Source organism: Carettochelys insculpta, chromosome 4, assembly GCF_033958435.1.
Source record: "Carettochelys insculpta isolate YL-2023 chromosome 4, ASM3395843v1, whole genome shotgun sequence".
Lineage (NCBI taxonomy): Eukaryota > Metazoa > Chordata > Testudines > Carettochelyidae > Carettochelys > Carettochelys insculpta.
The window spans coordinates 79,566,372-79,630,888 of record NC_134140.1 but is presented as its reverse complement, the minus strand read 5'-3'; the positions used below and the strand labels follow the sequence as shown (position 1 = coordinate 79,630,888).

General features: G+C 44.1%; 1 protein-coding gene across 1 annotated transcript; it reads right to left on the bottom strand.

Moving 5' to 3' along the window:
• Positions 1–35,523: 35,523 nt before the first annotated feature.
• Positions 35,524–59,681, bottom strand: ASIC5 (acid sensing ion channel subunit family member 5). Its single transcript, XM_074991886.1, has 9 exons — positions 59,461–59,681; positions 56,455–56,686; positions 55,167–55,289; positions 53,906–54,055; positions 52,548–52,695; positions 51,272–51,328; positions 40,278–40,446; positions 36,252–36,343; positions 35,524–35,714 (listed from the first exon to the last, which is right to left on the bottom strand). The coding sequence occupies exons 1-9, from the start codon at positions 59,679–59,681 to the stop codon at positions 35,524–35,526; spliced, it is 1,383 nt and encodes a 460-aa protein (XP_074847987.1).
• Positions 59,682–64,517: the final 4,836 nt, after the last annotated feature.

Sequence of the window (64,517 nt, the reverse complement as noted above, 5' to 3'; positions counted from 1 at the left end):
TCTGACAAAGCTCCTGTCTTGCACTTTATAAAGAGCAAAAACAAAATTTTACAGGATTCCCAAGGAAAAGTAAAACAGAGGCCTGCACTCCAAGAAGCCATCTTCAGAAATGCAAGGACTTGCTAGATACAGATCTAAAACGATGTTCTATCCACTTATTTCACATACGTTTCCCTGTGATATGGTGTATATACCCAACATCTAACCAGGCATGGAAGGAGTTAAAGGGTTTCACTGAACATTTTTGCTCTGCCAATCTGGGTAAATCTGTCTGAACTGCCAAGCACGAAAGAATGGCGCTCCAGTTGGAACTCATTAAGGAGACAGGAGGGGATCAAGCTAGTAATTTGCTACGGGAGCAGCAGTGACATGAACATCTTTCTATGCTGACTGTGAAAATATACTAGCTCTGAAGGCAAGGGACAGAAAATAACCAACCCTGCCAGGAAGCAGATGAGTTGTTTGCATATTTGTCCTAATTTAGCCTGATTTGGTACTGACGTGATACACTTTCTGATGGATGAGAGCAACTATTTATATTCTTTTGAGCAAAGAAACAATTATTTATTTTCAGTGCTTTGCATAAAAAGACTAGAGTTTTACAACCTAGCAACTAGAGGCCCATGATTTCTAATTTGGTAGAGATGGTTGTACATAAAGCTCTGAAGTCTTTTGTGAACCTCTCTCTATAAGAAGGGGGCTCTCAGTGAACACTGTGAGCAGCGAACAGGGGGCAGCAGCTAACGGGGAAGGGAGTTTGCCTCTGGGAGTTCGCCAAGGGAGGAGCCCCGTATTTGTTGCCCTTTTCAGGTATGGTGTTTCACCTGTGCCCTGCAAGGCAGCACTATCAGGAGAAGGAGTCTCTGAAGAGAAGACCCTGAAGAGCAATGGGGGAAGGTGGACCTGGGGGCACTGAGAGCAGCTGGGGGGAGAGGGGCCAGTGCAGTGAGGAGGGTGGACATGGGAGCAGATGGGGGTAATGGGTTGGGGAGGGTCCTATGGTGATGGTAGCTGGGGGGGGCCTGAAAGGTGGGGAGGAGGGTCCCAGGGATATGAGGTCATTGCTCCACAGGGAGCTATGGTGGCTCGTGGTGACAGGGAGGTATGAAGTAGTGGGATCCTTAATCACATTCTCCACACCCCACTGCCTTGTGGGTTATCCTGGGAAGGAGAAAGGCTAAGGGAGTAAACCCTGACAGAAAATCCGGAGTGGAGTCCGAAGGTGGTTCGGTGTCAACTTCTGGCACTGTCCCGGCAACTCCTGCAGCTGAGCTGGTACCAGACGTGGAGGTTATCCTCTCCTTTGGACTATGTCAGTAAAGCCGAGAGGGGGACACTGGCATCTGGGCAGCCCAGAGTCTCCATAATAGGTGCCCAGGCTCGCGCCCGGAAAGGTACTCCGGCATCGCTGAACAGCGTTGCATCAACATGGGAGGCAACAGATACTGGTTATAAGCTCTTGCTCGATTGACATAGAGAATGAGCGCCAGGGGATGCCTTCGACGGTGGGAGAGATCCTTGCATCTCACTGGACAGTCACCGCCCGCCTCAAGCTGGGCAGCCCCCAGCCAAAAGGGTACTGTCCCGCCACAGTTCACCTGCCTCGCTGGGTGCATGAGGCTTAAGGTTCCTGAATCTGACAAGTGACTGAAATTTGGGCACCAGGCAAACCAATAAGAAAATCAACAAAAAATGAGAAACATCAACAATTTAAGCTTGCTTGCTGGAATGTGCGGACCATGCTGACCGGCTTGACTGAAGATCTTCAGGCCATCAGTGACACCCGAAAGACTGCTCTCGTCAACGAGGAACTGAAGAGGCTCCGAGTTGATATCGCTGCACTGCAAGAGACGTGACTCACAGATTCGGGATCTCTAAAGGAAAAGGACTACACCTTTTTCTGGCAGGGTAAAGCCCAAGAAGAACCCAGACAGCAAGGTGTTGGCTTTGCTGTCAGAAACACTCTTCTACAAATGGTGGAATTAGTCATGGGCAGATCAGAAAGACTTCTTCGGATCACGCTTCAAATTTGCGCCGGTCCCGTCCACCTGATCAGCACTTATGCTCCAACCCTTTACGCCACACCAGAAGTAAAAGACAAGTTCTATGACGTGTTTAGTGCTGCTGTAGCGCAAATACCTGCTCGTGAACAACTGTACATCTTGGGTGACTTCAATGCAAGAGTTGGAGCTGATTGGGCCTCATGGCCTTCCTGCTTAGGACACTTCGGTGTGGGAAAAATGAATGACAATGGACAGCATCTCCTTGAACTGTGCACGTACCACAATCTATGCATCACAAACACATTCTTCCAAATGAAGTCACAGCACAGAGTGTCGTGGAGACACCCACGCTCGAAGCACTGGCATCAACTAGACGTGGTCATCGCTAGGCGTAATAACCTCAAAAACGTCCTTCTGACATGCAGCTATCGTAGTGCTCACTGTGATACAGATCACTCGCTAGTTTGCTCCAAGCTCAAGCTGAGACCCAAGAAGCTGTACCACTCTAAACCTGCTGGAAGGCCCCGCATTGACGCCAGAAAGACGGCAAACTCAGAGAAAGCTGAAAAGTTCAGAGAGACCCTCCAGGAAAATCTGCGCAGTGGCCCCGGCGGCACCGATGTGACATCCAAATGGCAACGTCTGAGGGATACAGTTTACAACACGGCCTTGTCAGTGTTTGGAAGAAAAGCTAGAAACACGAACGACTGGTTCGAAGCTAACTCAGATGAGATGATTCCAGTCATTGAAAAGAAGCACGCTGCACTCCTGGAGTACAAATGCTCACCAAGCCAGAGTACCCAGTAAGCACTTAGAGCGGCCAGAAGAACAGTACAGCAGACAGCCAGGCGCTGTGCCAACAACCACTGGCTCCAGCTATGCAGCAGCATCCAGACCTGTGCTGACTTTGGTAATCTCAGAGGAATGTATGAGGGTATGAAGAAGGCATTAGGACCCACCCAGAACAAGATGGCACCTCTGAAATCCAAATCTGGTGAAGTCATCACTGACAAAGCCAAACAGATGGAGTGCTGGGTTGAGCACTACTCCGAGCTGTACTCACAAAAGAATGTTGTGGTTGACGCAGCCCTTGATGCTGTCGAGCTCCTACCAGTAATGGACGAACTGGATCAGGAGCCAACTGTGGATGAACTGAAGAGAGCCATCGACAGCATTGCAGCAGGAAAGGCCCCTGGCCAGGATGGTATACCACCAGAGGTAATCAAGTGTGCCGCGGACACACTCCTGGAACCCCCACATGAGCTACTGTACCTGTGCTGGAAAGAGGGTGAGGTTCCACAGGATACACGCGATGCCAACATTGTAACCTTGTATAAGAACAAAGGAGACAGAAGCGACTGCAACAACTACCGTGGAATCTCCCTCCTAAGCGTCACTGGTAAACTGTTCGCTTGCGTCATTCTCGGCAGACTCCAGAAGATTGCTGAGAGGGTGTACCCCGAATCACAGTGTGGATTCCGCGCAGAGAGGTCTACCGTTGACATGGTCTTCTCTCTAAGGCAGCTGCAGGACAAGTGCAGGGAGCAGAGGAAGCCACTCTACATAGCCTTCATCGACTCACCAAGGCCTTCGACTTGGTCAGCAGGATGGTCTGTTCAAACTGCTCCACAAGATAGGCTGTCCTTCACGGTTACTCAAGATGATCCAGTTGTTCCACGAAGGCATGAGAGGAACCATCCAGTATGATGGCGCATTATTGGATGCTTTCAGAATCAGGAGCGGCGTCAAACAAGGATGCATGCTTGCTCCGACATTGTTCGGGATCTTCTTCGCACTCCTCCTGAAGCATGCCTTTGGATCTTCAACAGAGGGCATCTTGCTGCACACAAGGGCTACGTCTACACATGCAGCCAACATCGAAATAGCTTATTTCGATGTTGCGACATCGAAATAGTCTATTTCGATGAATAACGTCTACACATCCTCCAGGGCCAGCAACGTCGATGTTCAACTTCGACGTTGCTCAGCCCAACATCGAAATAGGCGCAGCGAGGGAACGTCTACACGTCAAAGTAGCACACATCGAAATAGGGATGCCAGGCGCAGCTGCAGACAGGGTCACAGGGCGGACTTAACAGCCAGCCGCTCCCTTAAAGGGCCCCTCCCAGACACAGTTGCACTAAACAACACAAGATCCACAGAGCTGACAACTGGTTGCAGACCCTGTGCCTGCAGCATAGATCCCCAGCTGCCGCAGAAGCAGCCAGAAGCCCTGGGCTAAGGGCTGCTGCCCACGGTGACCATAGAGCCCCGCAGGGGCTGGAGAGAGAGCATCTCTCAACCCCTCAGCTGATGGCCGCCATGGAGGACCCAGCAATTTTGACGTTGAGGGACGCGGATCGTCTACACGGTCCCTACTTCGACGTTGAACGTCGAAGTAGGGCGCTATTCCTATCTCCTCATGAGGTTAGCGACTTCGACGTCTCACCGCCTAACGTTGAAGTTAACTTCGAAATAGCGCCCGACGCATGTAGACGCGACGGGCGCTATTTCGAAGTTGGTGCCGCTACTTCGAAGTAGCGTGCACGTGTAGACGCAGCTAGGATCTGATGGGAAACTGTTTAATCTTGAAAGTCTGAAAGCTAAGTCTAAGGTGCGGGAAGTCCTCATCAGAGACATGCTGTTCGCAGACGATGCTGTTGTCGTGTCTCACACAGAAGACCAGCTTCAAAAACTGCTGGATCAGTTCTCCAAAGCGTGAAGGACTTTGGGCTTACCATCAGCCTAAAGAAGACAAACATACTTGGTCAGGATGTTGCTGAATCCCCATCAATCAGCATTGACAACTATACGTTAGAGGTCGTCCACGAGTTCGTTTACCTCGGGTCCACCATCACTGACACCCTGTCGTTGGACACTGAGCTAAATAGGAGGATCGGAAAAGCGGCCACAACTCTGTCCAGACTCAGCAAGAGAGTGTGGAATAACAACAAGTTGTACACTCACACCAAAATGCAAGTCTACAGAGCCTGCATCCTCAGCACCCTCCTTTATGGCAGCAAGACTTGGACCCTGTATGGCCACCAGGAGAAGAGGCTGAACGTCTTCCACTTGCGCTGCCTCAGGCGCATCCTTGGAATATCATGGAAGGGCAGAGTGACCAACACCGCCGTCCTAGAGCAAGCTGGACTCCCGACCATGCACACCCTCCTCAGGCAGCGTCGGCTCTGCTGGCTTGGCCACTTCCACTGGATGAATGATGGAAGGATTCCAAAAGATATCCTGTATGGTGAGCTAGCCTCTGGAAAAAGACCTCCCGGACGCCCCCAGTTGCGCTACAAAGATGTCTGCAAGAGAGACCTCAGAGAGGTAGACATCAAGCTGGACAACTGGGAAGAACTAGCAGACGACCGCAGCAGATGGAGGCAGGGGTTACACAAAGGCCTTCAGAAGGGCGAGATGAGGCTCAGACAGCTAGCAGAGGAGAAGCGAGCGCACAGAAAGCACAATAAGGACTTGCCAGACACCCACCACATCTGCTAGAGATGCAGCAAGGACTGTCACTCTCGCATGGGTCTTCATAGTCACAGTAGACGCTGTAAATGAAGTCCTCAATTGAAACTATAAAGGGCGCGATCCATAGTCTACGTAGACTGAAGGATGCCTACTATATATCACTTGCTCAAAGTCATCTCCTATTTTAAGAAGTAGGCTTATTTTAAAATGAGCAGAGAGGGGAGAAGTGGAGGCTTTAAACCAAAGATTATAGACTCTCTCTGCTACATCAGAGATTTCTAAACATTGTGCAGCATTGATCATATCTTAATAGACTATTGTAAAGAGCTGCACAAAGGAAGCCATTTGCTGCACTTGTAGAACAAGTTTTATTTTATTTTATCTTAAGGATGTCTCCACTGCAAATAATAACCTGCAGTGCAAAGTCTTAGTGGCTGGGCCAACTGGCTTTTGTTCATGAGAGTTGGCCTGTGGCACTCCAAATAGCAATGCAGACCTTTCTGCTCCAAGACCCTTCCCCATTTCACATTTCAGAGCCTGACCTTCAGATCTAGTGCCAAGCTGAGGCTGCAAATTCAAGGGCAACACCTACATGAGAGGCCCTTCCTGGCAAAGCTGGGTTTTTGTTGGGAAAAACCATGGAGCATCTATGTGCGTTTTGTCGACAAAACCCGGCATGTCTGCTGGCAGCTCTCCCTGTTCAGGTATAAGGCCTCTCTTGACGGTATTCTATTGACACAACAGCCATGTAGACGCTCCAGGGCCCTTTTTTCAATAGACAAGGGCTTCTGGTTCACTGGGCAGTCATGTTTGCAGAGCTTCCTGTCAGCTGTTCTTTTGAGAGAGAGCTGGGCAGTCTGGCTGCTCTCTGGCAACAGAGTGGATTGCCCTTTCTGTCAGCTTTTATGTGTAGACATGATCTGTCGACAGAAGTTTGGCTGGGAAATCCCTTCCGACAGTGACCTCTGTTGACAGAGTCTTCTCATGCAGACATAGCCAAACAAATTGACTTGGGCTTTGTGGCTTGGTGCTGCAGGTCATTTTTTTGTAGTGTAGACATACCATGTGTGTACATAACAATTGTCATGTGGTGTGGCTTCCCCTCTGTGCCCACTCACAATCATGCATACTCCCACTAGTGATGAAATAAAGTCTCAGTGATTGTTCTAAGCCAAAATAATGCTGGGAAAGTCATGCATGTTTAGCCATTTGTTAAAGTCATAAAAAGGCTGATACAGAGACCCAGCACCTTAGCCAATGCTTTCAGAAACACCCTCTGATTTTTTGAGAGCTTCAGTTTCTGTGTTCCTTTTCTGAAACATCGAAGACCCAATAAGCTGTTCCAATTCTCTTTGACCATAAATGGAGTTACGGGTATTTGAGGATCATGCCCAATATGTTTCAGGTTGAACATGCAAAAATTGGGGCACATAAAATTAGAAACTGCTCTTGAAAATTAAAGCCTGCCTGTAAGAGTGTGAGAGGGAGGCCAGGCAAGGCAGGGGTTAAACAAGGCCTGTTGGCCCAATCAGCCCCACCCTGGTTCACCTGTGGCCAGTGTCAGGCCTGGAGAGGTATAAAGGGAAGGAAGCTCACACTGCCCTGTACCGCTAAGCAATTCTCCTTGGATCATTAGCAAGCACTCTGAGACCTGGCAGTCCATGTCTGCATTTTGGGAGCTGCTGTATTTTTGTACCTCACCAATTTCCATTTTCCTAGGGCTAGATTCTGACTTTCAAACTGGGGAGGGACCCAACCAGCATTCCTCTTGGCCATTCCTGTGGCACACACAGGTGAGAGTAAGTTCTGCCATGCTTGCAGACGGTATGCTGTGCACTCCCCATTAGACCCAGGTGCTTTTCTAACTATCCTTCGGGGCACTTTTGGGGCACTGCCAGCCTGTGCTTCCTAGTCACGAGGACATTCTGGCTACAGGATGCCATAACATTATGCTTTACCAATTGCAACTTTGTGTTTAGACTTTGAACCAGTCATTCCCAGCAACGAATGTTGAATAGTAAAGAGAGGTTGCAGCTATCTCTGAAATAAGGGTGGAGACAGAAAAGCTTATGAACATTAAAAACCACATCGGCTTTAGTGCTGTTAGTCCCAAATTATTGTAATCATGGGGAATATGCTAAAGGCCTGTGGGTCTGGCATGAATGTGCTGTATTTTCAAACTACTGTACAAACTTAATTATTGAACTTGCCAATGAAACAGATGGTTTGCATTCATATTAGAGTGCTTGCATCAATTCCTCATCTTTCTGCCACAGAACCCCCCACCCCACTCCCCTTTATGTATCCTGGGAAAATAATCTGCAGTGCTTTTGGCAGCATGTATCAGAGTTGTTGTGCTTACTTGTAGCATTTGGAAACATCAGTAAATCATCTGCGTTACTAGCCACAGTAGCAGAGCCAGACAGACTTTTGCTCCCAAATGAAGAGCACATGTTGACGCAGAGTTTGTTTCAGCAAAACAAAAGGCTTGAATCTGGCCAGCTTACAGTTGGCGAAAATGGTGCAGCTCTGTCATTTTGCAACTTCATGTTGATAAATAGAATGGCAGTTGGGGTAATAAGAATGTGGAGCCAGGGAGCAGGTGATGAAAGGAATAACCCTCCCACAGGCTGAGGAAGATGAAAAAAAAGATTTGAATCATATTTTTGGAAACTCATTCACACCCACAATCCAGTGCAAAGAAAACAAGGCGGACAAGTAACACAACTTGGCTGTGGTAGCAGAGAGGTAAAATACAAAGCAAATGATTAGATATGCTACTGTCTGAGCATTAGACCTCCTCTGGAATAGTCCTTGTGATAGTTGTACCTAGACATTGAGAGATGATGCCATAGGCTTGGATTGCCCCCTGTGGTTCTGCAAGGAGCACTGGTCGTGCAAGGAGGAATAATCCCCTCTTCCCTGGAATCTGGCTACTCCTCAGAGATTTCGCTTGGCTGGGCTGGGATGGGAATTTGTAGGGCAGGATGTAGGAAGAGCTGTTCCCTGCTCTGCTTTTCTCTTCACATGGTGGTTATGCAAAGCTCAGTACCTAAGTGAATGCAGCCTATAGCACATTGACTAAGGGTCTGTGCCTGCAACCTCGACAGGAAGAGGCTGCCTAACTAATCCTATAAAGGGAGTCAGAGGGACCAACCTAAAAGGGGTTTGGAGGAGCCCAGAAGCCATACAGTTAACATTTTGCAATCACAGACTCTTCTTAGGTCCATTACATTTTTAAGGTTCTGTTCTAATAATGCAGTTGGATCAGGAGAGAGCTTTAGAGTGGCAAGCCTGGAAAAGAGAGAGCCGAACTCTGCTAGCTGAGAAGAGGAAGTTGTGCAAACGGTCAACTATTCCATCTGTTGCTGGCCGTACGATAGTATTTTGGAAAAGAATACAGTGTAACATCTCACTTCTACATACATAATAATTTAGTGCAATAATAATGCAAATCCTAACTGAACCCATTTGCTCAGTGAGGAGGGAGAAACAGTAACAGGGAACTTGGAAATGGCAGAGTTGCGTAATAACTTTGTTTCAGTCTTCACTGAGAAGTCTAATGAAGGAATGCCCAACATAGCAAATGTTAGTGGGAAAGAGGAAGGGTTTGAAGTTGAAATAAAAAAAGAATCAGTTAAAAATCACTTAGGAAAATTAGATGTCTGCAAGTCACAAGGGCCTGAAGAAATGCATCCTAGAATACTCAAGGAGATAGGAGGTATCTGGGCCTTTAGCTATCATCTAAACATAGAAAGTACACTTATTAAGTTTGCAGATGATACCAAGCTGGGAGGGGTTGCAACTGCTTTGGAGGATAGGGTCATAATTCAAAAGGATCTGGATAAACTGGAGAAATGGGCTGAGGTAAACAGGATGAAGTTTAATAAGGACAAATGCAAAGTGCTCCACTTGGGAAGGAACAATCAGTGTCACACATACAGAATGGGAAAGGACTGCCTAGGCATGAGTATAGCAGAAAGGGATCTAGGGGTTATAGTGAACCACAAGTTAAATATGAGTCAACAGTGTGATGCTGTTGCAAAAAAAGCAAACATGATTCTAGGATGCATTAACAGGTGTGTTGTCAACAAAACACGAGAAGTCATTCTCCCACTCTACTCTGCGCTGGTTAGACCTCAGCTGGAGTATTGTGTCCAGTTCTGGGCACCGCAGTTCAGGAAGGATGTGGAGAAATTGGAGAGGGTCCAGAGGAGAGCAACAAGAATGATCAAAGGTCTAGAGAACATGACCTATCCAGAAAGGCTGAAGGAATTGGGCTTGTTTAGTTTGGAAAAGAGAAGATTGAGGGGGGACATGATAGCAGTTTTCAGGTATCTAAAAGGGTGTCACAAGGCAGAGGGAGGGAACTTGTTCTTCCTTGCCCCTGAGGATAGAACAAGAGGCAATGGACTTAAATTGCAGCAGGGGAGGTTCAGGTTGGACATTAGGAAAAAGTTCCTAACTGTCAGGGTAATCAAACACTGGAACGAATTGCCAAGGGAGGTGGTAGAATCTCCATCACTGGAGATATTTAAGAAGAGGTTAGATAGATGGCTTTCAAGGATGGTCTAGAAAGTGCTTGGTCCTCCCATGAGGGCAGGGGGCTGGACTCAATGGCCTCTTGAGGTCCCTTCCAGTCCTACTTTTCTATGATTCTATGATCTTTGGAAAATCATGGGAGACGGAAGAGATTCCAGAAACCTGAAAAAGTGCAAATATAGTGCCCATCTATAAAAGGGGGAATAAGAATAACCCAGGAAACTACAGGCCAGTCAGCTTAACTTCAGTGCCAGGAAAGATAATGGAGCCCGTAATTAAATAAATCATCTGCAAGCACTTGGAATGTGGTAAGGTGATAGGGAACAGCCAACATGGATTTGTAAAGAACAAATCATGTCAAACTAATCTGATAGCTTTCTTTGATAGGATAACGAGCCTTGTGGATACTGGAGAAGTGGTAGGTGTGGTATACCTAGACTTTAGTAAAGCATTTGATATGGTCTCGCATGATATTCTTATAAAAAAACTCAGCAAATACAATTTAGATGAGGCTACTATAAGGTGGGTGCATAACTGGCTGGATAACCGTACTCAGAGAGTAGTTCTTAATGGTTCTCAATCCTGCTGGAAAAGTATAACAAGTGGGGTTCTGCAGGGGTCTGTGTCAGGACCGGTTCTGTTCAATATCTTCATCAATGATTTAGATGTTGGCATAGAAAGTAAGCTTATTAAGTTTGCAGATGATATCAAGCTGGGAGGGGTTGCAACTGCTTTGAAGGATAGGGTCATAATTCAAAATGATCTGGATACATTGGAGAAATGGTCTGAGGTAAACAGGATGAAGTTTAATAAGGACAAATGCAAAGTGCTCCACTTGGGAAGGAACAATCAGTTTCACACATACAGAATGGGGAGAGACTGTCTAGGAATGATTACAGCAGAAAGGGATCTAGGGATTATAGTGGACCACAAGCTAAATATGAGTCAACAGTGTGATGCTGTTGCAAAAAAAGCAAACGTGATTCTGGGATGCATTAATAGGTGTGTTGTGAGCAAGACACGAGAAGTCATTCTTTCACTCTACTCTGCACTGGTTAGGCCTCAGCTGGAGTATTGTGTCCAGTTTTGGGCACCGCAGTTCAAGAAAGATGTGGAGAAATTAGAGAGAGTCCAGAAAAGAGCAACAAGAATGATTAAAGGTCTAGAGAATGTGACCTATGAAGAAAGGCTGAAAGAATCGGGCTTGTTTAGTTTGGAAAAGAGAAGATTGAGGGGAGACATGATAGCAGTTTTCAGGTATCTAAAAGGGGGTCATAAGGAGGAGGGAGAAAACTTGTTCTTCTTGACCTCTGAGGATAGAACAAGAGGCAATGGGCTTAAACTGCAGCAAGGGAGGTTTAGGTTGGACATTAGGAAAAAGTTCCTAACTGTCAGGGTGGTCAAACAGTGGAATAAATTGCCAAGGGAGGTTGTGGAATCTCCATCGCTGGAGATATTTAAGAACAGGTTAGATAGATGGGGCAGAGGGCAGGACTTGATGGCCTGTGGAGGTCCCTTCCAGTCCTAGTATTCTATGATGCTATGATTCTATGATCTTTTTTGCAGAATGTGTGTTCCACAGTTCTCAGTCTTTCAGTGCTGATCACAATGTGGTTTTCATTCAAACCTTTTCATCATACATGTTCATTGTTGATAAGTTAGACTTATTTAAGAAGGCAGCCCCAGCAAATCCTGTGAGCAGCGAACAGGAGCAGCTAGCAGGGAATTTGACTGGGAGTTCACCTTCGGGAGGAGCCCCATACCCGTTTTCCCTTTCTTATACGGTGTTTCTCTTGTGCCTTCAAGGCAGCACTAAGAAACAAATAAGAGATCTCTGAAAAGGGAAAAAATGGACAGTGACATGGCTGGCGAGAGGTCTGTTATTGTGACCTGCCTGTCATGTGCCATGTTTGTCTTCCTCCCGAACGATAGAAAGGATTTTCCATGTACCAAGTGCAAGCTGGTAGCCATTTTAGAAGAGAAGGTTAAAGGACGTAAGGCGCACATATTCATCCTCAGGTCCATCAGAGAGGATGAAGACTTTCTGAATAGAAGGCAACAGATGATATTGCAGGAACAGCAGGCTGCCCAAAACAAGGAGGAGAACTGGAAGCATGTTACCTCCAGGAGAAGAAAACCAGTTCAGGTCTTTCCAATTCCAGTGGAGTTAAGTAACCACTTTCAGCATCTCTCCACAGGTGATACGGTGGAGATAATTGGGGCTGATACCTCACAGGGATTGGATCTGAAAGAGTCCCCATGGTTTCTAAGGCATGGGATGCATAGTCCTAGGGATGGGAGTTCTATGACCACCGCCCCTATAAGAAAAAGAGGGGTAGCGGTGGTCGGGGACTCCCTCCTGAGAGGGATGGAGTCATCCATCTGCTGTCCAGACCTAGAATACCGGCAAGTTTGCTGCTTGCCTGGAGCTAGAATGCAGGATATTACAGGGTCCCTGCCAAAAATTGTTAAATCTGTAGACTATTACCCCTTCCTACTTCTCCATGTAGGAACCGATTATACAACTAATAGCAACTTTGACAAGATCATGGTGGATTACGTAACCCTAGGAGGGAAGATCAAGCAATACGGTGCACAAGTGGCGTTCTCATCTATCCTCCCTGTGGAAGGAAGGGGTCCGTGTAGGTATCGTCAAATCACAGAGGCAAATGCGTGGTTGCGTAGGTGGTGTAGCAGGAAAGAGCATCTTTGCGGGCAGGCTTGCAAACCTAGTGAGGAGAGCTTTAAACTAGGGTTTGTTGAGGGAAAGCGACACAAGCCATGAGGTAAGTGGGGAAGGAGGAGGGAACAATCAAGTGGGTTTCTTGGGTGAGGAGGAGAAAGTGGGCCAATTGGTCCCTTCTCTAAGATACTTGTACACTAATGCCAGAAGCCTGGGGAACAAACAGGAAGACTTAGAGGCCCTGGCACAGTCAAAGAAGTATGAGGTGGTTGGAATAACGGAGACTTGGTGGGACAACTCGCATAACTGGAGCATGGTCATGGAAGGTTATAAATTGTTTAGGAAGGACAGAGAGGGGAGAAAAGGAGGAGGAGTTGCGCTCTCTGTGAGGGAGCAGTATGATTGCTCAGAGCTCCAGTATGAGAAAGGAGAAAATCCAGTTGAGCATCTTTGGGTTAAGCTTAGAGGTGGAAGTAACAGAGGTGATGTTGTAGTTGGTGTCTGCTATAGACCGCCAGATCAGGGAGATGAGATAGGTGAGGATTTCTTCAGGCAGCTAAGCGAAGCTTCCAAATCACAGGCCCTGGTTCTCACGGGAGACTTTAATCATCCGCATGTTTGTTGGGAGACCAAGACATCAGCACACAGACAATCCAGGAAGTTTTTGGAGAATGTTGAGGATAACTGCTTGGTACAAGTGCTGAAGGAACTGACCAGGGACCGTGCACAACTTGATCTGTTGCTCACAAATGGGGAAGAACTAGTAGAAGAAATAGAAGTGGGAGGAAATCTGCAGTGACCATGAGATCGTAGATTTCAGAATCCGGACGAAAAGAAGAAAGGTGAGCAGTAGCATACAGATTTCAGTAGAGCAGACTTTGACTCCCTGAGAGAACGGATGAGCAGGATCCCTTGGGAAATGAAGATGAAGGGGAAAAGAGTTCAAGAGAACTGGCAGTATTTTAAAGAAGTCTTACTGAAGGCACAGGAACAACCCAACCCACTGCATAGCAAGAAATACAAACATGGTAGGCAACCATCTTAGCTTAATGGGGAAATCCTTAGTCAGCTTAAATTCAAAAAGGATGCATACAAGAAATGGAAAAATGGACAGTTGACTCAGGAGGAGTATAAACATCTGACTGGAGAATGCCGGGCAGTAATCAGGAAAGCGAAAGCACAATTGGAACTGAAGCTGGCAAGGGATGTGAAGAGTAACAAGAAGGGTTTCTACAGGCATGTTAACAATAAACAGGTTATCAGAGAAGGTGTGGGGCTGTTACTGGATGAGGGAGTTAACCTAGTGACAGATGATGCAGGAAAACCTGAAGTACTCATTGCTTTTTTTGCCTCAGTCTTCACGGACAAAGTCAACTTCCACATGATGGTCCTAGACAATGCAGTATGAGAAGGTGGAGGGCAGCCGTCTGTGGGGAAGGAACAAGTTCTGAGCTATCTAGAAAAAACTAAATGTGCACAAGTCCATGGGTCTGGATTTAATGCACCCAAGGGTACTGAGGGAATTGGCAGAGGTCATTGCTGAACCTTTGGCCATTATCCTGGAAGACTCGTGGAGATCGGGGGAGATACCACATGACTGGAAGAAGGCAAACGCAGTGCCCATCTTTAAAAAAGGAAAGCAGGACAATCCTGGGAACTATAGACCAGTCAGCCTCACCTCAATCGCTGGGAAAATAATGGAGGGAATCCTCAAGGAATCCATTTTGGAGCACTTGGAAGAGGGGAAAGTGATCAAAAGTAGCTAACATGGATTCACCAGGGGCAAGTCCTGCCTGATCAATCTGATTAGCTTCTATGATGAGGTAACAAGCTCTGTGGACATGGGGAAGTCAGTGGATGTGATATACCTTGACTTCAGCAAGGCTTTTGATACGGTCTCCCATGACATTTTTGTCCATAAGTTAAGAAAATATGGATTGGATCCTTGGACTATAAGATGGATAGAAAGCTGGCTTGATGGTTGGGCCCAACGGGTGGTGGTTAAGGGCTCAATATCTGGATGGTGGTCTGTTTCAAGCAGAGTGCCGCAAGGCTCGGTTCTGGGGCTGGTGTTGTTCAACATCTTTATTAATTACCTGGATGAGGGACTGGATTGAACCCTCAGCAAGTTTGCAGATGACACAAAACTAGGGGGAGAGGTAGATATGTTGGAGGGTAGAGAGAGAATCCACAGTGACCTGGATAAATTGGAGGACTGGGCCAAAAGAAATCTGATGCGATTCAACAAGGAGAAGTGTAGAGTCCTGCACCTGGGGCGGAAGAATCCCAAGCATAGTTACAGGCTAGGGACTGACTGGCTCAGCAGCAATACAACGGAAAGGAACCTAGGAGTTATGGTGGATGAAAGGCTGGATATGAGTAAACAGTGTGCCCTTGTAGCCAGGAAGGCTAACGGCATACTGGGGTGCATTAGGAGGAGCATTTTGAGAAGACCTACAGTAGTTATTCTCCTCTATTCAGCACAGGTGAGGCCACATCTTGAATATTGTGACCAGTTTTGGGCCCTCCAGTATAAAAAGGATGTGGATTTGCTGGAGCAGTTTCAGCGGAGGGGAACAAAAATGATTAAGGGGCTGGAGCACAAGATCTATGAGGATAGGGTGAGGGATTTGGGCTTGTTTAGTTTACAGAAGAGAAGACTGAGGGGTGATTTAAAAGCAGTCTTCAACTTCCTGAAGGGGAGCTCTAAAGAGGAGGGTAAAAAACTTTTCTCAGTGGTGTCAGATGGCAGAACAAGGAGTAATGGTCTGAAGTTGAAGAGGGAGAGGTGTACGTTAGATATTAGGAAAAACTACTTCACCAGGAGGGTGGTGAAACATTGGAATGTGTTACCTAGAGAGGTGGTGGATTCTCCATCCCTCAAGGTTTTAAGTCCCAGCTGGACAAGGTCCTGGCAGGAATGACTTAGCGGGGGTTGATCCTGCTTGAAGCAGGGGGCTGGACTAGATGACCTCCTGAGGTCCCTTCCAGCCCTATGATTCTGTGATTCTGTGTGATTCTGTTATTTAACCTTGGGGTTCCCTCAGCTGGCTCTCTGAAGGCTAAAGCTCTCTAAGGCTACGTCTACACCTGAAGCCAACATCGAAATAGCTTATTTCGATGTAGCAACATTGAAATAGGCTATTTCGATGAATAACATCTACACGTCCTCCAGGGCTGGCAACGTCGATGTTCAACTTCGATGTTGCACGGCACCACATCGAAATAGGCACTGCGAGGGTACGTCTACACGCCAAAGTAGCACACATCGAAATAAGGGTGCCAGGCACAGCTGCAGACAGGGTCACAGGGCGGACTCAACAGCAAGCCGCTCCCTTAAAGGGCCCCTCCCAGACACAGTTGCACTAAACAACACAAGATACACAGAGCTGACAACTGGTTGCAGACCCTGTGCCTGCAGCATAGATCCCCAGCTGCCGCAGCAGCAGCCAGAAGCCCTGGGCTAAGGGCTGCTGCCCACGGTGACCATAGAGCCCCGCAGGGGCTGGAGAGAGAGCATCTCTCAACCCCCCAGCTGATGGCCGCCATGGAGGACCCGGCAATTTCGACGTTGCGGGACGCGGATCGTCTACGCGGATCGTCTACACGGATCGTCTACACGGTCCCTACTTCGACGTTGAACGTCGAAGTAGGGCGCTATTCCGATCCCCTCATGAGGTTAGCGACTTCGATGTCTCGCCGCCTAACGTCGAAGTTAACTTCGAAATAGCGCCCGACGCGTGTAGCCGTGACGGGCGCTATTTCGAAGTTGGTGCCACTACTTTGAAGTAGCGTGCACGTGTAGACACAGCTTAAGGCTACAACTACACTTCGAGATAAATTTGAATTTAAGGCAGTTAGCTTGATATTACCACATGATTGTCATCACTGTAAATACCATTAGCTCGATTTAGGGAGCACTAATATTGATATCATAATATCGTTGGAACCTGCTGGGTGTAGCGTCCAGTTCAAATTTAAAAGTTGGATTAAAGGCCAGCGTGGAAGTGCCACATCTTAAAATCAAGATTATTAGCCTCCAGAGCTGTCCTGTATGTGCCCCACAATGTCCCTTAGTGCTCCACTTTGGCCGCTGCTCTTCAGGTGCGCAGGAATTAGATAACAGGAAGACCGTGAATTTCAAATTGGGACCTGGAAGCCCGTGGCTGTGGGCTCATGTTTGTCTGAGAGCCTAAGAAATGTCTTTCTTTCTTTGCTATTAGTGCTGTGAGCACATCTACCCATTACAAATAGCCCCAGCACAGAGTTCGTGGTTATGCCTCTGCACTTATTGTTTTTTCTGCACTGCCTGTCTCCAGCCACTGCGTCGTTGCGCCACGAGGTAGCAAGGCTGTCATGGGGTTGTGCTTGCATTAGAGACTGAGCACTTCTCAGTGGTTTACATTTGTGCGCGAGCCCCCTTATCTCAACCACAGGCTCCACGCAGCTGCGGTCTTTCCCACACTCAGCCATATCACATTGGGTAGCCCCCCACTCAATAAAAGGATGTGCCTGCCATTCAGTGCTGACCATGCCGCCAGGCAGCACCATGTCCTGTCTTGCATGCAGCTTGGGCTCCAAGGACAGGAAAGAATTTCAGGGGCTTGCAGCTGCCAGGGGAAGTTTCTGCTGGGGGCTAAGATATTCAGGGTCTTGTTTCCGCATGGGGAGACTACCCCAATTTGCTCCCCACCCTAAATATGCATGCAAATATGAAGTTCCCCCAGTGCCTAAGCATACCCAGAATGCTATAGGGATGAGGGAACTGTGGGACAGGTTCCCACAATGCACTACTGCAACAGTCAATATTTGCCAGTTGAGCGTGGCAGCAATGACTCAACTTTGTGAGGAGTCCGGGGGGGGAGGGGTAGATAGTCAAATTCAAATTTATAAAATCTGGAGTTACAACATTGATATTAATAAAATCAAGTTTATCTTATAGTGTAAACACAGCCTAAGAGATTGCTATCTCCGGTTTGTTCTGCTGACAGGATTTTATATATGTGGGATAAATTTATTTCTGGTATACTTCCACTCCTTTTGACCCATTGGGTCTCTGAAAGAAATGAGGAGTGAATAATTCTGACCAAATTACTAGAAGTGACAAGACTGGGAGAGGGTTTTTTTGTGTGAGTGTCTTCCTCTGCAGAATGGGAAGGAAAGTCACTTGCCAGGGTTGCCTGAGTGTAGCCAGGCCTTGTTGTATTAATGTAGAGGGCTGTGCAGGCCAATGGTGTTAGTATAACTCAGGCATTGCTGAATATTAAAATGTGTTAAGTGGGCTTGGGATTTGATATAGAGAAACTTTACCCTATTTAATATCATTGTGCAAACATTGAAATAATTTCAGGCTTTTGTGAAAGATAAAAGTGGGAAAGAGTTAAAGGTTTTGCAAAGTAAAGTATTAAAAAAGGCTCCTTTCAGCAATGTCCCTTTTCATTCTTACTTTAGCTTCAGAGACATTTTAGAAGGAAAATCCCCATCATATGACAGTATTCTAGGTGGTGTCAAAGATGCTTATGTCTGTCTTGGGGGTGGAGGTGAAAAAGAAATTGAGCTGACATGGGGTGGAGTTGTCATTAGTTGAGTCTGAGCTTCTTTTACCCAGTTGTGTTTGTAATTCAAATGAATCTGGTTGAGTGGCAGTGTCACCTGTGACCAGATCCACCAACAGGGGAGAGAGAGAAGGGAGCAACTGTCCTGGGGCCTGCAGAGTCCAAGGGTTGGGTGAGAGGGGTGTGTGGTATGGTCCAGGTGGCACTAAGGACAGGCTGCCCCCATCCTGGGCCCTTCTATCCAGGGCCTTGCCCCTTTGGAGGAGCAGCACTCCCCGCACTTTGCCCAAGGACTTGGCAATTCTGTTGTCCCCCTCTGCCAAATCCCATCTGGGACCCTCTCTCTAGCCTGGTCTAGTAAGGATATCTGTAAGGACCAAGCCTGTTGGACTCACAAAGAGAATAATGGCATGGAATAGCCTATGCACTCGCTGTTTTGTCTGCCAGTTAGACCTAGTTTCTGACGCACCAATTTTGGTTCACTGATTTGTGGTCTCACGCTTTCCTTGTTTATAAAGCAAAATCTTAAAACGGTCCTTATATCAATAGATGTTTTTGTTTGGACTAATTCAATCTTTCAGTCTACTTTTCACAACTTTTTTCCATTTACATTTGTTATACGTTGTTGTGACAGCTCATGTACTTTCCCATTGTACTTACAGGTGGGCCTACACAATTAGGGTAAGTTTGTAGAACCAGTAATTACACATGGCCTAGGAGACATGTGCATCGTAGTCCCCACCTATTCTCTGCCCATGACACATAATACTTCAGTCTCCTCCGGGCTGTAACACTTTGGTTTAGTCTGGATTGTTAAGTTTGGATGATTTGCTGATTCCTTCTGGCCCTAAACTCTGATTCCCCCATTAAATCCTTTTTGGGCTCATCTCTGCAAGTGTTTGTCTTCATTCTCTTGTGCAAGGTTTAACTGTAATCGGGATGGAGTAAGTCATGTGAGGGTCCCAGGTTATTAGATTTTGTGGGGATGCCTTGGCTCCAGGGTGGGGCCAAGAACAAGGGGTTCAGTATGCATGAGGGGAGAGGCAGATTAAGGCAGGAGCAGGGTGAGGGCTCTGACTGAGGGTATGGGCTCGGGGGTAGGTTTGGGGATGAGTCATTCAGGACACAGGAGGGAGGGAGCTCCATGCTGGGGCCAAGGGGTTTGGAGTATGGGAGCTGGAGGCAAGAGATGGGGATGGAGATTCAGGGTCTTGGTGGGATTTTGGTACAAGAGGTGACTCAGGGCTGTGGCAGGTGATTGTGGGGCCAGGTTTGGAAGGGAATTGGGTGCAAGAGGGGACTCCAGGCTGGGGCAGCAGGGCTGAGATTCAAGGTGCTTACCTGGTGCAGCTCCCTCTTGGTGTGGGGGGGAACAGATGGTTTCATAGTCACCTGCAGGCACACCCCTCCATCTCCCAAAGCTCCGATTGGCCAGGATTCCTGGCCAGTGGAAGCTGCAAGGGTGGAACCTTCAGGCAAAGGCACTGCAGGGACAGGATTTCCCAGTGCTCAGGGCAATATGGCTCTGGATTGTGAGGTTTGACAGTGGTACCCAATCTGTGGAACACACTCCCCTAGTAGGGGCCGCATGCAGCATTTGGGGATGGAGGCTGCAGTGAGGGAACGTCACCCAGCCCTGCTTGGCCCCAGCTCCATGCCCATGCTACAGCTGCAGTTCTGGCCAAAACCACAGCCCCGGCCCAGGCCCAGCAGCAGCTCTTTGGAGAACATGTTCTACTTTCCAGGGACAGGGACATGGATGAAAAATTCTGTGGATCACTGGTTTAGACATTTTGCTTAGTAATGACAGCATCCAGTGTCGCCTCCTACACCCTGTCAGGAAGGGCTGGCTTAGCACATAAGGGCTTTAGTGGCTGCATCCCAGGGCCTCTAAAGACACTTGCTTAATCTGGCCCTGACTGTAACCACACTGTATGAAAAATAATGGCTGAAAGCTCCCCAAGGTTAAACAATGTAAACCGGTCCCTTGTAAACCACAACAGAACTCTAAACTCTTTAGGGGGGCTGGTGGAGACAATGTTCCTTGAATCAGTGTGTTCATTTTTGGATACAAAATTCACGTAGAGCTTCAGTCCTGAGAAAGTGCTTTTCAAATTGTTTATCCCAGAGGAAAAAGAGGTGAAATAGCAGGGCAAAGATTTGAGTCAGCCCCGCAGGTGAGGTCTCCTAAAAGGTAAACATCTAGACAGGTGCAGAGTGCACTCTCGTTCCATTGACTCCACCTCCATTTTTGAAAGAGGCTCTTAAAATTTTCACGTGATGAGATACTAAACAGAAATGTCAAACTGCTGATGAAAATATTGGTTTGCATTTCCTGTAATCCTGTTGAAAAAAATACCTTGCAAGCACCTAGGAAGATGTCTTTGTATGTGAGTTGCCATGGCTTGTGAAATACCCCTTTCAACTGAGCACATCTAAGACTCAGACAGGTCTTCACATTCTCAAGGAATCTATAAATCTGTCCAAGAAACTGAACCTTGGCTTCGCTTGTTAGTCTGGTGATTTCTTAACTCCCCAGAAATGCTTACATCTTTTCACAAAAGTGAGTGAATAGTTAAAGGTGGAGAGCTATAAAGAAACATGAACTGATGCATGTTCCGAGCTCTTCTGACTTCTTCGTGAACAGTATTTCTCATCAGAGTTTCAAAGGTTACCAGGGTTATTTTATCAGTATTTTTTTTTGTGTCGAAGTCCCCCCACCCTTTTTCTCCCCCCAAAAATATTGAGTCATTGCACGCTCACTTTTTGTGGTTCATTAGTCAGTTTGGTATCTCTAGGTTTCAGATTGCCAATTAAGGTTCCAGATCTAACCCTTCAAAATGCACTTCTGACCCAGCTCATCTTCTTTGAGGAGAAGTTCTGAAAATCTCAGGCTGGGGATCCAGAAACTGGGACACACAAAATCAGTGAGCATGTCAGAAAATACAGGCATATGTCAGAAACAAAGACATTCAAATCTTGAATCTTAATAAACACATTAATGGCCCAGTCCTTCAAGTTGCCCCAATGAAGTCAATGAGACAGCTCTCAGGAGTTAAGGTTTGCGTGAATGGGCTTTGACTGTACTCTAAGAAGTAGTGAGAATAGTTGAGGAGTATATGGAGGTGTATGTTCATGAGCTTGTTAGAACAAGTGCCACCATTAGCTGTTGACTATGGCCACTTTGACTTAAAGGCAAGTTGACTGTGAAACAGTGGTAGTAACTGGGCCCGCTGGAGGGTATGGACAAGGAAAATGGAGTAACTGGAAATGGTAGAATTATAATAAAATTGAATCAACTAAGGGGGCTGAATACTATTCAAGATCAACAGCCATGTAATTAATGATGAGAACGGATATATTTTATATTCTTCTCTGACTGCAAGGCCTTTGGAGCATGGACCATATCTTCACATATGGTAGTACAGAGTGTAGCTCAAAGGAGTCCTGCTCCTAATGGGGGTCTTTGGTAGTACAACAAAATTAAACAACAGTTTGTAATGTAGTCTGCATTTTAAAATGAGGATAAATCTCTGACACATAATGATACACTACGAAGTGATCTGCTCTATATTCTCCTTTGTTATGTTTATATTGACTCACAGATAAAGTTGGGTGACTAACTGAAAAAACTGAAAATTGAAAGCAGAAAAAACAGCAGTTTAAGTTAGCCAAACAATCTGAAAATTACTAAAAATTTTGCCAAATTGAGAAAATCCATTTCTGATTAAACAAAATAGGTTGCTCAACACAAAATGTTTTGGTTTTGGATATTTTTAAAGGACTAGAATCACTGAAGAAGAGATATAGCGGTCTCTCTATAACTCAGTGATTAAGGTACTCACCTGGGCGATAAGTTTACATCTTCACTACAGAGTTATTTTGAGATAACAGCTGTTATTTCAAGATAACTTTGCTAGCATCTACACTACACATAAGATATTTAAAAATAAGCTTGAAATAGTAGCTGTATTATTTCACAATCAGTAATCCTCATTGCAGGAGCAATAACGCCTATTTTGAAATATTTTGCAATAGGCACTATTAAGACACAGTATAGCATTATTTCAAAATAAGCCACAATGGTGCCCAATGGCACTATTTAACAATAGCGCTATATGTCCGTAAATCCTATTTTGAAATTGCTAGGCGCTATTTCAAAATGCATTTTGTGTGTGGCTGTGTTATTTCAAAATAAGATATTTTGAAGTAGCTGTAGTGTAGCTGTAGCCGAGGGCTATGTCTACACATGTAATAACCTACACAGTTTGCGTGAAGCACATTGCAATACCTTATGTCTAGTAGATTTCAAAATAGGCTTTTTCAGTATGTAGCACTGTCTAAATGGCCCCACATGCCAAAATAAACCTATTTTGAAACATCTCTGTACTCCTTATGCAATGAGATATACAGGGATCCTAGAATAGCACGCCCGTTGTCTCAAAACATGGACAGCTATTTCAGGATACCTTCATATCCCAAAATAGCACCTGATGTGTAGACGTAGCCTAGGAGACCTAGGTTTAATTCTCCCCTCTTCTGATGTGGAAAACAGACTTAAACTTGGGTCTCCCACAGTGCAGGAAAATGCCTTAGCCACTGTTACGAGACCCATATCACAATAGTTCAGTCTCTTCTATTTAAGCTGTTCTAATTTGCATAAATAATTAAGTCATTAGAACAAGCATTTGAATTTGGATCTTTCCCACCTTGGCAAATGCCCTGATCATCAGACTATACTTTCTCTGGCCCAATGACTATTGGTTGCCCTTGTAGATAACATATGAATGACCATTTCAGCCTTGAGTATTTAGCTTAAAAGATTAAATGGTCATTTCTTATGGTTAGCTGAATTTCTTATTTCAACAGTAAACAAAACCTCTTAAGACTGTCTTCAGACATTTTGTAAAGTTACACTATCTAAACCAAGTCTTTCTTTGTATGTCTGGTTTGTATCATGCTGGGCACTGTTTGCTATTTTTATTGATATAGGGCTTTTTGTAACAGGTTGTTTGGATTATTACAGTTCAGATTCCACTTATTAAAATTACCATGATGGTCAAGATATGGTGTAACATACGGATTGAGTAATTATAAGAACTTGCAAACTACATAAGAAGAGCTTGATCCAAAACTTATTTAAGGAAATAGACTCCCATTTAGTTTGCATTTTGGATCAGCCCATAACCAATATATTTTACCTTGTAAACGGGGACTATAACCATTGAGGGAAAGCACTGAGTTACTGCAGTTATCCAGAATCTGGCATGAATTTATAGTTAGCCAGAGAACCACTTATCATGGGAGTGGCCAAGTTTCCCGTGGTCCTATTAAGTTGGTCTCCAGCCACCAGTCCTGGCTCCCAGTGTGTTATGCTGTTGTTCCGCTGTAATTTACTCCTAACTGTCTTCTCAGGCTACGTCTACCCGTGAAGCCAACATCGAAATAGGCTATTTCGATGAATAACGTCTACACGTCCTCCAGGGCTGGCAACGTCGATGTTCAACTTCGACGTTGCACGGCACCACATCGAAATAGGCGCTGCGAGGGTACGTCTACACGCCAAAGTAGCACACATCGAAATAAGGGTGCCAGGCACAGCTGCAGACAGGGTCACAGGACGGACTCAACAGCAAGCCGCTCCCTTAAAGGGCCCCTCCCAGACACAGTTGCACTAAACAACACAAGATACACAGAGCCGACAACTGGTTGCAGACCCTGTGCCTGCAGCATAGATCCCCAGCTGCCGCAGCAGCAGCCAGAAGCCCTGGGTTAAGGGCTGCTGCCCACGGTGACCATAGAGCCCCGCAGGGGCTGGAGAGAGAGCATCTCTCAATCCCTCAGCTGATGGCCACCATGGAGGACCCGGCAATTTCGACGTTGCGGGACGCGGATCGTCTACACGGTCCCTACTTCGACGTTGAACGTCGAAGTAGGGCGCTATTCCAATCCCCTCATGAGGTTAGCGACTTCGACGTCTCGCCGCCTAACGTCGAAGTTAACTTCGAAATAGCGCCCGACGCGTGTAGCCGCGACAGGCGCTATTTCGAAGTTAGTGCCGCTACTTCAAAGTAGCGTGCACGTGTAGACACAGCTTCAGAGTCCAGTAAGCATTGAAAGCGTTGGTAATGTGCTAGACACTATTGACCTCCCATTGTCTGACAGATTCTCTCGTTCAGCAAAAGTCTACACTAGAGAGGTTCAACATGTACAGAGAATTCTTTCTAAGATGTCTGGCCATTGGGTGTGGCCTACATATGGGCCTGCTGATTGAAGGAAAAAAGGATAATTGCCCTGAGGCCTGGTGATTCAAAAAGGTCTGCATCTTCTTTCTGCCACAGCTGTCAGAGTCTTGGGTCTTTTAAATCACCGCTGGATACCCAGGCAGTGCTGACGGCTGCCTGGGAGAGCTCCCCTCTCTACCCACCAACCTTTCCCAGGATCCTGCTGAGTCTGTCAGCCATATTGCCTACGTTCTTATGGTCTATCAGCCACTGTACCTCCATGTGTAGGATCTAACTGATCAGCATATTTAGGGCTGGAAGGAATTTTCCCCCATGAGAGAGTGGAAGAGACCCTGGGATTTTTACATCTTCCTCTGCAGCTTGGGGCATGGGTCACTGACAGTTTTAAACAAGTGTAAATGGTGAATTCTCTGTAACTTGATATCTTTATAAACTGTGATTTGAGGACTTCAGCAGCTGAGCCAGAGTTTAGGGGTCTATTACAGGAGTGGGTGGGTGAGATTCTGTGACCTGCAGTGGGATTGTGGTGCTGGCACTGAAATTTACAGAAACATCATGCTCCTATGACATATAAGCCGCGTCTACAGGTGCCGCCTACTTCGAAGTAGCGGCGCCAACTTCGAAATAGCACCCGTCACGGCTACACGTGTTGGGCGCTATTTCAAAGTTAACATCGACGTTTGGCAGCGAGACGTTGAAGTCGCTAACCCCATGAGGGGATGGGAATAGCGCCCTACTTTGTAGGGAACGTGTAGTCATTGCGCGTCCCGCAACATCTAAATTTCGGGGTCCTCCATGGCGGCCATCAGCTGAGGGGTTGAGAGATGCTCTTTCCAGCCCCTGAGCTCAATGGTGGCCATGTGGAGCGGCCCCTTAAAGCTCCCCGCCCCCTGCCTTCCTGTGCAGGAAGCTGAGAGAGCGTGCAGGCAGCAGTATTGCCACGCGGCTAGCCTGCACGCTCCTCTGCAGCCACAGACACCCACACCCGAAGCGATGGCTGCCCCCCAGCCCCCCAAGCGCCCACAGGGGACCCCACCCAAGGGGAGCCAGGGATCCCAGCCCAGCAGCCAGGTGGGGAAGCGGCAGCGGGGCCCCTCCTGGATGGAGGCCGAGCTTCGGGACCTGCTGGGACTCTGGCGCGAGGAGGAGGTGCTCCAGGTAATGGGGAGCAAGAGGCGGAACGCGGATGCGTTTGCTTGGCTGGCTGTGGGCCTGGCCGCCCGGGGTCACCGTGCCCACACTCCGGATCATGTCCGGAGTAAAGTGCAGGAGCTACGGCAGGGTTACACCCGGGCCTGGGATGCGGCCGGCTGATCTGGGGCCGCCCCCATCACTTGCCCCCTTTACAGGGAGCTCAGGGACATCCTGGGCCCCCGGCACACCTCCTCCCCTCCGGCCACGCTTGATACCTTGGCCGACGAGCCCCAGCAGGCCCCGGAGGTGGAGTCCACCCCAGAGGCAAGCCCTGCACCCCGGGGGGGCCCCCCAGGAGCCCACCCCTAGGGCACTGGAGGAGGAGGAGGAGGAGGGGGAGTCCTCCTCCAGCGACGCCAGCCTGAGGATCATCCCGCCATCCAGGAGCTCCAGCCGGGCATCTGACCCCCGGGTGTCCCCCGACCGTGGGAGTGGGCCGTCAGGTATGTACCCCCCGGTGCACACCCCCGGGGTTGAGGGGCGGGGATAATAGATATGACCAGGGCCCTCCACATGCCCAGATGACCATGGCCCCAAGGACAGCAGTGGCATGTCCCTCAGAAGAGTGCATCAGCCCCTGTCCCCCCCAGCATGACAGTGCCATGCCCCATCCCCAGGGCTGGGGGGAGCGGAACCTCTAGGGTCCCCCGGGGGGAGGGGGTGGGACACCCAGCAGCAGCAGCAGCAGCATGTGATGGAGTGGGGGGAGTGCAAATGCGAGACTCAGGCTACATATGAGAAACAAGCAGAATAGCTCCCAGTGGCTAAGGATGATCCTGGGGCTACAACTGGCAGGTTACACCTCTGCCCTGAACAAAGAGGAGGGAGGAGCCAAGCTGGGTTTGAATCGGGGGCGGCAGTTAGAGGCTAGGGGAAGGGAGAGCTAGAAGGCAGCCAGCCTGAGGAGGGGGAAAGCTACACCCCAGAGGGGCACCCCTCGGGATCTTCTCCCCAGGACTGGTTGGAAGGACCATCTCTGACTGCTGTACTGTCGCTTCTGTGGGAAACTGGGCACCTGTTGCCTAATAAACCTCCTGTTGTACCTGCTGAGTGACAGTCACGCCTGCCAGCAGACGGGGTGCAGTGCAGGGGGACCCCTGAACCCCATCACAGCAGCATCTCCCGGGGACGGGGATGGGGAACCTGCAGCAGAGGGGTGGGGGGACAAGGGCCGCAGCTCGGGGCCCACACTAACGGCTGTCTCCACTCTTCTTCCCCACCTCCTGTGTTCCACAGCTGCACCATCGGAAGGACCGGAGAGCGCTGGTGAGGCATCAGTGGTCCCGGACAGCCCTCCGGGGCCATCACTCCAGGCCAGCACCTTGGCGGAGGACCAACCAGCCCCACGGCGGGGAAGACGGCGGACCCAGCACCACCAGCCGACGGCGACGGACCCCCAGATGCTGGCCCTCCACCGTTGGCAGCTGGAGGTCGCCGAGCAGCGGCTGCGGGTGGAGGAGCGCCACCTCCAGATGCAGGAGCGGGCACTGGCCTGGCGCCAGGAGGCATGGGGGCCTACATGCGGACCTTCAACTGTATCACGGACTACCTGGCCCCCCATGCCACGCCAGCTGCTGCTGCGCCCGCCCTGCCTGCTCCACCTGCTGCTCCACCCGCTGCTCCACCCGCTGCGCCGTCCGCCGTCGCACCACCACCCGCCACCGGGGGCCCTTCTGCTGAGGGGGACCTGGGGCCAGCTGACACCCGCCGGCTGTATCTCCCGGTCTGCCCGTCCCCCAGCCAGCCCCGGTCAGGGCTGAGGCCCAGGCGGGGATCCTGGCCGCCCACCCCCAGCGCTGGACATTAGGGGGTGTGGGGCCCAGGACGTGGCCCCCCCCTCCCCTTTTGTATATATTCCCCCCAGTTTGATGTTAGTTTGTAAATAGTTTGTATATTTGACCCCTGTTACTATGCTGATCCTTACCCCCCCATGTAAATAGTTCTCCCCTTCCTTGTCTTCCCCTTTCATCTTATCCCTATTTATAATACATATATATATAAGTTACATTTTGCCTGTAAATAGTTAGTCTTGCTGATAATAATAATAAGAGTTCTAAAGATATTTGAGTTGACGAACAACCGTCTGCTTTTATTTACAAGAAAAGTGGGGGGGAGGTGCTCTTGGGTGCTCTGTGGTGTGGGCGTAGGGGCAGAGAGTGTTGTGGAGGATGTGGGGGGCAGTAGGGGGCCTGCCAGCATTCACCCCGCGGCCTCATCGAACTGGGCCCACAGGGAATCCCGGACCCAGGTCCCTTCGGGGTCCACCTGGCGACTGGGGGCAGCGGGTGGCTGCACATCGGCCCTGCTGGCCTCCACAGCCCAGCCCTGAAAGAAGGCCTCCCCCTTGCTCTCCACCAGGTTGTGGAGGGCACTGCATGCGCCCACAATCTGGGGGATGTTGGTGGGGCCCGCATCAAGGTGGGTGAGGAGACACCTCCAGCGCTCTTTGAGGCGGCCAAATGTGTGCTCCACCACCTGGCGTGCGTGGTTCAGGCGCTGGTTGAAGTGCTCCTGGCTGGCAGACAGATGGCCCGTGTACGGGTGCATGAGCCAGGGCCGGAGGGGGTATGCCGCATCTGCGATGACGCAGAGGGGCATGGTGGTGTCCCCCACAGGGATCTCCCGCTGGGGGATGTAGGTCCCCGCCTCCAGCCAGCGGCACAGGCCCAAGTTCCGGAATACCCGGGCGTCATGGGTGCTGCCAGGCCAGCCCACATAAATGTCCAGGAAACGGCCCCGGCTGTCCACCAAGGCCTGGAGGACCACTGAGTCCTTCCGGTTTATGTAGCGTCCTCCACTGTGTTCCGGGGCATGGATGGGGATATGAGTCCCATCCAGAGCCCCAAAGCAATTGGGGAAGCCCAGGGTGGCAAAGCCCGCGATGGCGGCATCCGGGTCCCCAAGCCTCACGAGCCTGTGGAGGAGCAGGGCGTTGATGGCGCGGACAACCTGCAGGGGAAGCACATGGGAGAGCACCAATGAGGGGTGTGCAGGGTGTGTGTGGCCCTCCCCTGCCAGGGCCCCCCTCCCCGCCCCCCTGCCAGGGCTGCCTCCCCCTCTCCCCGTGGGTCCTTTTACCTCCATGAGGAAAGCCCCGATGGTGGCCATGCCGATGCCAAACTGCTGGCCCACGGATCGGTAGCTGTCTGGAGTGGCCAGCTTCCAGACAGCGATGCCGACCCGTTTCTCGACGCTGAGGGCACGCTGCATGGCAGTGTCCTGGTGCCTCAGTGCGGGGGTGAGCCACTGGCATAGCTCCAGAAATGTCTGCCAGCTCATGCGAAAGTTCTGGAGCCAGCAGTTGTCGCCCCACTCTCCGAGCACCAGCCGCTCCCACCAGTCGGTGCTCGTGGGGTAGCTCCACAGCCGGTGGCATGTGCGGCGGCAGGGGGGTGGTGCTGCAGGGTTGGGGGTTGAGTCCTCCTCCCCTGCGGGCAGCTCCTCCTCTGTGGCAAGGAGGTGCTCAGCTGCCTCCCGCATGGCATGGAGCAGGGCGAGCACTGCTCCTGCAGGGGCGGCTGTGTGGACCTCTGGCTGCTGCTGCTGCTGCTGCTGCTGCTGGGGGTCCATGACTGCATCGCTTGACGTGTGCGTGTCTATGGCTCTGCAGACCGCGTGCTGTGTAGGCTGCGTGTGTCTGGGAGGGGACCTTTAAGGGAGCGGCTAGCTGTTGCCCCGGAAGCGCTAGTCTGCCCTGTGACCCTGTCTGCAGCTGTTCCTGGCACCCTTATTTCGATGTGTGCTACTTTGGCATGTAGTTCCCTCGCAGCGCCTATTTCGATGTGGTGCTGCCCAATGTCGACGTTGAACGTCGACGTTGCCAGCCCTGGAGGACATGTAGACGTTATTCATCGAAATAAGCTATTTCGATGTAGCGTGCACGTGTAGACGTAGCCATACAGGCCATTTATAATTAGAATTCACTGGCACTGAAATTTACAGTAACGTCATGCTCCTATTATGTACACGGGCCATTTATAATTAGACTTCACAGAATTTTAGAGATGCTACAGTTTTTATGTTTATTTTAAAGCAGTTTTTAAATTTTGAATTTTCACAGTTGTGGAGAATTTCAGGAGTGGGGGGACAGTCAATAATTAAATGACAATAGATATTGATAAGCAAATAGTTAGACTTATAACAAAACACATTTTCAACATCACATGTTAAAATATACAGAGTAAATATCCTTAAATCAAACTCTAATAAATTCTCATGTAGGTGAAGGTAAGAAAAATGTTATGTTAATTTCAGTTATCAGTGGAAATATTTTTTTCTTTTTCTATTTATACAGTGAAATCAATGTGGGCAGTCATCTACTGATAAAAATCTAACATTTCCAAGCCTGTTCATAACTAACCCTTAAATATCTTTAAGATACTTCCTATAGCATGAGTTTAACAGCTGAATCTGCTGTCAAACTGAGCATGTATTTAATTTGGGATACGGTTATATTTACTTGATACATTATACACATTAATAAGAGAGAGAAAGCCGTGCTAGTCTATATACTATCAAAACAAAAAAGCAGTAAAGTAGCACTTTAAAAACTAACAAAATAATTTATTAGGCGAACTTTCGTGGGACAGACCCACTTCTTCAGACCATAGCCATACCAGAACAGAGTCAGTATTTAAGGCACAGAGAACCAAAAATAGTAATCAAGGTTGACAAATTGGAAAAAAATGATCAAGGTGAACAAATAAGAGAGCAGAGGGGCAGGGGGGAGTCAAGAAATAGATTAAACCAAGTATGCAAAAGAGCCCCTATAAGCCGTGTCTACACGTGTACGCTACTTCGAAGTAGCGGCACTAACTTCGAAATAGCGCCCGTCACGGCTACACGTGTTGGGCGCTATTTCGATGTTAACTTCGACGTTAGGCGGCGAGACGTCGAAGCCGCTAACCCCACGAGGGGATGGGAATAGTGCCCTACTTCGAAGTTAAACATCGAAGTAAGGCACGTGTAGCCAATCCGCGTCCCGCAACATCGAAATAGCGGGGTCCGCCATGGTGGCCATCAGCTGAGGAGTTGAGAGACGCTCTCTCCAGCCCCTGTGGGGCTCTATGGTCACCGTGTGCAGCAGCCCTTAGCCCAGGGCTTCTGGCTGCTGCTGCCGCAGCTGGGGATCCATGCTGCATGCAAAGGGTCTGCAACCAGTTGTCGGCTCTGTGGATCTTGTGTTGTTTAGTGCAACTGTGTCTGGGAGGGGCCCTTTAAGGGAGCGGCTTGCTGTTGAGTCCGCCCTGTGACCCTGTCTGCAGCTGTGCCTGGCACCCTTATTTCGATGTGTGCTACTTTGGCGTGTAGACGTTCCCTCGCAGCGCCTATTTCGATGTGGTGCTGCGCAACGTCGATGTTGAACGTCGACATTGCCAGCCCTGGAGGACATGTAGACATTATTCATCGAAATAGCCTATTTCGATGTCGCTACATCGAAATAAGCTACTTTGATGTAGGCTTCACGTGTAGACGTAGCCATATTGTCCCAGAAAATTTGCATACTGGTTCAAACCACGTGTTAATGTGTCGAATTTGAATATGAAAGAGAGTTCAGCAGTTTCTCTTTCCAAAGCAGACTGAAAACTCTTCTTCAATAAGATGCAAACTCTTAAAAGTTATTAACAGAATTGCCCACTCCATTAAAATGCAGACTAACTGGTTTGTGGATCAGGAGTGTTTTGATGTCTGTTTTGTGCCCATTAACTCTGTGTCTGAGAGAGTTTGAAGTCTGTCCAATATACAAACATCTGGGCATTGTTGGCACATGATAGCGTATATGATGTTAGTTGAGGAACATGAGAATGTGCCCGTGATTCTGTGACTAACCTGGTTAGGTTCAGTGATGGTATCTCCAGAATAGATACGTGGACAAAGCTGGCAGCGGGCTTTGTTGCAAGGAAAAATCCCAGGACTGGTGTTCCTGCGGTATAGACTGTGGCTGTTGGTGAGAATCCTCATAAGGTTGGGAGGTTGTCTGTAGGAGAGACAATAGTGCCTCATCTACATAATTTTAGCTGTATATACTTTTGCTTTTAACAGCTGGAGTGAGTGCACTGCTACAAGTGAATATGCTCTGGGATTTCAAAAGCACAAATTCTTTCTGAACAAGCCCCCAGTAACTACTGTGCTGCAAAAGACCCATAGCAGAGCCCAAATGAGTCTGCTGGCTCTGCCATTTAAATACTACACCGGTGAAGTGGAACATGTCACCTGGCTGTCCCTTGAACTGTAATAACCCAAGCGACCTGTTACCTTCATGAGAGCTAAGTGTGGTAGCCTTTATTGCAGGAGAACAAGAAGGCAGATATTTCCAGACTTTGGGAGCCTATATATACAAATTGCTGTAATCATGATAAGGGATCATAAGGGCTGGTTCTTGTTTTATCTTCATCAAATTACTAACCCTGGTGATTAAGTTCAGAATAGTTTTGCCTTGATTCTTCTACCACATAATTTCCCCCTATATCCATAACGCACAAGTTTGGCTAGGATTGGTATAATTTTGGAAGTAGTATATGGTGTTTTAAACAACTTCTTTTTTCATAAAACTAAGGCTATGTCTATACTAGAAGCATCTGTCTACAGAAGTTACTGTAGGAAGAGATGTCAACAGACTGCATCTACACATAAAAGCAGATCAATCTTTTGATCTGCTCTGTTGACAAAAAGGCCCCCAGAGCATCAACACAGCTTTTTTATCGACAGTTTCTGTTGGCAAAACCCATTTAGTTTGTAGACACTCCACAAGTTTTGTCTACAAAACTCTCTAGTGTAGACATAGCCTAAGTGAATATGTAAAAGAAAGGAATACAAAAAACTACGACTGCTTTTGAAGTTAAAAAGTCTTAGTTTCATTAGGGTTATTAGTATTAGGGTTACAGGCACTTCTTTGGAGTCATTTACAAAGCTTAAAAAAGATAGGAATATTTTTAAATAGTAACAAAGAGGGAGCCATGCTAGTCTATATACTATCAAAACAAAAAGCAGTCAAGTAGCTCTTTAAAGACTAGCAAAATAATTTATTAGGTGAGCTTTCGTGGAACAGACCCACTTCTTCAGACCATAGCCAGACCAGACCAGACCAGATTCAATATTTAAGGCACAGAGAACCAAAAACAGTGATCAAGGAGGACAAATAAAAAAAAAAGGTGAGCAAATCAGAGAGTGGAGGGGTCGGGGGTGGGGGGGGAAGGTCAAGAATTAGATTAAGCCATCCCAGTTCAAACCACTTGTTAATGTGCTGGCTTTTATATTCAAATTCGGCACATTAACACGGGGTTTGAACTGGTATGGGAATTTTCAGAGTCACTATAGGGGCTCGTCTGCATACTTGACTTAATCTAATTCTTGACCTCCCCCTTCCCCCCTGACCGCTGCACTCTCTGATTTGCTCACCTTGATCATTATTAAAGTGCTACTTGACCACTTTTTGTTTTGAGCATATTTTTAAATATCGTAAGTTTGATTGTACAATAATAAGAAGGTGGCTCTGAATGTGCAATCTTCCCTTGCCGACTGGGCAACTTACTCCAGGGTAAGTGGGACACCTGCTGGTGATTAACAGCAATTAGTGATGAGTGAAACATAAGGAGAAGACTGCTGGGTACATCTGTGTGAATTTGGAGGTACTTCAATAGAACTTAATTGGATCTAAGCAAGAAGCAGTTTTCATTTGTATATGTGGTAGAATTGAACCTTATCCTAAATTCTTCACTTTCAAAACTGACCAACATGCAGTTTCCTCTTTGGTCAACATTATTTCCCATTCCTTTTCATACCATCCATGATAAGCCCTGTCAGCTACTGATACTTAATGTTTACAGATGCCCAGCTAGTCACCTTATAAATTGTCTTGCTTTATAATCGTCCTGGATAGAAAAAGAGGTGTGAGGGAGAAAGATAGCAAAACTTTTCAAAGGAAGCAACTTGTGTTTTTGTCAATTTCTTTTTCATCTCAATCTTATTTTGAAATGGAGTCAGCGACTCCACTGATTGGATCAAAAAGTTTTGTCTTTGTTTGTAGGAGCAAGTCTGATCATTCTTGTTCTATATGTTACTCAAGGGTACGAAAGGAGCTTTACAAATTACCTGTCCATCAGTTTTAATATTCTTTGTAATGGAACCTATTATGGAACAACACAGTGCATGTAGAAAAAGACATGCAAATTCTCCCTTTCTGATCAATGTTACATTAATACAAAACCCAGTCTTAACGGCTTTTAGATCTTTGTGTTTGCATCTCCTTTTCAGTTTCTTTTACACCAGGTATTCAACTGTGGAACTGCCACAACTGGGAAGAAGGGGCTTTTGAAGTCTGGGGTGTCCTTTCGAAAGGCCCCTGTCTACACAGGCAGAGTGCATTTCAAAAGCGGCACTTTCAAAATGTGTGCAACTGCCGTTAGCATCTGCTTACGTGGCTCATTAGCATACCCCTTTGGAAAAGCAGGGGCTAGTATACCCACGGCCAAACTGTGTCAATTTGACCCTTTCGCAAGTATGTACAGAAAAGGTCAGGTGCAATTCCAAAACAACTGGGTTCCTTCTAATGATTTTCGCAGGAGCTGAATCAGGATCTGAATCCTTATCAATCTGTTTAATGATTTTGGAAACTTTATTAAGTAGGCTTGAAATCTCTTCATATACTGCATTGATTGATTTACTACTGGAAATAAGTATGTGACACATGTTAAGCTAGAGTGCGTAACCTTTAGAGTAGTTTAATTATAACGTTTAAATACTTTTTTCCAATAACAAAAATAAATTTCATGCTTGCCACCATCTATGTTTAAGTAAAACCAAGACTGTAAAGTTTCAGTTATCCTTTCCCATCCCTCACCTCTTATTAAAGGCAAATGCCAAGGTACTCTTTCGTTTCCAAGCACTGTGGTAAGCTGACCCATTAACTTTTATTTATTTATTTATTTATTTTATCTGGGACTAACACACCCTAACTTAAATCGTGTTACAGGCCAATGACTACTTCCATTGAGCTAGGTTTGTAGCAAAACTTCTGTAGACTTCTAACTACAGGTGGACTGCAGCACAAAACCCTGCGGTCTATGGCGGTATCTTTTTCAGCACAGCATCATCATTTCTGTAAACATAACTATCAGGAAGATTTGTTTGAAAGAGAGGGTGGGTGACCATGGGGCGGTGAAGCTGTCTTGGTGAGACTGTTACTTTTGATTACCCAAACTGCAACTCTGTGTCCTACATGCAGGCTATGTCTACACTTGCCCCCTTCCTCGAAGGGGGAATGGTAATCAGGGTGATGGGAGATTACTAATGAAGTGCTGTGATGCATATGCAGCACTTTATTAGGCAAATTCTCCCCTGTGGCAACTTCGAAGTGCCAGCATGCCAGGGAGCCGCTGAAGAGTAAAGGCAAATCGAAGTAGCACGGGCACTTTGAAGTGCCCAGGGCTACACGGCATGCTGGCACTTCGAAGTTGCCACGGGGGAGAATTAGCCTAATGAAGTGCTGCACATGCATCACAGCATTTTATTAGTAATCTCCTGACACCCTGATTACCATGCCCCCTTCAAAGAAAGGGGGAAGTGTAGGCATAGCCGCAGTGTTATCTGCTAGCATAAGTTATATGCTCAGGCACTAAAATTATAAGGGGCTAGATAAAGACTAAATTTTCATCATAAGACAAAGAAATCATTTTTCCACGACCATTCTTTAGAGTTCCACTTTTGGATTATTTATAGCTGTTAAGTGGGTTAAACCAGTTGAGATTAAATATCAAGTGTCTCTTACTATCTTAAAAATGAAGGCAAGTTACAGGAGACCGCCAGGTTTGTGCTTTGGCAAGCCATTAGCATTCCTGTATTCCCTTCTTTTCTGTCTGCTCATTTGGAGCTGGAATATTCCACTGGGGCATTTCTGGGGCTTTCAGTAGAAGGAAGACACACAGCCAACAGAAGTTGGTGAAAATGTACTCAACAATTTCTACGATTGTAATCATACTGGCTCCACAAAACAAACCCAGTTGGCCACCAATATCAGCTGTAATAGAAGAAAATAAACACGTCAGCTTAAGCATTTGGTTTAGTCTAGCACGCAAAGAAAACCCTGCCAGGTTCAAGCGCTAAATAAGCTAATTTATACCTAAATCGTGATTTAAAAAAACAAAAACAAAAACAAAAACAAAAACCCTGTACTTGTTTGGTGTGGGGGGGGAGGGGAAAGATTAATGCTTAAGTGTTTAGAATAAAACTTACAACCCAAAGTAACCTATTACATAATAGTTACAGTTTTTAAAAGAAAACTTTAGTACATGATAACAATTCTTCTGGGTAAGGGACAGAGCCCCACCCCGGACAATGGAACAGAATATGGCTCTTAATCTGCATTAGAAGTGCTGTCCATGCTACTGAGCCTTTTAATCAGACAGCAGCACATTCTTCCTCTAACACGAGTTCCGTAACAGTGACTGAAAGTTGTTGGAAGACTAAGGTGGACATTACTTGCTTAAACGTTTGATCATAATGTCTGGGAAAAGAATAGATTTAAAAGAAAAAATATTAACCAATGAATATTTACCAAGCAACTCAGTCACACTCAGGGCCTTCTGCTGCCGAGTCATTTTGTAGTTCAGCTCTTGATATTTAATGTCAATATACACAAGGTTTTCCCTGTTGACAAACACACATGTAGTATAATTTGGTAGTCACTACTCCTACTCATTTCTGTCATTAGCTGTGTTGTTAGAAATTTAGTTCACCCTGGAAAAAGGTTGCAGAAATTATCATCACTGTGAAAATGCAATGAATTTAATCAGGGAAAATTTCCTGGCAATTGTCAACTAGTGTGTGGAACAGTCTCTCTTGTGAAGTGTTGGAAGCCTGTCTGTTCAGTACTGTGGAGGTACATCCAGAAGTTCCCTCTTAAAAATCCTGTCACACACTGAACTCTCCAGAATCCAAACAAAAAGCAGTCAAGTAGCACTTTAAAGACTAGCAAAATAGTTTATTGGGTGAGCACAATGATTCAGACAGGCAGGGATCAGAGCTGAGGAGCTGCATATAAGGAATAGGCCTGCCTGGACAAGGATATTAACCAGGGCCCAGATCCATAAGGATACTTAGGCACTTAACTGCCAAATGTAGGCACCAAAGTCTGAGTTTTAGTGTACAGTGTGATCAACAAGGCCAATGTTCAGCAGCTGGCAAATGATGTAGGTACTACATTTTCCACTGTAAAAGTACCCTACCAGCCTAAATTTCTGCCTCAGAATATACGCTCTAGGTATCAGGATGCCTGGGTCCCACCTAAGACTCAGACCAATGCATAAACCAGGGGAAGATAGATGGAAGATTGCCTTTCTTACCTGTGAGGCCCAATCTGGTGGGCACACTCAGGGCTGTTTACCATATAGGGAACTCCTTCAAACGTTGGCTGGAGAAGGAACAAGATTCCCCTCCTACTTTATAACTTTAAGCCCAATAGTAAGAGTACTAACGTGGGCTGTGGGAGACCTGGTTTCTGTTCCCCCCTTCCCTACCCAGCCTAAGGTAGGTAGAGGATTTGAAAGGAACCTAACTGTCAAGCTAAAGAGTTTCTGACCTAATGGCACTTAATTTTTTTATCCAAAACGGAACATCTTCAAAAAGCAAAGTCGAAATAGGCCTGCATCAAAAGAGCCCATAGCTGAGTCATGAGAGTACATCAACCAAACATTTTTTTCCGGTCATGGTAGAAACTCCATCTCTCCATGTGACAGTAGATATGTTGACAATATTCAGCTGTCAATTTAGCTGCATATACTTTGGGGAGGGCATTAGCTTGGAACAGCTTGGGCATTCAGGTGTGGATTTTTTGCACCTCTAGCTATGCTGCTTTAGGTTTGAAATTCCGACCAGGCTAATTACGCAATAAAGCTTCAGTCCTGCAAGACTTGTGTGTATGTGTGACTTCCTCCCTCTGCCATTAGCCCTATTTACTTCATTGGTGTTACTAAGGTGTAAAATTTGCTGGACTGGGTTTACAGCATTTTTCAGCAAGAGTAAGGGTATCAGAATCTGCCCTACGATACTGTAGTTAACAGGAAAGAGATTCCACATAGTTACTAAATGGACACCTTAGTCACAAGGACGATAAGAGATCTTTCCATAATCATTGTGGATTGGAACACAAAAGAAGTGTTTCACTTTCATTTAAGTGAAAATATTGCTAAAGAGAGACATGGTCATGATTTTAATTATGTGAATTCTCTATGGACACTTGTAAGTACAAGTTTTATATGTAATGATGTGATAAACTCATTCACCCACTTTCACTGAAAATGAAGTATTTGCTGCTCAACATTTTCTTCTGCGGTCTGTGCAGGTGCAATCCCATTCTAGACTGTACATGGCATGTGATAAATGGCCATCCATCTGAAGACAATAATTTCCCTGTTATTGGATCCTATTTAATTATGCTTCCTAGCATTACTGAGGAGTTGCCATTTTGTATATTTGTAATAAGGCTGTAAATAGTTAAATTTACCCTTCTACATCTTCAAAAATCAATAGATCCCTACGTTTGGAAATTTATGGTATGTACTTAATTAACGTATTTGCTTGACTCATATTGACTACAGACACAGTAACAGAAGAATTTTTTGTATTATGACTTGGTTAATGGAGTAATTGCTGAATTGTCTAATGTTTGCAAACAATAAAATAATTGACAAAATGAAATACATAATGTGGTTGCGGAATTTTCCGTGGCTGAATCTAGATGTCTTTTAATAACATGCTTAATTTACATGCCCTTTGAATGCCCTTTGTTCACATGCAAAGCACACCATGGTTTCAAGAACAAGTCTCTTCTTGGTGTAGTGCCTGTTCATGCACCTATTCATGTCTACTGCATTTTACAGATCCTCAGTTATGAATACTGGTGTTATGGACTAGTTAAGCACATACCTCATTTCGAACTGGAAGTACAAAATCAAGCAGAAGAGACAAAAAATTGCAAATATAGTACAGTGCCGTGTTAAACAAACTACTAAAAATACATAGATTTTTAAAACTGACAAGATAAGGAAACCTTTTCTATACTTGTTTCATTTAAATTAGAATGCCTAAAGCGATATTTTTCTTCTGCATAGTAATGTTTTGAAATTGCATTAAGTCAATGTTCACTTGTAAACTTTTCAAAGAACAACTATTACATTTTTCAGACTCATGAACAACCTCAATTCCTAAGGTGTTCATAACTACTAGATTTTACTGTGCTTGTGCTCCTAAATGGGCTTACAGATGCACAAAGGCTATGTCTACACCAGAAGCATCTGTCGACAGAAGTATCTCGACAAAATCTGTGAACAGCTTGCATCTACACACAACTTGCTCTGTCGACAGAGAACTGCCAGACTGCACTACCCTCTGGTGCCAGAAAGCAGCTAGATAAAGATTAAATTTTCATCATAAGAGAAAGAAATCATTTTTCCAATGACCATTGTTTAGAGTTCCATTTTTGGATTACAAAAGCAGCTTCTCTGCCCTGGTTAGTATCTCCCCATTAGACTCTGACAATCGGTCATATCCCTCTGTCTAATCTGGCTTGGTTTTTTTCCTCTTTTGATATGTACTATTGATAATGGGCCATTTCCACCTTGCTGAATAAACCTTGTCAGCTCTGGCCCTCCTTTATACTGGGACCCCACTCTTTAAATACCCCTCTGAAACCACACCACCCCCACTCCTGCATCTGATGAAGCGGGTTATTTGCCCACGAAAGCTTATGCTCCAAAATATCTGTTAGTCTATAAGGTGCCACAGGACTTCTTGTTGTTCTCAAAGCTTCAGAAAGATATATTTCCCAAGTGAAGGTCTCTTGTTTGGAGAACTTGTCTGTTATATAGTATTTTGTGATCTCGTGATAGTATTGTATTATCTATCTTTATATAACTTTGAGGGGAACTGATATAGTTGCAAATATTATCTGAGTACTCAGTGTCAGTGGTGACAGATTAAGCCTAATATTGATAGAAGACAATATTTGACCTATAACCTTAAACCCACAGCAATAGACCCACAATCAGACAGATTACTTCACTCAGGTTTTACAAGTACAGCAGTTCTACTTTAAGGAAGGAAAAATCCTGCTTCCACTGATGTAGGGTAGAGTTGTGCTGTTAACTTCAGTTGTATCAGGATCAAGATCTCAGAATTATCGATTGCATAAACTCTCTTCCTGGGGGTTATGAACAGGCTTGAGGAGGGTCACAGCCTCTTTCCTTATAGTTCAACGAGGGAGTGGTTCCAAAACATTATGGCTAAAATTGTTGCAATATGGGGTTCAGTGCAAGGGAGAATACCTGAGACCGCAAATCTTACAGATTATCTAATTTCATATCCCCATGGCAACTGGTAGAGATCAATACAATATTGTGTCTTGACCAATTTTCCGTGAGAATACTTTGCATCTATTGAAGGCATTGTTCTTAATATTGTATGCAACGTAAGAACTTATGTAACTGATCACATTTTAATCAGGCCCTATAAATATTTCAGTAAGATGGTACTTGTAAGTGATCTAACATATTCCTTTTACAGGCAAAGCTTTAAATAAGATTACCTGATATACTCAGCATTTTTCTTCAGTTTTGAGGAAAAATATTTTAAGGCTTTTTCACTTGCAAAACTTGAATAGGTGACAGTGGTGGGATACTCCGTTTCTTCACAAGGCACAGGGCAAGTGGAATTGTGGGTTCCTACCGTGCATAGCCCCATTAGTTCTATGCTATCTGAAATTTCAGGAAAAGGAATCAATAGAATGTATGTTCAGAGGACTTTGAAATGTTTAATATTTTGTTTTATTCAAAGTAAGTTCAGGAAACTAATAGAATTTGACCCAAATAAACCAGCATAACCTTGCTAGAAGGCTCTTTATATGTAAACCCAAAATATTTTACAGATGCAGATGTGTCACCATTCCCATTTTATAGAGGTGAAAACTGAGGTGTATCACCTGCCTGATTTTATTTTTCTAAGGTGGTCAGAACCTGTAATTCTCACTGACTTGAACTGAAGCCTGGATGCTCAGATTCTTTTGAACAACTTGTGCAAGAACACATAGAAAGATCATGGTAGAGCCAGAAATGGGAATATAGGTCTCCTGCCAGTAACGCTCAAGGCTAATCAATTGGACTATGTCATGCTGACCTTTCATCATGGAGTTTGTGTGTAGAAGTATATAAAGTCAATGTTCTGTGGGCTAGTGTTTATCTCCTGATGATTACCTTGCAAATCTCAATATGAATGTTTTGTCCATTTAATATATTGCTACTCTGATAATACACTATCTGTAAAAAAAAGTTAAAATACGATATGTGTCATATTTTGTGTAGACAGAATCCATTCTGTTTGCCTTGCATTTTTTGTGTGAGTGCCCACATTTTGGCATTGTTACTAGAAGTCACAGATATTCAAATCTGTAAAGTCACTGCTACAGTGAGTAATTCCAAATGAACGGGTCTCATTTTGTTCTAACAGTTCTTAGGAAAAGTCATTGTGCTAGAAAATAGTTTAAATTATCAAAATTATATAAGCAAGATATTAAAAAGCCTCCTGTACCAATTCAGCATGGGATTGTGTTCCCCTCATGCTGCTGGAATAGCATAAAAGACCATGGGTTTATAAGATCTCCCTTGGCCCTGTTAGGAAATGCTCTCTTACCTCTTTCCCCTCACCCAAGTGCAAGATGAATTTTTCTTTAGAATGTGGGAAGGTGCCAAGGAGTATGGTCACAGCAAGCTCTATTTCAGATATTCTCATTACTGGAGTGATCTTTGTCCCCCTGTCCTCTTTGCTGGGCTAAGCACACTACAAAAGATGTGCAATAGAATCTAGTCTTCTGACAGTGGGTTTTCCCACATAGACATTAACTTTTCAGTTTGGTCTAATCAACAAACTGCTACAGGTTGAACCTCTTTAGTCCCGCACTCTCTTGTCCATCAACATCCGTATCCTGCATGATTTTAGTTTGCTGGGTGAGCACTTATCACGGGTGTAGCCAAGTTTCTCATGGGCCCATAAAATTTGTTTATAGCCACCAGTCCCGGCTTTCAGTGTTTTGTGCTCTTATTTAGCTGTAATTTAACCCTAAATGTCTTCTGAGAGCCCGGTAAGCAGTGAAGGTGTTGGTAATGTGTTAGAAAACACCAACCTTCTGTGCTCTGGGAAATTTTCTTATTCAGGACCAGTCGGATTCCAAGGGTGCCAGACTAGAGATGTTCAACCTGTAGAAATTTTCGTGCTTCCTTGTCTTTTCTGTTAAGGTCAGGTATATATCAGCTATATCATCTATACAGAGACAACTTCCTGCATTCAGGGGAAATGAACTTGAAACTCTGGCGTAACTTGTTCACAGTTGAAGTAATAATAATAATGTAAAAGTTGGTTCCCTGGAGTAAAACTTGTTGAACTCCACATAGATCTCAAATGTGTTTTTTTTTTCTGTAGGCTTTTTAAAATAGGAAGCACTGAACCCTTACTAAAGGGCTATACTTATTTTATTTTCGCATCTGAGACCCTTGAATCTCAATATGGAATTAAAGGTCACAGTGAAAGCCTACTATTCGAGTCAAGATCTCTACCAGGTACTCATAAAACTTAATTACTCACTGGGAGAAGTAAAGAAAGAGATTGACAGGGCCAGATAAATACCCAGAAGCCAGCTACTTCTAGATAGGCCCAAAAGGGATAATAACAAAACACCACTTGTCATCACCTATGGCCCTCAATTCAAACCCCTTTGGCGCATTATTCACTATCTATGCTGGACATGATGCTTCACTCTCACAGGCCCTAGGTGAGAGGCCTGCTCTCTTCTACAGACAGCCACCCACGCTCAGGAAAATTCTCACTAGCCAACCACATGCCATAAGGAATTTTCACACTACTTTGGAAAGAGAGACTGCTGAACTCTCTTTTCTCTTCAAATTTGACACATTAACAGGTGGTTTGAACCGGGTTGTGAATTTTCTGGGTCATTATAGAGGCTCTTTTGCATACTTGGCTTAATTTAATTCTTCACTCCGCCCCCCCACTTCTGCCCCTCTGCTCTCTGATTTGCTCACCTTGGTCATTTTTTTCTGATTTGTCAACCTTTATTACTATTTTTGGTTCTCTGTGCCCTAAATATTGAGTCTGTTCTGGTCTGGCTATGGTCTGAAGAAGTGGGTCTGTCCCACGAAAGCTCACTTAATAAATTATTTTGTTCGTAAAGTAGCACTTTAAAGACTGCTTTTTTGTTTTGATAGTATATAGACTAGAACGGCTTTCTCTCTGTTACTAATCAACATGCCACACCACAGAAATACCACAGTAATACTAATCCTGGAACTTTTCTTTGCAACAAACCCTGTTTTGAGCTCTGTTCATATATTTATGCTAGAATCACCATCACTAGACCTAACCACATCAGTCACACAATCAGGGGCTCGTATTCCTGCACTTCCACTAATGTGATATATGCCATCATGTGCCAGCAGTGGCCCTTTGCCATGTACATTGGACAAACTGGACAATCATTTTGCAGAAGACTGAATGGAGACAAATCAGACATTAGGAATCTGAATACACACAAACTGGTTAATGAGCATTTCAACTTGGCGGGACACACTATTGACGATTTAATAGTCTGTGTTTTAAAACAAAGAGATTTTAACACCAGATTACAAAGGAATATGTCCAAATTGGAGTTCATTTTTCAAGTTTGATACCTATCACTGTGGACTGAAATATCTCAATTATCTTACTCATTACAAGGACAATTTCCCCACCTTTGATATTCACAGCGATAGCGGACATCCCATTTAACTTAATAGACACTGGCACAGTCTTTTATTTCTGTCCTGCACACCCTTCCCCTCTCCCTCTTCCTTCCCCTCTATCTAGCTGAGTCCTCAGGGGTTTTTTTTCCTTTGTTTTATTTTGTTTTTTGTTTTCTTCCTCTCAGTTTTCAATTATTCTCCACATCTGAAGAAGCAGGTCTTTCTCACAAAAGCTTATGACCTAATAAATAATAATGATAGTTTTTAAGGTTCTAAGGGACTGCTGTTTTTGTTTTCTAGTTCTTTGTGTCACTGCTATGTTGCTCCTGGTTTCTCTTGTACTATTCACTTTCCATGAAACTTAGGAGTTGACACTTTTTCCACCTTTCAAGGTACTTTTTGAAGCTTTCAGCTTCTTCTCAGAATACTACTGACTGGTATACCTCCTCCCTAAAATTCCCAAATGTCAAAGATGACAGATACATGGAACAAGAACATGAGGAAATCAATGACTCCTTTAAGTTCAGTGGCAAAAATGAAGCCTTAGTTATGACTGACTGAATTTGAGAACCACATATATCTGACATTTACAGGCATTCCAGTACAAGCAAAAAGTTGATATAAGTGGCTTTTTCTTATACTTTCATGCCCTCTGCCATGTACATTGGACAAATTGGACAATCACTTTGCCAAAGTTCAGGTAATGGTATACAAAAACATATTTAAAAGGTAACAGAGAGAAAGCCGTGCTAGTCTATATACTATCAAAACAAAAAAGCAGTAAAGTAGCACTTTAAAGACTAACAAAATAATTTATTAGGTGACGAGCTTTTGTGGGACAGACCCACTTCTTCAGACCATAGCCAGACCAGAACAGACTCACTATTTCTCAATCTCTGTGCCTTAAATATTGAGTCTGTTCTGGTATGGCTATGGTCTGAAGAAGTGGGTCTGTCCCACGAAAGTTCGTCACCTAATAAATTATTTTGTTAGTCTTTAAAGTGTTACTTTACTGCTTTTTGTTTTGACATTTAAAAGGCATTTTCCAACACTAATAAGACATAGAACATCAACTCAGCACTTGAATAAGAAAATGCATTTTGTAGGAATGAGTACTACTACTACTACTACTTCTTAACCTTTCTACTCCACATAGAGCATTGGTCCTCCACAAGTCTCCTCCATTTCACTCTGTCCTGGGACAAAGCTTCTAACTGGCTCCAGGAGTACCCTAATTAGTTAGTTAGTTAAAGCCTATTATGCCTGCTGGCGTGTAGGGCAGCAATGAAAGTACTCCCCTTCTGTCTGTCTTTGGCCATTTTCTTCAGTGTTTTCATTCTCTTCATGTCTGCCTCAACAGTATGCCACCATGTTGTCTTGGGCCTCCCACATTTCCATCTTCCTTCAGGCATCCAGTAAAGTACTATCTTTACAATGGTGTCTGCCTCCCTTCTCATCATGTGCTCTATCCACCTCCAGCTTCTTCTCATGATGATAGTGGTCGTATCCTCCTGGTGGCAGGAGCAGGTCATGGTTGGAGATTGTCTTCAGCCGAAAGATGCAAAGTCTCTTGGGAAGGCTGGTGGTGTGAAAGGATGAGAACTCGGCAAAGTCTCACACTGTCATCCACCAGCACTCTGAGCCATACAGTAGTGTTGATATGACACAGCTCTGGTACAGCTTAAGCTTGGTGTGGACACTGTATTGTGTAGATCTCCATACGTTGTTCATACTTCTGAGAACATTTCTGGCCTTGCTTAATCTGCTCTGTGTGTCACTCAGTCATGGTGGATGATGCTACCTAAGTACATAAAGCTGTCTATGCTGGGTGAGTCTGCATCGTCTATCTTGATTGGTGCTGGTGAATCTATGTTGAGAGTCATAATCTCTGGGGTTTTATTGGTTATCTCTTAGTCCAACCTGGCATCCAAAAGTGCATAGGCGTTGTGTCTTTTCCTCCATGTGTTTATTGGTGTGGGGAAGCAATGCAAGGTCATCTGCAAAGTCAAGGTATTCCAGTGTGGAAAAGGGTGTCCATCCGATACCCCTTGATGCATCAGCTGTTGTTCTTCCCCTCACATAGTTAATCACCATTTAGAAGAGTAGCGCAGACATGACACATCCCTGTCTGACTCCCCGTCTTGACTTAGAAAGAAAGATTGCAGTATCCCACGCTGCATATGAAATTGGTGTAAAAATTCTTGATGAGCTGGACCATGTGCAGAGGGATTCCTTAGGCTTTCAGAATGATCCAAAGGCTTTCTCTGTGTATACTGTCAAAAGCCTTCTTGAAGTCGAGAACGTTTATGTACAACTGTCTCTGCCATTCTGTGTACTGCTCTATGATGTTTCTCAGAGTGAAAATCTGGTCTATACATCCCCTTCCCTTGCAAAATCTGGCTTGTTCATTCCTCAGAGACTTTTCGACAGCATCTGATATCCACTGGATGATGACCTTGGCTAGGATCATGCTGGGTACAGGTAGAAGGGTGATCCCATGCCACTTGTTGCAGTCGCTGAGTGCTCCTTTCTTGGGAATCTTGATGATGATTCCTTTGGTCCAGTCCTTGGGTATCTGTTGTTCTTCCCAAATTTCTGTAAACAATGGGTGGCTGAAAGTTCTGGGTGTGCTTTAAACAACTCTGTATTCAGGTTGTCAAGTCCTGGAGCTTTGCTGATTTTCAGGGATTTGATGGCTGCACTGATTTCTTCTCTCTCTGGTGGATCAATATTAATATCAAGGTCCTCCTCAGCATCCTGGATGTTTGCTGCTTATTCAGGTGGAGGTCTATTCAAAACTTCTCTGAAATGTTCTGTCCAGTGTGCTTCTCCAGCTCGCTGTTTCTCTGTTGTCAATAACTGCCCTTGTTTGTCCTTGATGGGAGCACTTGTCCTTCCACAATACTTGCCACAAACAAGCTTGGTGATTCTATACACATTTCCTTGCCCCCCTCTATTAGCTGCATCTTCAGCTTTTTTTGCAAGGTCCTCCATGAAAGCTCATTTGTCTGCCCTCACTAGCTTCTTCACTTTTCAGTTTGTCGCTGTGTAATTCTTGTATCTTTCTTGAATTCTGGCTGATGTAGCATCTACCAGACTCCTCTTTATGTCCCCTCTCTCTTTGATGGCTTTCCATGTATCAAGCTTGATCCTCTTCTTCTTCTTCCTATCCTTGAAACCCAGGCAAGCCACGCTGCTCTTTGTGGAGACTGATGCAATCTGTTTCCATACCATGTTGATTTTATCTGTGATACTGGTAGCTATGTCGTTTCTTAAATCCTGCAAAGCTTGGAATCCCTTCCTCCAGTTGAATGGTAAAGCCAGTCTTCGTGGTGACATCTCATAGTTTTTCAATATTGAAGCATCTTTGGATGGGTATCTTAATGTCTCTTCTTCACAGCTTGACTTTCACAAGTGCCATCACTAAGTGACGATCACTACCAATATCTGCTCCTCTTCTCACTTTCACATCTTGCAAACAGTGCCTCCATGTACTGTTGATCGTCAGATATTTGATCTGGTTCTTGTTTCTACCATTTGGTTAACACCAAGTCAGCTTGTGAATGTCACAGTGTGGGAAGAGAGTCCTTCTGATGACCAGATTGTTGAAGGAACAAAACTCTACAACTCTCTCACCATTTTCATTCATGGTGTCACACCCATGTCTGTGCAAGGCCCTGTCATAGTGTGTGTTGTAATTTCCCATTTTAGCATTCAGCTCATCCATAATGATAATAAGCTCATAGTGTGATGTAGACCCCATTTCCACCTGTAGTTGCTCATAGAAGGTGTCTTTAATTTCTTCACCACTGTCACTGGTTGGGGCATAAAACTGGATCAGGGTGATGTTCACTTGTCTTCCTTTAAATCCAACCCTCATCAGTCTGCTGTTGGCAGGTTTCCACTCTGGGCAAGCATTTCTCAATTCCCTTCTTAAGGATGATGGCCACTCCCTCATAGTGCTGGTCATCATCTCTTCTGGAATAGAACACTGTTTCTCCTGCAGAAGTCATCAGTCTCCCCGATCCTGTCCATCTACTCTCGCTAACACCAGGGATGCGTAGGTTGTATCATCTCATTTTGATGACTATATGTGCTAGTTTGCCAGTGTTGTACATGGTTCATACATTGCAGAATCCAATTCTGGTCTTTGTCTTGGTGTCCATCATCATGACAGTAGCTTCCTCACAGCTTTCACTACTGTCAGTCATACAGGTCCCCATAGAATATGTAGGAAAGCCACCACACAAACTTGTAGGAGAATTCTGTGTTGCTGTTTCCATAACATAGTCTTTTTCTAGGTCTGGGTTGTTAGCCTTAAGCCGAACCCTTCCACCACCTGGAGGACCAGTGGATAACCCTTAGTCTGGTCTCCACCCTTCAACCTGTCCAGCACGGGTGGCCCTACCAGGAGCACTAGTCTCCCACTGACATAACTCTAGGGGTCACTGAGACTCACAAGATCCAAAACTGTGACAAGATAGTGATCCACTTGGGTGAGTAGTGACTTGGGGTGACAGTTTTCCAGTTGCTGTCCTTCAGTCTCTGTAGACCTTCTCCACATTATCTAAGGTCTTTCTCTTTTGCATTTTCCTTGCAGGTTCCATGTGAGAGATTGATGGGCTCTGCTGGATGATGGTTTTTTGAGAGTGTAGCCCTAGCCATGCAAACTTTCTTCCTTTAATTTCAATGTCAATTGGTTCTTGTCCTGCTCTCTTTCAAAGCTCCTCATTTGTGACAAAATCCTGCCATTTGATGTGAAGAATGTACATTATGCATCTGTTTATAAATGTCTGTAGCTTGTGATTTGAAGACTTTTTAGTACGCTAGGTCTAGCATCCGTACAAGAGCACACCGTTCACATTTGTGTTGAAGATCTACAATTTCATCTTCACAGATATTATTTGTGAACTCCATATGGGACAGAGAGTTTTGAATGCACCTGATGCTTTCCTGATCCTGGCATTGATATCCTTATCTGTTCTTCCATCTATGCCCTTAATAATCCCCAAGTAGGGGAACTGCTCCACACCTTCCAAGCCACCCCCTCCCAGTGTGATGGTGGTTTTGTTGGACTGGTAGATCCTCAATGGGCTTGTCTGTACTTGCCCCCAACGTTGAAGGGAGCATGTTAATCAGGGTGATGGGAGATTATCCTCTACCCTCTACCCTTCAACCTGTCCAGAATGGGTGGCCCTACCACGAACACTAGTCTCCTACTGACATAGCTCTAGGGATCACTGAGACATACAAGACCCACAATCATGACAAGGTAGTGATCCATTCAGGTGAGTAGTGACTTGGGGTGACACCACATCCCAGTTTTGAATGCAGCTGTTGCTTTCCCTATCCTGGCATTGATATCCTCAATTCAAAATTTTGAGGAATAAAAGGACTTTGAAATAGCACGGGCACTTTGAAGTGCCCACAGCTACACACATTCCGGCACTTCAAAGTTTGACACTTCGAAGTTGCTGCAGGGGAGAATTAGCCTAAAGAAGTGTTACATATTCACTGCAGCACATCATTAGTAATCTCCTGTTGCCCTGATTAACATGCCCCCTTTGAAGATGGGGGCAACTGTAGACCCAGCCAGGGTCTTGGTCTTTCCCTTATTAATGCTCAGTCCAGTCATGGTGGCAGTTTTGTCTAGTGTTATGACCTTTTCTTTCATGGTTTCATTTTGCTGTGAAAAGAGGGCAACAGCAAAGTCAATGTCCTCTAGCTGTTTGAAAAGTGTCCACTGAATGCCTAGTTGATGGCCATCTGTTGCCTGCTCATAATCCAGTCCATCGTGATCAAGAAGAGGAAAGGTGACAGTAGTCACTCTTATTGCACTCACAACAGTATGCTGAAGGATTCTGTCAGGACACCATTGTGAACAACTTGGCATGTTCAGGGTTCATACAATGAATGAATCAAGTTAATAATTTTGGATGGGATGCCATGGTGTTCTTGTCCCATGGTCTGTTCTCTGCCTGCATTTATAGTTCAAATTTTTGCATTGAAGTTGCCCATGAAAATCAACATATCCTTCTTTGCTTTCTGGTTCACCACACTTTGTAGTTTCTCATAGAAGTCTGTTTTACATTCCTCTGCTGCTTCATTGGTTGGTGCATAACATTGCACAACTAGTACCTTTCGCATTTTGGTGTAGAATCTGGCTATGATAATGCATGAAGATACTTCTGTCCGCTCCATTAAAACACCAGATGCCACTCTTGATAACATAAAGCCCACACCTTCTGTGTGATGTGCCCTCTTTTTTATGTTCTGAATATATGAGTGTTTCATCTGTTGCCAGGCGTAGCTGCCCAGATTGTGTCCATCTTGTCTCGCACAAGCCCAAATCTGCAAGCTTGTACTGTTTCATCTCCACTGCAATCTGTGCTGTCTTCCATGCTTGATACGTGGTCTGAACATTCCACGTGCCAAACTGGGTGGTTGTCCCAGGTGAGAGAAGAGTCATCTGCAGGGCAGGTTCCTTTCAGCTTTCCCTACCACGCTTCATACTCAATCTGAGCAGATTGTCAGCTCCCACCAAAGACTTGTGTAGTTGTAGGTTTCGTTGTAGATGTTTCTGTAACTTTTCTTTTACAGATAGGGTTGTTAACCCTAAGCCAACCCCTTTTACCTTGGGAAGAGGAGATCCAAATTTGTCTGGTCTCTATCTTTGACCTGTCCAGTTTGGGTGACCCTTTCAGGAGCTGTAGCTCCCACTTACATAGCTCTCTGGGTTCTTGAGACACACAAGCCACCTCATCATGACAAGGAATGGACATTGAGGTAGTAGGAATGAGTAACTATTTTAAAAGTCGTGCACTAATCCTTTGCATATAGAAATTAATTGTTGTGATTTTACAAATACAGAAACAATTTTTGTTTTAGAAACAGAAAAATTATTCCAATTTAAATCTTTTAATCATTTTTAGTGTAATGAGAGTGTCTAACTACCTGAAAATATATTTGCTTTCTACTGCAACAATATCTATTCATCCCAATACTAGAAAGAAATGGTATCTTGATAAAAGTAATAGGTAACTGCTAATTTCAGGCCCTCTATTTAAAGTACTAAGCAACACTAGTAACTGGAGAAACAAAACAAGTGCAGCACCCAGAGTAGCCAGATTGGGGCCTGAGTAAAAGTGCAGAGTATGAGCTAGTGATAAATCCTTCCTTCAAGGCCAAAAGACGCCACTGAGGAACTTTTTGAAGCACACTTGCTGGAACAGGGTTTTGGAGGAAGGGTTACATTTACAGCACCAAATATGAATAAAAGTGTTGCCATTTAAAATTACTCATAAAAGTGGAGTAAAAATGTCACTAATCCTATGCAAGAGCAGGGCACTATGGCAGAATACCTAGTAAGAAAAGCTGTCGCTAAGTAGAAGATTGAAGTTGGCTAATCCGCAAGTCATAAACTTAGTTCTGAAAGTCAAGGTGACTTCTTTCCTTTATGAATCACCATTAATAAATATGCCACTGGCCCAAATTATAGTATTCAGAAAGGCAAACAAAGGGCATAAATGAATGAGCTAGAAATCTATTTTTTTAAAGGGTAAGGCATCATTCATAATATGGGTATCAAGGTTTTTTTAAAGGCATTTATTCAAAATATTATCACCACTCTTCATTCTGAGATTTTCTGAAGACCTAATCTATATGTTCTAGTTCACTTCCAATGTCACATTAGTTTTTTCCTGGCTTCTAGCTATTTTTAGCAGACACTTGGAGCCTTCTAATGTAATTTCAATGAAGAAGAGAAAAATAGTATGTTAATTAAATTGTTACTTACAGAGCGAAGGAGAAACACAGCTGTAGAATTTTTGTAGGTCACATTCAGTTCCATTTCCTTAAAAATAGTAGTAGTAAGAATTAAAGTCTGGAGTTACAGTAGCCAGATGTCCTGATTTGTATAGGGACAGTCCAAAATATTCAGGGCTTTTTCTCATATAGGTGCCTATTACCCTACTACACTCCCTCCCAATTTTTTACACCCAGTACTGGTCACCCTACCTGGAGTTGTACAAGTTCAAAGTAATTACTTCACTAAAGCTAATGGGCCACTTTCTGCTCTCAGATACACTAGTGTAAATAGTTTACTAGTACTTACTAGTGTAAGTTCCTCCTGCAGCTTTATTCCACATTTCAGGCACTAAAATGTCAGTTTATCACCTATCCATACACATACCCTCCTGATTACATACTGGAAAACAAGGTGGCTGGAGGTGGGAGGCAGATGAGCTGAGTTTATAAAGAAGGAATGCAATAGTAAGGTTCCCTTTTCTTTAGCATTGGGAAACCCATACCTTTTGAAAAATAAAGCTTTAGATCAGTTATTAGAGAAAATATACTAAATACAATGCACGGTCCATCTTCACCTCCGATATGATATCTGTCCCAATGTTAACAATCATCTGTTTAATACTGATATAATCTGGTTTACATGAAATCTGTGAACGTCTGATCTTTATGATGGGTGCTCTACGTGTAAATAGTATCAAATAAAAGCTTTAACTAGTTTAGATAAAAAATTACACCCTTTCTATGTATACCTCCCTGCCCTGATGGGGTGAACCTAGCGCTCTACCTCAAATACCCTTCTTGTTGGCCAGGTGATACAAGAGAACTCACTCTGGGCCTTTTGATCATAACACATAATTACAGACCCACGACTCCTTATAAGGTGAATCATGGGCTTTAGCCCCAGTGATTTAGGGGTCAATTTAAAGACAAGACAGAAACTATTATGGGTTTGTGGTGTAATCTTGGATGTTCATTGAACGCGCATTGCAAGGATGACAGCTAAGCAGATGTTGGGTTTAGAACTGGTTAAACCTTTCCAGTGCCTTTCCTTAAAACATCCATTTGACATGAAAAATGTTATTTAAAGTAATCATTTTTAAAGTAATCATTTAAAGTAATCATTTTTCAGCCAGGCCTAGCGAGATTCAGGATTCTGAGATGACTGAGCTCTCTAAGTGAACATAAAATTTAACATGGCATAATGTTTAAAAAGTGCCACAGAGAACTTGTCTAAAGCACAAATGTATCATGGTCGCAAGAAGTACCTGGAAGCAGAAATGGCAAACATCCACACCACTCCTGTATGTGCCTGGCCTTACATTCCTGCAGACATCCATAGGTGCTGTATGTCTTGTGGTGCTGAAGTTTGATGTGAGGATTGCAGTCTCCCCAAGGGTATTCTTGGGTAATTGTCTTTAGATTAAAAAATAGTATTTTTTAAAATAGCCCTGGCATTATTTTAAATATAAGTAGAAAGCTTTGTCTAGTAAATTAACTGAAGTTTGGGCAAAAGTTAAGCAGAACTGCTGCCAAAAATAAATCACAAATCAGTAACAAATTATAGCTTAAAAATCAAACTATTTTAAAAAGTACTGTACATTGGTTCCTCTCTTAGGTCCCAATTCTGCTGTGCGATCTGACAGCACAAATCCCTGGAAGATCAGGCTTCAATAGGGCTCCATAAAGAAGAAGAAAACATTCTCTGACTGGTTTCATGGCATGATGAGGGACTTACTTCCCCTCTAAGAACTGAGTTCAAGAATTGGGGCTAACCTTAAAACTGTTCAAAAAGCAGAATTTCAAGGGCCAAATCTTAAATTCAGTGAGACAAGAATTTGCCTGTTGCTCTTTTTGATTTTCAAGGTGTCTTGTTCACTGATGAAGAGGAAAAACAGGAGTGTATTCTTGAAGAGTACTTTCGTTTCAAAATGCAGTATATTTTCATTTTTGTGATTTATTACTTTCTCTTTAACCCAACTAAGCAGGCCTGAAACATCTGTCTGAAATGGATGCTCTATGGGAATAGGTCTTCAACCATTATCCCTAAAGTGAAAACAGCAGAAACATAGAGGAATAATTTAAATGCCTGTGGAAAAGTCCACTTCCTGCATGATGGCTGTGCATCTAGTATAGAAAACATTCTCTGTTTTCAGGCTGGCATTTTTTGGTAAAATTATGTATAGCACTGGTGGGCACTATTTTTATTGTCTCAGTGAGTTCCAAAGGAAATTTGCTCAGTTCCCAAGTAAAATTATACTTGTTTTCTAATTGCCAATCCAACAACACTAACCTGGTTTCTGAAAGGCAAGATGACTTCTTTCCTTTCTGAATCGCTATTAATAAAGATGCCAGTGGCCCAAATTGCAATAGCACCATTTTTCAGTGGTTTTTCAAGATGGAACTAAAAAGCAGAAATACTTTGACTAGCATCACTGGTGATATAGGACCAGGAAAAAATTCAGCTTTTTACTTGCAAATGAAGGTGATTTCCTCTGGGCGTCACTGAGACAATAAATACTGAACTGTCAAAATGTCAATTTCTCTCTCACTTTTCAGGTTAGAAATGCACTTTTAAAGTTTTGTGAGATAGTGAATGATACCACTAGTCATACAAATTGCTTACCGTCAAGTGGCTGATTACAGCGTGTGCATGCATTCCTACAGGTGTTGATAGGCCTAAGCCATCAAAACGTGGAGGTTCTTCAGGTGAATGGATAACATAGGTTATACCAGCATCAATAAAGCCAAAGGTAGGGTCATCAGTAAACTTTTCCTGGTTCAAAAAAAATTCATTAGAAGAGTAATGCCTTCATATTTATTTACCCTGGGATGCTTAGCTTTGTTTATAACCGCATTAACCATTTTGCTTGGATTTGAGCCTCCAATAACGTGAGACAAATTCCCTCTAGCATTTTTTTAAAACAATCCCCAAACATAAAAGTAAAAGTAAATCAAATTCAATGTGCTTTGATATCTAAAGTTCTTCCCAGTTTAGAAGATGATTCATTTTTCTTCTTTCCCCTTCCCACTTTAACTTCCAATGAGAGCCAAGAGGGATAATCAAAGTTTTCTTCACAACTCTGAAAGTCATCTCTTTAGATGACAACTAGTCTTCATGTTCCCGCACACTTCCCATTATTCCCTCCAGAACTTGCCACTCTTGTTCTTATTGTCACTCAGGGAGAAATGCTAGGTGCTCAGCTGCTTCCTCTCCCCTTTTTAAATCACCACAGATTTTTGGTTTTCTTCTAAGATTTCATTTAGAAAACATCTTTCTCACCATTGATTACATGGCATTGTTTTGTATTTGCTGGTGATAGCTAATGGAATTTCCCCAAGGTGATACAAGGTAACTAAATAGGACCAAATCCTAGTTGGTATTGAGTACTTGCCGCTCCCATTGAAGTCAGCATTCAGTACCACTAAGGACTTGGCTCCTAATGACTGTGTCCTGTGGTTCTGAACAGTCTTTAATGGAAAATTGAATAAGACAGTGAATAAAACAGACAACGCTACCTTGAAGATGTTTCAGATTAGCTTTTATTTAATTACTATTTCCATTTTGGAAGCTGTAGCAAGTCCTGCATTTGCCCTCGGATTCCTAATTGCATACAAGTCAAATGTAATGATAACCATTTAAGCAATTTACCAAGGCGTATGGTACATTTTCTGCATCTTGAATTCTCAAATCAAGAATGGAGGTCTTTCTAAAATATATGCTGTAACTCAATTCCAAATGTAGTAGGCTTGAGGCAAGAATTAATGGGTGTATTTATATGGCCTTTGTTACACAGGAAATCAAACTAGATCCCATCAAGCTTTCACATAGTTAAAGCTATAAGTTAATGGATCATTAGATATATAGCTTATTGTGATGCCTGTACCTGTTTGATATCAAAAAGTAAACTTAAGCCTCTTCCTGAAACGCTCACTCTTCTCCTTGCTGGAAACTCCATGTGATTAAAAGTAAAGCAGTTTCCATATTCAGTTAAGACATGTTCAAAATCCTTAAACAATAAAAACAAACAGAAAAATAAAATTTCAAAGATGATCATCTAAACCTAAGTTTGTGGGTTTGGGAATGATTTTATAGGCTAATTTTTATAAATGACCTGGTTGTTATTCTGCAAAAATGGCAAAGGATTCAAATCACTGATCGAGTGCTGCACTTTGAGACACTTTGACATAAATTAACTTATGGAGCTTTGTAGAACGACTGTCATTCTCTATTAAATATGTGAATTACCTAGAGAATCCTCATAGGATCCTTTTGTTTTTTATCGCTGTTAAATTCTGTTGAATTTCTCCATAAAGAATTGGGTGATCACTTTCAACTTGTTTAATTTTCAGTATGTGCTGTTCAGCTCAGTTGCTGCTGCTCATTTCAAGTGAATGCATGAAACCAATAAATTAGAAATAATAACTTAGATGGTATGGTTCTGAATATTTGTCTAATGGTATAAGAGCTAAATATTGTGATTAAACACATTTGCTGTTTAAATTGTACTTCATTGCTTTGAGGTCTCAGCTCCAAGGGTTTGTTGTTACTGCTAATATATTTTAAATTAGAGTCAACACAATTTTGTCAGTAATTCTAAGCTTGCTATAGGCTCTCAATAAAGGTTAGGTGAAACTGGGAAAAATGTATCTAATTTTGTTCTTACTTTAGTTTAATTTGGGAGTGACGCCACTGATATAAAACTGGTGTAAGAGAGGTGAGAAATCAGGCCATCTGTTTTATTTCTGCTCAAAAATACTAAAAAAATTGACACTGCTTTCTTCAAGTATCCTCTTATTTCTGTATGTAATTGTGATGGTCTCATGGGAGAAGTAAAGTCCTAACTAGCAATTTGGCATGTGCTTTATTTTAAGCACATGAATAATTCTATGGATTAGGTGCAATCCTCCAGTCATTCCATGGGCTGAAACTCCTACTGAAAACAGTGAGTGTTTTATTTTGCATGTATAAAGGCTGTAGGATCTGGTCTTGCAAGGCATTTGAAAGGTGGTCCATTAAAAAATTAGGGGCATGCCTCACAATATTATTTGATACAAAAGGTTGGGCTCAGGTTAGTCTCATTTTGTGATGGTGGATAAGATCTATGAACAGATGACTTTTGAGACAATATTAGTCCTATTGTTACTGTTATGATAAAAAAAGGAATAAATTACCTCTGGATAACATGGCTGTCCAAAAAAATCACATTCTAGCAAAGTGCTGTTGTTGAGATAAAAGCCATTATTCTGAGTAAATTCTTTAATGCTGAAGTTCTGGTTTCTCTGAAGGAAATCATTTAGCTCTTGAGAAAACTTGTTGCCACTATCAAATGCATGAAGAACTTCAGACACAATGCTCCAAAGGAAAAAAATGATACTGATGTTGGCTACTGCATGAGTTTGGAATCTGAAGGAAGGAAAGAGAACAGTTATAACAGTAGCTGTGGCATTTTCTTCTGACACTCCCCACCAAACACGAATCTAGTCCACCAGAATCACAGCTTAATCTGCGTTACAGTGAATGACTAACACAATGATATCATGGGACTGGAAGGCACCTTGAAAGGTTATCGAGTCCATCCCTTGCCCTAACAGCAGGACCTATAATCCCTTACAATTTTTTTTTTAAAACTAACCTGTCCCAGACCCTTGAAAGCCCACCACCCAGGGCTGAATTAACCACCCTGGGTTTACAAGGCCCTCCCCTTCATTTAGACAGCTCATGCACTGGTCAGTCTGCAACAGCCTCTCAGAAGAAGAGGTAGTTGCATAGGGCTGTTGCTCCAGTTTATTGGATTATGGGAGGTTATAACCATCTTGCATAAATGGCAACTGCTACCAGAAAGCCTGGTGGCAGACAATGATATAAATCAGTGGAGCCATAGATCTGATGGCTAGTGTCTATCAAAAAGTCCTAAAATATTATGGGACCCAAAACAGGATGAACATATTAACCTAACCTGAATATGGGATGGGGGACCACCTTGGCTGCCCCACGCCTGAGGGTGCTGGAAAGGAGGTGGCGGCCACGCAGGTGAGCTTAAAGCTCTCTGTGCCACAGGGGAGCCAGGAAAGAGGTGGCAGCCAGGCCGGTGCGGCTCCCAGTTCCCTTGAGGCATGGGGAGCTGGGAACTGGGCAGCAGGTGGGCTCCTGGCTCCCCATGCCTTGTGGAGCCAGGAGGCAGGTGTGTGGGTCCATCAAGGACCCGGGACCCAGGCAGCAGCTAAGCCAGAGCACTCGCTTCTGGCTTCCCTAAACCACGGGAGCTGGGAGCCACGCGGCAGCTGCACTGGTCTGGCTCCTGGCTCCCCCCTGGGGAGCTAGGCAGCAGCTGCACTGGTCCGGCTCCCAGATCCCCCAAGCTGCAGGGAGCCAGGGGATAGCCACGTGGGTGCGTTCCCAGCTTCCCCAAATACAGGGCATTTAGCAGAAACAGGATGGATGGTCACCCTGACCTAAAACATATTTCCCTTATAAAATGTTACGCACTTCTGATGGTGAAGTGAATTAGGGATTTGCTGAATATCAATTGCAGATTTGAACTTAAGGTGTTGAACAGAGAGTAATAAGCCATTACTGTGTGACTTGGTTGTGGGACTATTTTATGCTAAATTTAATATTAAAGTATACTTATATTGCAGGATAATATGTGGAACCAATGTGTCTTATAATCTAAAAATACAGGGGTAGAACGATATTATTGCCACGCAACAAAACGCTACGACTCTCCAGGTTAATGTTGGTTATAACTTTACAGCCAAGACTGATATTTTCCTCCAAAAGTAGGACTCCTAAGTAAATCCAGAAATAAATAATGCAGATTGACTTTAACAGATGGGGGTTGAAGAAAACTGATATCTTAGTGGCCAGCTGCCACACTCTGAATTGCTGATATGTAACTATAACACTCTGTAGCTATAGTTACGATGATGGCATAGTATTTGTACCATAGTTCCCACCACTCACCTGCTACATGGTTCATATGCGATTACCCTGCCTACTTAAGGTAATTACAGTGTAATAATTCTACAGTATCTTTTGCATTCTAGATGGACTTCAAGTGATGACATTGCATTGTCTTCAACACAAACTGCTATCGCTTCATAACTGGAGGGACTGAGGTCTAAGGGAGCCCCAGAAATGTTAATCCTGAGAAACTGGACACAACCAAGCTGATTTCCCTGATACAACACTGTGGGGAGCCTCTTTATGGTTCTGAAATTGGACCTAATGGTTCCTATGTTAATGAGTGAGCAAGTTCAGTGTACTATTTTGAAGAGTTTCCAGCTGAATCAGAGTGGAATACATAAAGAATGTTCTGTTTTAAACTAATTTGGGATTTATGGCCAATATTTTCAAGGGTAAGTTCCTAAAATGACTTCCTCGATAACAAGTACCCAGTTCTCAAAAGTGCAGAACACCCACCCATGTCAGTTAGAGCTGCCAGGCTCTGCACCTCTGATAATCAGGTTTTGTCTGTGTAGGAACTTTAAAAAGGATTAAGAAGCTTAATTTTAGCCTCTCAGGCTTGCAGATTTTGGCCTATACATTTGGTCTCTGTGATGGGATTGGCAAAAGTCCCTTAAGAAAGATTACAGAATGAGTACCTGTCTCCAAAATAGACTCGTACCTGTGGTTATATATTTCTTATACATTCTACCTGTTAGCAAAGTATGATTTCTTATTGCCTACAGGCTCTTAAATTCTTTCTTCCGTAATAAAATTCAGTGTCAGAAATTCCTCTAATTCTCAAATGTTTTCCTCATCAGTTAAATATTTTACCAACAACCCTGGGAAAGATCTTGTAATTCCTATACAGCCAAACTCTCCTTATTTTACCTAATTTGTTTAAAATAAGTCAGGAGCTGCTCACTTGAGTAAACTGAACAGGATTTGGCCCTTAATGCTGAATAATGTACACTGACAGTTGTATCTTTGAACTGTGCTCTGTGTGCAGTCAGATGTATTGAGCTGAGTAAAATGTTTAAAATGTTGCTTAGAAATTTCTTTTATTTATTCAACTCCTGATAGCAACATTAAACTAATTCCCTGTCCGCCATGTTGAAAATTAACTGTAGGTTGTCCCAATGTTTCATTTATTTTAGTAGATGTTTTGCAGAACAAATATTACATTTTAGGAGATTGCAGAGATCTGTTATTGCAGCATACATCTGTCTTACCTGTTCAAGTTACAAAAAGTCACTGCAGGAAACTCCATATTTTCCACGTACTGAACTACTATGGAAGTTGTGGTTGGCCAGCTGAAATAATAGATGAATCGATTCCAGATTTGCCAAGCAACAATGATGATTGAACCCGTGACTGCTAATATCCACAGCACCTTTCGTATCTTGCTCCGTGTTTGGATAATATTGTGCACCCCGTGGAATGAAGTGGACATGGCAAATTCATGGTCAAACTTCTTTCTCTCTTCCAAAGAAGGCAATGGTTTCCTTGCCAAACTGAGCCTTATCTTTTCAAGCAATCCTTAACATAAGGCAAGACGAAAAGTTACCAGTCAATTTTTTTAACATTTTTAATATGTGGTGTTTTAAATGTAACATTTGACAGAAGTTCCTCACTAAGCAGAGTTCTAATGCCCTTCCAGAGAGGAGTTTATAACTAGCTGGTATATTGTTTCTAAAATAGAAAGCTTCCTCCTGGAGGTGTTTCAGAATTCTCAGAGAATTGTTCACTAGAAGGGTATCTCAGTCCATCCTGAACATCCACTGACAATCAGACGCTCAGAGAGCAAGAGTCCTGGCAACAACAGAACATGAAATACCATATCCTTATGTTTTTTTAAACTATGTTCCTTTAATGTAAACTAACAGTCCATCTAGCTGGTGTGTTACGACAAAGGCTGAAATGGTGAGGTACTTTCGTAAGGGCTCAAATCTGTGGAATGTTGTACCCCTGCTATGAGATGCTGAGCAGCTGGAGCTCCCAGTATCTTCCTATTAACCATGAAGGGTCAAGCCTTGAATTTTACAAATGAGCTAAAAGGGGAAACAAAAGGAAGTTCATACTCCTATTATTGAATGCTTCAGAATGAAGACTTGGAGGCTACAAGCTCAAAGGTTAGCTCTAACTCTAGCGAATTTTTCTTGGTTACAGTATGGCTTCAAGCCTTTGAAGTAGAGGGATTTTATCTGATTATCTCAGGCTTTTTTATTGATTTTAAAATAAAAACAAAAAAAGCAGTCACGCAGCACTTTAAAGAATAACAAAATAATTTATTAGCTGATGAGCTTTTGTGGGAGAGACCCACTTCTTCAGATCATAGCCTTACCAGAACAGACTCAATATATAAAGCACAGGGGTCCAAAAATTATCAAGGTAGACAAATCAGAAAAATTGTTATCAAGGCTGGCAAGTCAGAAGAGCAGAGGGATGGGGGTGGGTGGGTGGATGAAGGGGGTGGGGAAATTAAGAGTTAGATAAAACATCAAAGTATGTAAACCAGTCCTTATAATGGGTCAGGTAATTGCTGTCACTGTTCAAATCACATGCTAATGTGTCAAATTTGAATATGAATGTTGGTTCTGAGCATTCCCTCTGTAGACAGTTGTTAAAGTCCCTTTTCAGTAGAACACAGACTCTCTGGTCTTTAACAGAATGGCTCACTCCATTAAAGTGCTGGCTGACAGGTTTGTGTATTTGGAGATTTTTGAAGTCTGTTCTGTGTCCATTCATTGTTGGTCGAAGAGTGTAACACAGCTATCTTTCTGTCATGATTTTAAAATAGTTTAAGAGCTACAGACTCAGTGGGTATCCCTGATACTACTGTATTTTCTAGTTCTTTATTTTAATATTTATTATAATAATAAAGAAACCTGAAAATATAGTAGTTAACAAAATGCTTATTATTGAGCAATCCTTTGAGGTTTTGGTATAGAGTCTTCTACCTCATAATATCAACTGGCAAGAATTTGAACAATGACTTCATATAACCAATCCCTAGTCAGATGAACAGTTTGGCAAAATGCTTTAGTTAACAGTGATTATGTGGAGGATATTGTATGTTTTCTTGTTATGTAAAAACAGAACAATAGTAACCCAAAGGCGCTTCACCTAGAAATAACATTGAGGATCTCAGAACAGGTGAGTCCCCCAGCCCAGCTCTTAACTGCTGTTAACTACCCTACCTTAAAAAAATCACCAACAAACCCATCCACCCACACAAACCTTATTTTACCTGTTCTGGAGTGTATTTAGGGATAGAGTGTAATCTCTAACTGAGTCACACAACGTGGGCAATGGAGTACAAGGCTCCCCTACCCTAAATGCCTCTCTGTGGCCACATTGGAATTTGGGTGGTTCCTTTGCAGGCTCATATCTTAGATGCACAACTGCTGGGGTTGTGACAGTTCCCACAGGTCTTGAAAGGGTGCAGTTATGTTGCAATTGGTAACAAGGCCATGCATGGCCATTTCAAAGTTGTGTGCTAGTGTAGACATGGCCAATATGTTAGAGCGACCTGTCTGATCATATATTTGCAATGTGAATTCAAGTATGTAATTCAGCACAGGTAATGTGCTTTGAGATTTGTGTCTGAGTATGTGAAACAACAAGTGCTAATGCTATTTAACTAAACAACAAAAATTGGAACGACTGATATGAGACTCAATTAATAAAGAATTAAGAGAGCAATATAATTAATGCCAATCAACCTGAGCTTACGGAAAAACAGATCCTGGCTAACCTGGCTAATCCATTTTTTATCAGATTATAAATTTGGTTGATGCAGGCAACAGTGTTAAGCTAATAGATTTCTGTGAGGCTTTTGATTTGGTGCAGAAACTAGAATAATACAAATTCAGCATGACACATATGAAATGAATTAAATGGTGGCCAACTGATAGAGATCAAACTATATTTATAAATGGAGAATCATTATAAAGAGACTATGTTTCAGGTGATGTCCTTAAAGGACTGATTCTTGAACATATGATACATAGTATTTTTATAAATTGCTTGAAATCACTGACTATATTTGCAGATGATACAAAGATTGGGAATGTGGTAAGGAATTAAGAGGCTTGTTTGCTGTTCAGAGAGATCGGGATTGTTTGGTAAGCAGGCCAGAATTGAATAATATGAATTTCAGTATGGCCAAATGTAAGATCATATATCTAGGAGCAAAGCCTGTAGGCTATACAGGTTGGAGGGACTCTATTCCAGGTTGCTGTGACTCTGAAAAAGACTTAAGCACCATGGTGAACAGCTGAACATGAGCCAAAAGGGCTAATGTAATCTTTGGACATATAAAATTGAGAATATTGTGTTGCAATAGGAAAATGATATTACATCTAGATCTGATAAAGGCGCAACTACTACTGAAATACCTAGTCCAGTTCTAATATCCCATACCATCCTGGATGTCGGAAAATTGTAAAAGGTTCAGGGAAGAGCCATGAGAATGATTAAATGATTGGAAAACATGCCTTAGAGTGATAGATTGCACTCCTTCTGTCTATTTACCTTATCAAAGAAAATGATTTGCTCACACTTTACAAGTACCTGTATAGGGAACAAGAATTTGATAATAGAGAGCTCTTGAATTTAGCAAAGCAGTAAGAAGATCCTGTGGCTAGAAATTGAATGTGGACAAAATCAGACAAGAACAGAGAAACAAGGCACAATTGGAGTAACTTTCCAGAGACTGTGGCTAATTTTCTATCACTAGAAAATTTTAATATCAAGATTAGTTGTTTTTTTTTCCCTAAAGAATATGTTCTAGTTCAGCTACAGGTACTGGACCTGAAGCAGGAATTAATTTAGGGAAATTGTGTGGCTTGTGTTATTCAGGAGGTCAAACTAGATCATGATAACAGTCCCTCCCTCCGGGCCTTAAAAATCTTACAATTATTAAATAAAGCCATTACTTATAAGGGTGTTTGTCTACTCAATATTGTAGCATTAAAATAATTTACTACTTCTAAATATATATTTTCATTTGTCTATCTCATTACAAGTATAAATTTTTATTGCACCACTTGTTTCTTTCCTCTTCTTTATGTAGTTTGACCATACAAGAATAACACTTCAGAGCAAGCTTTTAAATGAAAGGAGATTATTTCCCTCTTCCCCCCCCAACCTCATTTTGTTATGAATGCTGAAAAACAATCTCATAGCAAGTGAAGGTAAAGCATATACAAACATATATATAATATTTCTTATTATATACCTCTTGCATCAAATCCTCTCCTTTTCCCAAACTGCTCCATTAAGCTTCCAAAGGGGGTGAATGAGTACATAAAGCTTCCTTTTTCGCGCTGATCATTGCTAGTTAATGGGTTTTATAGAAAATAAAGGGGTGGGGCTATTAGACGACACAGCACTGGGCAATTTACCTGCCTGTGTTGCTATGCTTTGCATTCTAAATAATACAAGCTGCAAAGCAAAAGAAAAAGGATTAATTTTTATGGCAGAATCAGGTCTACAAAGTTAGGTACATATAATATTGGGAATGTAACAATAGAGAGACAGTCTTTGTGCTGAAGGAACACTGCCTCGAGGGCAAATAGTTTTATTTAAAAAAATCAGTTAATAATGTCAATTAACAGTAGGGTCACACCATTTGTGAGGGTTCCATGTTGAGAACTCTCATGAATGTTGAATTCCGCAAATGGGTTGGACAGCTCTGGGCAGCAGTGGCAGGAGGGGAGACTGGCAGTAGGGCCATGGAGAGCCAGTAAAGCGGCAGCCCATGGTACTCCCGCCCGGGAAACCTGGGGAAGTGGTGGCAGCTGCTGGCACTCCTGGCCCTGGACCCCTGGGAAGCTTTGGCAGCTGCCGGCTCTCCCCACCTGGAGCCCTGGAGAAACAGCAGCTGCCAGCGCTCCCCACCTGGAGCCCCAGGGAAGCAGCATCTGCCAGCACTCCCCACACAGAGCCCTGGGGAAGCTGCAGCTGCTGCCACTCCCGGCCGGGAGGAGTTGCTACTGTGGACAGAGAAATCTTGATGGAACCTCTGTTGATAGAGAACTGCCAGACTGCACTGCCCTCTGGTGACAGAAAGTGGCATGGCAAGTCTGCAAGCAGGGCTGCCTGGCAACTAGAGGCCCTCTCTATCGACAGAGTGTTATGCCTCAAATTTTAGGCTGTGTCAACACTAGACCCTGTGTCTACATGTGCCCCTTCCTTTCGAAAGGGGCATGTTAATGAGTGGGTTCGAAAGATGCTGATGAGGTGCTGCAATGAATATGAGCATAATGGCGGCCATGGCGATTCA

Excerpts from the sequence above, each read along its gene's own strand:
- ASIC5 (XM_074991886.1), bottom strand. The coding sequence starts at position 59,681 with ATGTCCACTTCATTCCACGGGGTGCACAATATTATCCAAACACGGAGC. Across the intron at positions 56,687-59,460 it reads ACTTTTTGTAACTTGAACAG|ATTCCAAACTCATGCAGTAG; the intron begins GTAAGACAGATG and ends TCCTTCCTTCAG. Across the intron at positions 52,696-53,905 it reads CTGTAATCAGCCACTTGACG|ACAATTACCCAAGAATACCC; the intron begins GTAAGCAATTTG and ends TTTAATCTAAAG.